Raw genomic sequence first — 72089 nt, 5'->3', positions numbered from 1 at the left:
GGCTATCTCTAAGGGCTCCCTTAACTCCTGTATTAATAGGGGCATCATAAAACTTATTCCTGAGGATAGGGACAAGGCTCTCATTAAAAATTGGCACCCTATTACTCTCCTCAATGTCTCCTATAAAATATTGGCTAAAATTCTTGCTACTCGACTGGAAAAACTACTTCCGAGGTTCATCTGCCCTACCCAAACTGGGTTTATCAAGGGAAGATACATCCTTGAGAATCTCATCACTAGTTGGGAAGCCATGGAGTGGGCTAGGACATCTAACCAGGATGCTGCCATGTTCCTCTTGGATTATGAGAAGGCTTACGACAGGGTGGAGTGGAAGTTTATCATCATGATGCTTGAATCCTTCGGCTTCCCGGGTGAGTTTTGTCAAATTGTTAAAGTGCTTTTACATGATGCCTTTGCTCAAATCGATATTAATGGATCCCTCTCTCCCCCTATCGTGCTATCTCGATCCATTAGGCAAGGGTGTCCCCTCACTCCCTCCCTGTTCGTCATTGCTTCCGATGCCCTCTTTTACCTTCTCAGAGACAACACTATCTCCCCTAAGGTGGAAGGTATTAGACTCCCTAATAACAATGAGCTTCTAAACATTCAGTTCGCTGATGACACTGCCCTCTTCCTCAATCTTTCCAAGCTTAACTTGGATAATCTAAATTTGAAGACTCAGTTCTTTAGCTCCATCTCTGGAGCCAAGATCTCCCAGGCCAAGTCCACCTTCCTTAGCTGGAGCGCTCAACCTCTGGACTAGTTTGATAGGTCTAACTACCAATGGGGAGGTCCCAACAAAATTGTTTGGTACCTTGGTGCTCCCTTCTCTGTCTCCCCGTCGCTCAAAGATATGTGGCTCTAGGTCAAAGGGAAAATCGACAAAAAGTTCAATAAATGGAACAATAGGTTCCTCTCACTAGCTGGTAGAATGCAAGTCTACCAAAAAATCCTCTCTACCTATAGTATTTACTACTCTTCCACCTGGATGTTTAGTAACTACCAGATAATGGAAATCCAAAAAGGCATCAAGCAATTCCTCTGGTCTGATGGCAAAGGAAATAGTAAAGCCCATTCTGTTAAATGGAATTGGTGTCATGTTAAAAAGGAGCTTGGGGGTCTAGGCCTTAAAGATCTCAAAACTTAGGGCATTGCCCTTGCCGCTAAATGGATTTTTCATGCCCGTCACCTTGGAAAGTGCTTGTCAGAAATAATATCGAGAGGGCTATCCCTTAGAGGGCTAAGTCTTGGAAAGGTCTGCCTCTTACCAACCTGGTGGCTGGAAGCTTCCCTGTGTCCGTCTAGGGCTCATGTGTGTTTAGATCCATCTGGAAGGCGTGGGAACATGTCAAAAGGTTCTTGGTCAACACCAAGGTCAACAACGATGATCATATTCACGGGGAAAGATCCCTTTGGTGGAACTTGACCCATGCTGGTAAACCCCTTGCTTTGATCAAGGGGTGCTCGGCTAGATCTTGGGCCAGCAAAGGGATAAAACTCCTGGCCGATATTCTTGAGCATGGTTCCCTTATATCATGGGAGGATCTCAGCGCTAAGTTCAATATCCCCCCCGCCCAAAAAAGAACGTATTACCTAATCATGCATGCCTGTACATTACTCAGCCTCCCTAAGGACTGTGATATAGACTCGCACAGGTTTCTGGCTTTTGGATGGGCAGATGGCACTCTTCTAACCAAAATTAAAGCCCGAAATATCTACTCTATCCTAGCTTATGATACTTCTATTATTTCTCATGTGAATAAGATCTGGTATACTAACCTCTTTGTTGTGCAGTGGAAGAAAAACTTTAGCAGGTTATGGAAAAATGCTATTGATCCCAAAGTCAAGTGCTTTAAATGGTTTCTCACTCTTAACAGGCTCCCTTTAAAGGGGAACTACGACTCACATGATATTTGTTCCATATGTAAGATGCCTGAGATTGGCAGGCATATCCTCTTTGAGTGCTCTGTTGCTAGGGAAGTATGGCTGATGTTTGGTGTTTCCTCTCCCCACTTGATTAATATTATGGAAATTATTTTAGGTTATATTCAGGGACTGAAGAAAGATGCTAATATTTTCTGGTTTATTTTATCTGCATACATCCTATGGTTCATTTGGAAAATTAGAAATGCTGATAGATTTTGAGGCCAGTCCAGGGCTCTTACTGAGTCTTTTCAAAGACTTACATTTCATAATATTGCCACACAGGTCTCGGTCATGCTGAATGTGGAAAGGAACAAACTCAGAAGATTCTTGCAGGATGGTCATGATACCATGTTTGTCTTTGAGCTTAAATGTGGCCTCGATTGGAGGTGCAATCTTGATGACCTTTCCTCTTTTGAGCATGCTTTGCGAATGCTAAACAATGAAATCAGGGAGAACAGGCAGCCGTCCTCTGAGCAATTGGAGATGTTGAGTCAGATCCAGAGCCATAAGAACATCGTCTGGATGGAGGGACCCCAGGGATGGACTGCCTGGGTGGATCACTATGATAACATTCTCAGCTAGTGCCTTTCTCTATAGTTTATCTTCTGTGATTCCTTTTTGTTGTACTGTCCGCTACTGTTTTGATTTGATTTGAACTGAACTCGGGGCAGGCCCGTGGTGGTGTTTGTTGCTCCTTTTTTGCTGGTGAGGCTCTGCCTCTGTATTTCTGCTCTCTCTATCTTTAATATATATATATATATATATATATATAAATCAATTTTTTTACATGCAATCTTTAAATATTTTATTTTCTTCATTGTAATTTTAATTTTTAGTATTTGTATCATAAGTGAACCATGGACACTCAAGCACTACGGTGCTCAATTACTCTAACAACACTAGCCCTTAAATTATTTCATTTAATTATATATTTAACTTAAAGGATTTATGAATAATGAAGTTTTTAAAAATTTAATTGTATAATAATTTTTAGTGTTAAAGTAGAGAACTAAATATATATTAACTTGGAAATTTATTTTTATTTATTTACTTTTTTTATGAATTTACAAGTAACAATTAAAATTTATTAGAATTAAATTTATTAATAATTATTTATATTTTAAAAAATTTATTTATTATAGAATAATTATATTTAAAATTTAAATATTAATTTATATAAAAAATTAAAAAATTGGTCAATATGAAAAGTGTTTTTAAATTTGATTTATAATAATTTAAATATTAAAATAGAAAACCAAAATTACATATATTAAAATGATTGAAGTTTGAAATTTATTTTAATTATTTGTTTTTTTTATGAAACTATAAAATAATAACTATAAGTTAATAAAATTAATTTAGTTTAAAATTGTTTATCTTATTCAACTTTTACATTTTGTACAAAATTTATATTTTAAATTTTTCTTTTAATTTATATAATAAAATAAATTTCAACCTCTCTTTGTCTTTCTCTCTTCTTATATTTATCTTACTTAGTCTCCTTTGTAGACTAAGGCCCTCTTTATCTCTCGATCTCTCTAGCTCTATACATATATGTGTCTCCTATTTCTCTTTATCTTGATCTCTCTACCTCTGTGTGTATGTGTATGTGTGTGCCCACACACACACACACACACATCTCTCTCTCTCTCTCTCTCTCTCTCTCTCTCTCTCTCTCTCTCTCTCTCTCTCTCTCTCTCTCTCTCTCTCTCTCTCTCTCTCTCTCTCTCTCTCTCTCTCTCTCTCTCTCTCTCTCTCCAATCCTTATATATCTCCCTCTCCCCCTATTGCAAACATAACATAATTAAAATGGTAAAAATGCTTGCATTGCCAAGCTATAAGAATGATTCCCCTTTCTTATTCTTCAAGCCTGCTAAGTGATTACCATAAAATATTTATTATATTATATTTAATTTTGAATAATTAGGACAACTAACATTTGTCAGATTGTCTCGAAGCTTCATTTTACAAATCAATGTCACATAGTGGACACCTCACATTTTTACTAAATTGAGCCCAAGGCAAATCTTTCATGACAAGTATTCATTTATTAATTAAATAATAAATATATTATTATTAAGATAATATAATTAAGTACACAAATATGAAAGATAAATGATAAAAAGGTTAAAAGTATTTTGTTTTATACGTGATTAAAATGATATTTTTTATAAATTTTCAAGCAATTTTATTTTATTTTTAATTATTTATCTTGAAATTTTGAAGCTTTGTTAGATTGAGAATCCTGCACTTTATTCTATTTTAGTCTCAAATTTGTAGTTATGTTTGTCACACTCGAAAAATTAATTATTCTACATATTAGTTTGATCTTTGTACATGACCTTGAACTTCGAATCTAGGATCTTTATAACCTTGATCACCTCTAATATTTAAGAATGATAGTTCTCAAAAGTACCATCAAAACTTGCCATTTTGATGACGAGAATTCAATTAGCTTCCTACTTTATGTTAAGCCCTTAGATCTATTCAATGATGTCGATCAAGTTTCAATATATTCAAGTAAGAGTGTTAAATGCCTATGACTATCCTTATGATCTTGTATATTGATGGAATGTTGCTTAAGTAATTATTTAGTGACATGTGAATGAGTTAATAAATTCAATTGGATTGGGTTTCTGCTTTTATATAATACCCTACCATCAACAATTAAATATTTAATGTTTGACTCAATGAACAATGACTAACTAGTAGTATGTAAGACTAAGCTCATAATTAAATTTGAATTTGGAAAAGGGGTTCAATATCGTATGTTGTTATCAATCAAATTTAGGGTCTTACCCATCGTTTTGAACTACGTTCAAGAATAACAATTTTGATGGTTAGGTATAAACCACTAAAGGATAAGACTTTTTACTTTTTAAATTTCCATTTAGAAATTTAGAAATTATTTTAGTTATTTCTCTTTTTATGAAATTACAAATAATAATTAAAAGTCACTAGAATTAATTTAATTTATGGTTGTTTGTAATTATTATAAGTTCATTGATAGCCATAAGCAACTTGTTCATTCCAATAAAAGAAAAATTTGTTGTAACTAACCTTAACTTTTCAAATTTAAAATTAATCATTGATGTAATTATAATAAAAATAATCAAGCTATTTGAGTGTACATGCACTCAATTATGAAGCTTTTGTGGCCTAATCTCTATGGCCCATAAATTTGTTTTATCCAAGTTTATTTATTGTCATAAAGATTGTACATGAAACTAATGCAAATCAAGTATGGACCGTACAAGTAAAATAACATGTCATATGCAATTTCCAAGCAACTTCCTCCCTTGGAACTTTCTCCTCAAATAGAGAATAGATTTTGATTAGTTGTGTCGTACCAAAAATGTATGGATGGCATGTGTCCTTTGGGATTTATGCTTAGGGTAGTATGTCCTTACTCTTTAAATTCATATTAGTATTTATCTCTCCCAATCCATCTATATCCCTCAATCTCTATACCTCTCTCTCTCTCTCTATGTCTCATTCTTTTATCCATATCTTTCTCTACATATATATCTTTTTCTCTTCATCATCTCTTTCCCTATCCATATATGCCTCTCTATATCACCCTTTATTTAATCTCTCGCTCTGCTGCTCTACATAATTATCTCTATCACCTTTTATCTAATATCTCTCTCTCTCTCTCTCTCTCCATCCTTATACCCTCTCTATCCTTCTATCTCTATCTCTTTCTCCCTTTCTCTTCCCATATATCTCTATCTCTCTTTCTTTTCCCATTTACCTTTATCTCTTCATCTCTTCATATTTCTTGCTTGCTCTCTCTATTGCCCACTATTTCTCCCCCCTTTCTCTATCTCTCAATATTTGTCTCCCTATCCTCCTCTCTATATCTCCTTTATCTATATCTCTCTATCACTCTATCTCGCCATCTATATCTTTCTATATATCTCCCTCTTCCTCTTCCTCTATATCTCTCTATATATCTTCCTCTCTATCTCACCCTCTTTATCTCTAACTCTCTCTTGATTTTTCTCCCTCTTCCCCTGTTAATATATCTTCATCTCTACCTGTATTTTCCTCTCTCCCCCTCTATCTCTAGATATGTATCCCTCTCTCTATCCATACATCTCTCTCCATCTCCCTCTTCCTAAACCATCATTTCTAAATTTCTTTGCTTATCTATCTCAAACTCTTTAGATTTCATCTTCCATATCTCACTCTATCTATCTATCTCGTTATCTCTCCACCTCTCTCTACCCTTATATATCTCCCTCTCTCTACCTCTTTATATATCACTTCCTATCTCTATATTTATCTTTTTATCTCTCACACTCTCATTTTACCCCTCTCTATATATCCCTCTCTTCTCTATCTCTTTACCTCTCCCTCTCCTTCTCCATCTCTATATTTATTTCTATCTTCCTCTCTATCTCTATCTTTATCTCCTTACCCCATGATTTGCTACATAAATATATGCAAAAAATAGATCAAAATTTTCCCTCATTGCCTCCATACGTCTTCGGCGTACCCATTGCACACCAAGGTACAATTGCTAGTTTTAGCATATTTGGGTTTAATGGATTGAGTATTATACTATTAAAGTATCCATTGATATCTACAAAACAAATATTTAGAGAGAGAAAGAAAAGTAAAGAATATGGTTGCATCTCAAGGTTTGTTATCTCCAGTCAGGTTTTTTGTTCTAGTTATGGTTCGTTTGAACCAAACTGGTTGAGTCCATTTGTGGTCATAGAAGCATTTGGGTTAGGAGCCTATCATCTATCAATGTTAGACGGGGATCAACTCGAGGAACCCATCAATAGCATGCATCTGAAAAAGTTTTGTCTAAAAGAAGAAAATCCAAAAAAAAAATGAAAAAGCAGAAAATCCAAAAAAAACTTAAAAAGCAGAATATCCAAAAAAAAAGTGAAAAAGTAGAAAATCTAAAAATAGTGAAAAAGCAAAAAATATAAAAACAGATAAAATAGTGAAAAAAATCAAATATGAGGAAAAGTGCAATAAAAATATATAGTGAAAACCTGGTAACAGGTGCTATCTATCAGCTAGCTCTTCCATCTATTAGTTCATGCATCCTTCCAATTGCATTCATTTTCATCATCATTGTTCATATCCATCATAAAGCCTTTGATCATATGCAGGCTTCATAGGTGTTTTCTCACCATGGTTTGGATCATTGTATTTTACCATTAAAAAGTTTGTTTCTAGACTGGGGGCAAAAAAATTCATTGTTTTGAGCTTAATCAAACATGTAGAACAACAATTAGGCAACACTCATCAAGCAAAAACTGAGACACGTCCAACATTGAATACAAGATCAAATTATCAACCATCAACTATCAGTCTAAACATGACAAACACATATCAATGGATGATATGTTTTGACTAATGATTTTAAAACTTTGACAATAATGGTTCAACTATTTTATTTTGATTTTCACTATCATGATTTCTGAGTGACTCAAGGATTTCTCTTACTAGAGAAACAAAGAAGGAACGTGATATTTTCTTGTCTACTGTCTATAAATTAATCGTTAATATGCACAAATTTGTCTCAGGACATGATCATCAGAGTATCATTGAGGACATTTTGGATTTGCATATAGAAATGGTTAATATTGCATGTTTTACACAAGCAACACTTGGCTAATATGGGTTCAATTATACCTTGATGCTTGTGCTAACTTGGAATATCAAAACCCAGGAAAGTAGTGATCAGGTCATCATGGTTCAATTATACCATTGATGTTTGTACTCACTTCACACATTTTAAATGTTCAATGATGACAAAAAGCAATGACCAAATGACCGACTCGATCACAGCATTACATTTCATTTTTCATTTGCATATTAAAAGTAGATTGCATGTCATTTCTGCATGGAATCATAAGAGCTTATCTGTTCCAAGGCCAAAAGCTTCAACATGGTGTTATCTCTCTTATTAAGTGATTGAGTACATTGGACATTAACAAAAACAATCAATTCATCCATCCTGCCTGATAAGTTAGTTCATTTTATTGCATGTAAGCATTGCATAATAAGATACCATTCATATGAAACATCCAATCATTCATTCATTTAGTTAGATCATTGCATTGCATCCATCTCATATCAAACATGTAAAGAAGCATCATCATTGCATTGCATTGCATCCATCATCATCATTAACATGTATTAGAAAATCATAAAAAACATCATAAAAATAGAAAGCATTGCATTTGCAAGTGCATCACATAGTACATATAGAAAGTATACATCCGTCATTTGGAATCCATAACCATATAGAAATTAAAGCATACATCATGAAAGTTGTTGTACAACATAATCATATAGAAAATAGAATGCATCCATAATCTCATAGGTCATATAGAATGAAAAGTATCGACCACATATTGTATGCGGGAAAATGCAGTGACAAAAATAAATAGCTCGAATCCAAAAGACCCACACCAATGAGACTCTTGGTGCAAGTATGTGAATTGATCCAATTAGTTCAACTTCCCAAGGGGTGTCCCATTGTTCTCTATTTCACAAGATCCCTAAAGTTAATTATTTTCTCTCAGATCATCGAGCAAGTGACTTAGGAATGACAATTGTAAGAACGAGTGATGTTTGATTTATATGCATGAATGCATTGTAAGATATACATGATGTTAAAAACTATGATGATTAAGCTAGTATTAAGATGATGATATGATAAAAGATTAGAAAATTATCCTATCATGATATACTATCCTAGCATGAATATTCTATGATATGAAAAATACTCCTAAATGCTATTATGATGATTTAACAAAGAGAGGATAAAATGTTTAGTAAATTAGACTATAATGTAGATGCATGAAAGGTTATTGATTATGAAAAATGAGGAATGAGAGTTCTATTTATAGGGAAAATAGGGCAATGCATGGTTAAGATTGAATAATCTTAACAAGGGCTAGGATTGGAAGTTAATCAATCCATGTTTACAATTCTCACTAATAAAATGGTGACAATTGTCAACAAAAGGTTGCTTGAGAGGAGATGCAAGAAGCATTAAATGCCTGAGAAGACATGAAGGCTACCCTAGGAGGTAAGGGTTAAGGTTAGGTTAGGGGATAACCAATGGATAAATCCTTTACCCAAGGGGTAAACTCTTGTGCAAGGGTTAATAGGATAACCAAGGTTAAAGCCATGAATGCTTGATGAGACCCTTGAGTCAAAAGGATGGTTAAGTTAGAGGAAAGTCTCTAACCAAAGGTCAAAGATGAGTTAACCATAAATGGTTATGTAAGAACCTTTAATGGTTTGGAAGACTTTAGAGGTTAACCATTTGAAGACACAAAGCCTTTAATGGTTATTGAAGACTTTGGAGGCTTTGAGAAGTGACTTCTCTTTTCTGAGGAATGTGACAATAATTAGGAGATGAATTAGGCTAAATTGGAAGTGATTAGAATAATCTAGAAGGGGTTTAGGAGGCAAGTGGGAAATGTAGGAAAATGCAAGTGGAGGGGAAAAGGATTTTAATTAAAATTAAATTCCTTTATTTAAACTAAAATAGATGCAACTTGCATTAATACAAGTGGGGGGATTTTAATAAATAAATTAGATTTATTTATTTGCAAGGATCAATTTAATTAAATGTAAATTTAATTAAAAAAGGAGAAAAGGGAATTAATTAAATAAAGTGATTTATTTAATTAAAGGCTAAAAAAGGTTTAGGTAAATTTACTTAAATAAATTGAGTAATTCATTTAATCAAATAGGTGAAAATGAAGAAATTAATGAAATAGGATCTAATTAATAGAGGGAATGGGGTTAAAATAAATATTAAATATTTATTTAGGAAAGTGGTCAGATTTATACATCTACACATATCATATCATCAAAAATATCAATGTCCAAGATACAATGATATCACAAAAAATTATATATATACATCACGGGAATCATCAATATCTCATCACAAAAGGTGTGTACATCAATGAATCAATGTCCCATATCAATGTGACCACTAGGACGCGGAGAAGAACTTTGTCCTAATGCAGTAAGTCTAGTAATACCAGCTGATGCCCATGTACCTGGGTCCCCACCTGGGGGATCTCTTTGAAGTGGTCTTGTCACTCCTTGACTCTCAGAATGGCTTCGCCTGGATCTCTTGCTAATCTCTGAAAAACTAGGAGCCCTCTGATCAGCAGGAACAATAATGTAATATAAAGTCTTGTAGTACTCGGTCTTACAAGCTAAATGTTGGGTAACCTTGATGGCCTCCGCTGAGCTAGTCCCTACGGCCAGAGCCACCTGTGTCTCTTCTAGTTGACACCTGTCCAAGGCTACATCTCTCTCTGTAGTGAGAGAGGTGATCCAAGCCTCTGCCTAGGCAATATGTGCCTGTACCTGTAAATATGCCATCTAGACCTTTAGTTGGACTATACAAGAGTCTCTCTCTGCTAGTTGACTCTTTAGCTACTGAACCTGACACTACAAGTCAGTAATCCAAGCCTACTGCTGATGAGATGGCATCCTAATGAGGATCTGTCGTGGTGTCTCTTTTTGTGGCTTCTCAACCTATGATACTCATGTAGGTACCTGCTCAACCTGGGGAACCTCCTACTCTTGTACCTGTTGTCCGTGATACACTGGACCTGATCTCCTCCATTTGACCACCCGGGTCATCCAATCCATAGGTACCTCTCTAGTAGATCTAGAACTATTAGATCCTAGTGTACCTGTTGAGACCACTGCCACTGCTCTGCCATCTCCCCCATCATCATCTCCACCATCATCATCTCATCCATCGCCATCTCCACCTCCATAATCTTTTGCATCTCCTCCATATGCATCTCTATCATCCCCTCTGTCTCTACCATCATATCCATCCCCACCTCGTATCCTCCCACCATCCCTCGGTCGTCTAGGAGCTCTGTGTCGTGGCTTCTCATCATCCTCATCTAGAACTAGCTCTGGCTCATCAGGACATGTCAACCTAGGAAACCTGTGTGCAGTAAAATATGCAGTGTACTTGCCAATCTTCTTGCTATCTATCATACCTGGTAAATAATCCCAATCCAACGACCCCAATGATAGGTACTCTGCACATGCCTATTCATATGAAATGGAGGGCCCCCAAGTAGCCACATCAAGTCTCATGCGAGCATAATGGGTTGTACCCTATGGAATCCCTTGTATCTTGAAATATTGTCTCAACACCCTCATACAAAGGAATCGCTCGATAACATAGGGTGTAGATCCGATCAGGTATCGAGTTAAGAATACATAAGGCATCTCCACTGAATCCTTTGGCTAGATCTCATAATCTCTGTAGGGTCTCTATATTATCACTATATCCACATCATCTAGTACTCATCACCAATACTCCACTTTACCCATCTTTTGATGGACAATGACACCTGGATATCCGAAAGCATAAGGCCTACATATAGGTCTCTCTATCTGTCAATGGTCGTGTGATGGGTAGATGCTCCCAGACCCATATTTGGAGAACTGTCATTCCTGCTAATAATTCGACTGATCCCTGGTACACTACTCGGTGCAAGTCATAATACAAGTGGGCTAAAATACATGTTCCCCACGCAAATCAAGTCCCTTGTGTCACCAAATGCTCAAGAAGATGACCCCATCCAATGGATAATCCCTTTGACCTGTGATAAGGACAGAGGAAGCCCTCGACGAATTCGGCGAGCACAGTAGGTAGTGTAACATAACCTAGATAGAGCATCTCCTTCCATGCGATGTCGTATCCACCAATCTCATCATCATTGAACACTTTGTGAAGTGCATCTATCCCACCCTGCTCACTGAGATCATAATACACCAACTCGCCCATCATGAGAATGTGTAGTATCCGATACACATCGTCAAGTGTCACAGTCATCTCAGCGATCAGTAAATGGAAGGTATTGTGCTCACTATGCCAATGCTCTTCCAATGCTATCAATAATCCCCAATTAATCAAAGGTCGGGGCATATCACGAAGGGAAGATAAACCACACTTATCGATGTGGTCTCGCTCTGTCAGGATCAAACAAGGTATCAACATTCATGTCTTTGGGAAGCGCTCCCAAGACTGAAGAACACTAAAGGGCTCCTGTAATCAAATCATATCATCATATCAGTATCTCGATTTATCTATCTATCAAATCAAACTATCTATCAGTATATCTTGCTCACTTGATATTTCTATCAAATCTCGTTGAGCCCCTATCAAGGACTCTCATCTATCATGAGGTCATTATCAATCCTATCTTATTTGGCACACAAATCGAGATAATCAAAATTGATCATCAAACTTTATCAATCAGGAGTATCTCATTTAATCAATTTAATACCTAATCAAATCTATCTTACCCTATCAAAAATCCAATTAGATTAGCAGCATTTCATCGCCTTTATCAAAAATTGTGATGTTTGGGGGGAATCAAATATTAAATAATGAAGTCCGAAATCAAATATCAAATAATCAAGTCTGAAATCAAAAATCAAAAAGTCCAAGCATCAAAATCGACAATCTAAAGTCATCAAATCCAATAATCTAAAAATCAAATCGCAAAAATCCAAAATAACGAAACCAAAAATTGAAAAACATCAAAAATTGAAAAACATTAAAAAAATGAAAAAAACTTATACAGAAAAAAACTAAATTTGCCAGCAAATAGCGGTAGCACTGACGGTGCCTATCGCGGCGTCCACGATGCCCGCGGCATTCACCGCAATGCCCGTGGTGGCATCGTTGGGGTGCCACCACCCCCCCAACAACACATTAAATAAAAAAAAATATGAGAAATTAAATTTTTTTTTTTAAAATGCGAATAAATTTTAACAAATTTCTAAAATCGCCCAACAACCCATTTTGTAACGCAAAAAATCCAACTAAAAAATACAAAAAAATTTAAAACCCACATGGCAAAAATGCTAAAAAAATAATGTTTTATTAAAACTGACTAAATTTTTAAAAATAAAATTGAAATATAACAAAGCTTGGTTTTCTCGAAGTACGTATCAGTGGACCGTAGGCTGCGAGACACTAATGTCACCGAACTCGCTCGAACCTATGCAGATGGTACAAGATCGTCATTTCCTCCTTCAGAGTGAATTTTCAGACAACTCAAATGCACAAATGAGGAGAGTGGAAAAAGAAAATTCAACTTTTAAACTCAACATGGGACATTTAAGTGGGATTTTTATTCCACTTATTTTCAATCATCTAATCAACTAATAAGCTTGGCAGGGCAGGTTTTTCAAATTTCTTATCAGGAAATGAATCAGATCAACTCTGAAAATATCTAAAAATTGGATAATCATAAAAAATCTAAAAAACATGAAATATTTCAAAAATATAAAAAAAATAAAAAAATCATAAAAAAATTCAAAAATATCAAAAAATTATCCAATTCATCTCCCGAGGGGGCATCCTCACATCGTTATCTATCAGTCAGCATCTGGGGCTTCATATCGAGATTTATGATCTCAAAATCGAAACTGCATCAAATTCGCATCATATCGAGATCTATCATATCGAATCGAATCAGTATCATATTGAAACCGAATCTGCATCGAAGTCAAGATCGAATCTGCATCCTATCAAATCAATATCAACAACATCATCAATTGAGTTTTCTTTGTACCAATGAATCTTCACACATCGCTTCAAAGAGAGGCAAAATGTATACATCTAAAAATGGTCTGAAGCTAATTAATTACATACACAATTATTTAATTAATCCCTCTTTCCAATTAATTAATTCACAAGCAATTTGATTAATTTCTCTATTCATCTACTAGTAAATAAATCTACATGATTTATATATAGTTCATTTCATATCGCCTTTGATTAATTAATCCTCCCCCAATTTAAATTCATTCTTCTAATCTCATAATTAGTTAAAACAAATCAAATCATGATTTATTGAGATTAATTATCTTTTCCTAATTATTTTAATTTCTAAATTCACATATAAGCACATGGCTCCTAACTTCTAACCACCTAACCTAACCCATTCTATCTAATCATGGGTTTAACTAACCCCATCCTATCTTGCACATCCTAACCTCTTTTATCCTAACCTCTTATGGGTTGGATATTCTCTCCTTGAGACACATGGCACTTTTACCACATGTCTCCTCCCTTGGACACTTGCCCTCCCATGAGCAAGGTTTCTTGACACTTGTCACCACAGAGATGACAAATGTCCCTACCTCCAACCTCTTCTCCAACTTCCCCAATCTTAGCCCTTGATATCTTTAGATCAAATCTTGACCATCGATTCCTGCCACCTCAGCTTTGGCCTTGGAATTCCTATAAATACCCCTCATTTTGGAGTTATAAAGATCCCTTGCATCCTAGATTTTAGCATCATTACTATAGCCATTTTTATCTCAATCATCTAGCATTATTAGCATTTCAAATTAATCATGCATACAATCATGCATCTCATATCATTTGCACAATCCATCATGAAATAGCTACTCAACTCTTGAGTTAACACTTTGGAGGTCATTTCTCTGCTCAGAGCCAACAATCCAACACCTTCAAGGTCTTCGAGAATGGAGGAAGATGGGACATCTCAAAGAGGTTTTTGGTTTGCTTTTGTTTAGCTTTCAATTTGCTTCATAATTTCATTTATATTGTCTCATCTATGTGTATGCTTGCTTTCATTGAATCACATTTTTAGCATCACAAAGACAAATAGAAATAAATTAGTCCAAACGATTACTATAATTATTGAATCAACATAATAATCAATTAACTAAAAAAATTAAATATTTTAAATTTGATATCTTCACATCTACCAATTTCTCTAATGAATGCTATATTTATATTTGTATATTGAATCTTAAACTTAAAAAATCAGTAGTTAATTTGAAAGTACTAAATTTTACAAAATTAATTACTTATATATAAAAATAGATAATAAAATTTAGAAAAAAATCTTCAAATTAAGAAATAATTAAAAATTTACATAAAATTAAATTCTACACCTTTAAAATACTTTACTAAGATGCATTAATCCTAATTTATTATATATTAAAATAAAATCACAATATAATAAATAAATATAAAGGTTCCTGGAGTCTCGAAATGCAAAGTAATTAATGTTAGGCATAAGTTAAAAATTCTAAATACGTATTTAGGAAAGAAAATTAAGAGTACCAAATATGGAGGCTAGTGAAGAGCTAACACTTGACCCTATGTCAACCTTTATGTATGTCATGTTTGACCATTCTGATTCAAACTTTATCACATAGCTTAACCATAAATATGCATTTCCACATTTAAATTTGACATGAATACGTACATTTATTTTTAAAATACTTTGTACGGACGACACTTATATAGATGAATTTAATACAAATATGGATTATTAAAATTGTATTTGGAATTATTAAAAAATAATACAGATATTTGATGTTTTTGTAGAAGTTTGGATGGTTGTCCAAATATTTTTCTTCAATAAAATGTATGTTGTAGTTGAATCTAAAGACGATTTTATTAAGAGTATTTTTATGAAATGTGATTAGTTTAAGATATTTGATTAAATTTGTAATAAGAGAATGTTTGATATTTCTTATTATAAATAGATGAATTTCATGATTAAGTTTAATGTTATTTTTTATTTTTTACAAGAGTGAGATTCTTTATATGAATAAAGATTCAATTTTTTAATTTTATTAGTGATTAGAAAATAATATTATATACATCAAAGAATTTAATGGATATTATGTTTATCATATAAATATTTAATTAGAATGAATTATTCAAATATTCAAAGGTATGTATTGCCTAGAAAATATGTACAAATATAAGAAAAATCAAATTAAGGAGATATAAGTTCCACAAAATATATCATAGAGTATTGTGAATAATTAAATGCACATTTAATGCCATTGCAAATATTCTAAAACTATTTCTGATTTTTCTTATTAAATTTATTCAAAAATAAAATAAAGATTTAATGATCAAATAAATATTTTGTTATCATTATTCTGCAAATTCATATTTATATTTCAAAGAAATGATCAATGATATAAAATTGACCTGCAAATTCATATTTATATTTCAAAGACCTGATAAATGATATAAAAATGGAATATTTTCAGTTTGCCACATAACAGTGTTGTAGCTATATAAAATTGACCTGCAAATTCATATTTATATTTCAAAGATCTGATAAATGATATAAAAATAGAATATTTTCAGTTTGCCACATAACAGTGTTGTAGCTACAACATGAACAACATAGCAGAAGACGTAACAAAAACATTTTTTTTTATATTGAAACCAAGCAAAAATTACATAGACAAATATTAGAAACACTCTTTTTTATGTTGAAACCAAGCAAAAATTACATAGACAAATATCAAAAATACTCTTTATTTATATTGAAACCAAGCAAAAAATAAATAGAGAAGGCAACTAGCAGGTTACCAAAAGAAAAATAATAAAATACTTCTGAGCAAACAAATCAAATTATACAAGAGCAATGGCACTGCTATAATAGCAATGAAGAAATACACATCTGCTTACAATAAAGCTGCTAATTACAAGGAGAATATACACCAATAAGACTTTCCATGCACTGTATCACAAATTTACATTAAATAGATCCATGCTGAATTTGCAAAACCTACTGTTTGATTTGCTGAAACTGCTCTTAAATTTTAAAATTCTTCTTAAAAATTTATGAAAAGAGATAAAATTTAATAATAACACCAATATAAACCTGAAATATATTTAGAAAATCAATGTTTTCAGTTTGCCACACATCATAATGTTGTAGCTACAGCATGAACAACATAACAGAAGACAATCTTCCAGAAGCAACTAAATCGATTACTACTGAAGGAAATGGGACCTCCATAAAAGATACGCCTAGAATTAGCGATGACATTGAAAAAAATCCAAAAGGACAAACAATCAATGATAAGAAACTATTGCTAAGTTGTTGCACGCTAACTTCTCCATGATTGCCTTAGCTTTGCCTGCTGTATAGAGTGCTTTCGCCATCCGTTTTTCATCCCTATTTAGAGCCCATTTCCTGGAGTTCAATAACAGAAGATGCTGGGTTTTCACTAGGCACTCGTTTATTATATCTGCCAAAGAGCTTTCTAATTCTTTCAGTATTTCATTCACATCGGATCCCTGAATGCGCACATTGCTGTCCCATAAATTGTTCACGGCACTGCCTAATGCTGCTTCTTCCCAGTCTATGGAGTCGTTGCCCACCCATCCCTTTGGAAGGCCTTCTGTTTTTCCTCTCTCTGTTTTGATTTTACTTTCTTTTAGATTATTCAGTTTCCCTGTTTTGCTTTTACTTTCTTCTTTCAACTTTTTCACTTTCTTTTGCAGAACTTGGAAATGTTTGTCGGCTGCTTCACTGGTGATCCCATCATCTTCTGTATCTGCCTCCTCAACGAAATCAATGATTTCCCATGCTTGAGAATACGCCTCCAAACAATCGTTGATGACCCTGCCACTTTCAGCACAATTTGGAGAGAACTGAACGATGATGCTCAACAGGGACACTGCTGTCATTTTCCATGACTTTGTATTCATGTCTGTGAATTGCTCTTCTGCAGCTAATGGCTCCTTTCCTTGAACTCGTGTTTGCTGCTTTTCCACGTCAGTCTCTTCTTGTGCTTGCAGAGTCCTGTCAAGCGGTCTCTTCTTGCACAAGTACTTCAAGCCTGTCTGAGGCTTGTAAGGCTCCAAACAGCTCAACCCTAGAGCTTGGGCCGTTCTTTTGTTAATCAGAAACTCAACCAGATGTTCACAGTTATATTCACCGTCTTGATTGCCTTGTATGTTGAGGGTCTTAGCCTGTTCAATGGATTTGCAGTTAGCGACCCACAGGCTTTCAGGGCTCTCCCCTAACATCCGCACATCCTCCAATATTTTCTTATATTTTGGGTAGTCTTCAAACACAAGCAAAATGTACTTTCCGAACATGAAGGAAAACATCTTACCCACCAGTTTGTTGTGGAAAATCACCAAAGAGAGAAGCCAACAAGCTTTGCTAAATGAAACGAGGAGCCACTGCAGCCAAATCGCTGCAGACAATAATATACTTGGTACAGTTGTCTTCTTCTTGGAAACCAGTTGATCGATTTCTTTGTCGAGTGATTGTGCCTCCTCCAGCGAGGACTCCCCCACCTCCTGCAGTTCTTTCAGATACCTTGTCCAGAAATCCTCCATCTTTAAACAACTACGCCAGCTATGCGATTGGGATCTTTGGTGATAAGCCACTGCAGTAGCCCACCTTAAATTGATAAGCGCCCAGGCCATCAAGATGAACATAGATTGCAGAATAGTGGCAACCAACTTGAACTTATTGTTTTGATCCTTATTGTCCTTTTTTAACACCTTGGAAAGCCCTCCCACGATCGTAATCACAATTTGAATTGTAACTATGACAGCAGCCGAGGCGCTCAAGGCTGACCTGGCAAGGACGGGTTGAATGGAGTAGGCACGAACAATTATCCAAGCTTTGAGCACTGCATCTTCAACTGTCCGCCAACAGTAGTGACAGTGACGGCGATAGCGTTCCTCCTCCGCCATCTCCCCTCTTACTGCAGCTTCTTCATTTGTCTGCCAGCAGGAGTGATGTTGGTGTTCATCTGCCTCCCTCGCTCTCAGCTCGACCTCTTCAACAGTCTGCAAACATGAATGATCGTGAACATGATGGAGATGATAATGCTGATCGACTCTGTTAACATCAATTTTGACATTCCGCCAGCATGAGCGATGGTGAGGTGGGGTGTGAGGGTGAGCCTCATGGGTTTTCTCAGCTAAGCCAGCAGAAAACTCCCCTTCGCCTCTTAGAACTAGAGAAATCTTCTTGGACACCATGCACTCAATACTTCTACCGGCTATAGTAGCGCAGGCAAGAAGAAGAATGAGCAGAATGAAGCAGAGGGATATTATTGTAGCATATGCATAATAGGAAGCCCCAGGGCTCCCCTTATTATTTGCTTGAGGCCATAAACGACGGAAGTTAGAGGCTGACATACTATTATTATCTTTTACACTATAATACTCAGAGGTTACATGATGAAATACAGTTATTACCAAAGCCACCCACCTAACCCAAACATGTTCGAGGCCGCCATTGGCTATTGCTGGCATGACATATGCCGTAAATACACACAATATAGTTCGACTATTATGGATCATCAAAATGTCCTTCCAACCAGCATACTGGGGAGCATTGGTGTTTTCAGCTTTATTACTGAGCCAATGTCCCGTTGTGCGGGAAGTCTCTAACGCCTGATTCTGAGTATTCAGCAAGTTTAGCATTTGGATTGAAAAAGCGCTGAGCACAAGGAAATCACAGGGAATCCAATGTGCTCTCCTCATAAATGCCTTGTGTGCATCCTTTGCAATTAGAAAAATAAATGAAAGCACTGCTGCCGCCACTAAGGCGGTCTTCAAATTTTCAATAGGAATTTGATCTGTTACAACAAAGGAAAAATCCGCTATCGGACCAGACATGTTAGATGTCACCGGGAAGGGCGATAGCATACCAGTCTTGTTCCAGGGAGACATGGTCGAAGGAGCATGCAGATCAGGTGACACCTCGAACTCATAAAAATCCGGCGGCTCATAGGCGGCCATTTTCAATACCATAAATCAGAAAGCTGAGTTCTACCGATGCTCTTCGCCTGTTCAAGGTGAAATAGGCAGTAACGATAAGAATCATCGATTGACAAATTCTTCTATAGCAAAACACCCTAAAGAGGCTCCAATAACTTACCCTACCTCTTCATGGGCACTGGCTATGCAGCCGTTTAAACAGTACTGGATAGCCTAGGCCCCTACCTCTTATGAAATATGCCTCTCCGTAAAGTACAATGTCCTCTGTGCTTGATGTAAAAGCCGGTCCGTGCAACCACCCTTCTGTCGCTGGAAATTCTGCCCTGCTACCACCAACCCCTCTCGTCAGAAAGACAGCCCGCGGGTGAAAATTTTTGTAAGGGACCCCGCTGGACCGCAAGGAACCGCCAAAAGGCTTGCGTTCCAGCGGGGACCCTCTAAAAAAATTATTTATATTTTTCATAAATTTTATTTAATATTTAATATATTTTATTTAATAAATTTTTAACTATATTTTTAGTAAATATTTAATATATTTTTTTAATATTTTTTTAAAGTGTATTTTATTTATATCATATTTTTTTATTTTAAATATATTTTATTTATATTTCACATTATAAATTTTAATTATATTGTTAGTAAATTATTCATATATATTTTATTTATATTTTTTTAATATATTTTCTTTATTTTTATTGCATTTTATTTATATTATATTTTTTATAAATAAATAATATTTAAATTAATTTATTCATATTTTCATTGGATTTATGATTTGCATTCAAGCAAGATAATTTCAAATACGTGTCTAGGTTGTGTTTTCAAGGTTCTCTCTTCCCTTATAAGCATTTACTAACAATCTCATTCCTTTAATTCATCTCATATGTGCCATGAATAAAATAAATTCTGCTCAACTCTACTCAGAAAAGGGTTCGTATAGAAATTGATTTGTCTAAGAATTGCCAAGGAATCTATTGATTTTTAGGTTCAATACAATTGCTTTACTCAATGTGTCACTTGCATTAATTTTTCCAACTCATGTTGTCACCAATTGGAAAAGCATAAGATCAAAGATTTCTTATTCATGATATAAATAATATCTCATTGTTTAGCCCACAATCAATAAAGGGAGAATCTCAACCAAGTCACATCATGATTATAACAAATTTAGAGTAAAATAGGCAAATACATTTCACACAAGGGTTTTGGATTAAACCCTAAACCCTTTTTAGTTGTGGCAGTCCCTTCTCTATGCTTTGTCTTCCATCCCACAACTAATCTTGCTACTCCTTCAAAAGATAATATTTTTTCAACATCTCAAATTATTGTAAGAACACAACCTAGTTTCTCAGTGACAATGTTCCCTACACAACCATGTGATATATTGCTATGGATGTCTGAAGAAAGGATTCATTGTGTGGCTCCTACAACCCATGATTTGTGGATGAGAATGAAGAAAAACACTAGAATGGCATTACCCTTTTCAAATGGAAACATTTACGTTGCTTAATCAAAACAATTTCCTTCATTTCTGGATGAGAATGAATAAAAACACTAGAATGAAGAAAAACACTAGAAAACCACTAGATAATTCTTGGTTAAGAGATACTAGGAATGTTAAGAGATTTGATTTGACTCAATGTGTAATCGCATCATCGAGGACATTTGTTAGACATTCTTTAACTTATATGCATTGTGATTGTAGGAATCCAAAATCATGGGAGCTTTTCTTCAACCTTTGATCAATGTATATCTTAGAATATTTTATTTTCATAGAAGCCACATGTTGGGAGAAGGAGTTTTAATCACCTCTCTCACCATAATGGACTAAATGTATCATTGGGCAAGGAGATTTAATTATTCTAATAAGACATTTAGACTTTGATAACGATAACCATTCACTCGGTATTGTCAAAAGTTATGCCTCAAATAATGTTGTTGAGTAACCGACCTTTTGGGATTCATCATTTATGACCTACCAGAGAACCTACTATATCCTTTGTGGATATTTTAATATGGTGTGCCTTTGGAAGAAAAGGAGCAGTTTTTCTCCATGTTTTCATATCTTTGATGAAAAGGAGGCCTCATTTAAATGCAAAAAAAAAGTGTAGGTATTTGATCATAATTCGTAAAGCTAGAAAAGTTACTTCATCCAACCTTTGTCAAGATCCAACAAGAGTTTTTAAATGCCTTACTATGGGCATGTTTAGAGGCAAAGAATTTTCTTCTTTTGTTTTTCATACTAATCAACTAGCTATAGTTTTTTATGCTCTTTTGTTGGTACAATTCTAGGTGAGGTTTCATGGTTAGGTAAACAAGCTAAGGTTTTCAAAAGCTAGTCTCATTTGGAGATTTTTCATTTAATCAATGAATGTATAATCTCACATTAACATGGTTGTTGGTCCCTATCAGTGACTGGGAGTGGGGGTGAATCAATCACCTACCGGTTTTTCAGAATTAAAACCCTTTTACTCAAGCTTGCACTAACTTAATATTTTATCAACACAAACAGTTATTGCAGGGGAACATGCATGCATGAAAAGATACACAATAACACCAAGAATTATCGCGTGGAAACCCAAATGGGACAAAACCACGGTGTGAGTTGATGCTCACAAAATTTGTACTCTTCTGGAGCACACCCTATAAGGAGCCATCCCTATTAGGAGATTTATAGAGACACTGCTAAGTGCCATCTGGTTAAGGGATTTGAATCTAGGCCTTTTAAAGCCTTTACCCTGTTAAAGGTAGCTTGATTAAAGGACTTAAATCATCAATCAAGATGACACCCAATTAAGGGATCTAAACAACATGACCTATTAGAGTCCACCTGATTAAGGGATTTTGAGTTACAATGGCTAGAAAGAAACATGAGGTTGATCTCATGGAATAGTTATTGATAGCTTGATCAGATCATAATGAATCTCATACTTTGTCTGCACCAGTTGTGTCTGTTCTACACTACACCAGTTCTCTGCTCATACCCTCAGCTCTGCACTCTATCGGTCTACTTCACACACACTCTGCTCTGCTAAATCACTTAGCACTTCCTCACTCTTCACTCTACACATTGGATCACCTCTCACAAGATTTCCACTTTCAAAATTTTTTTTTATAAAATTGTTTCACATGAACTCAAAACACTTTATACTCCCTCTACATTGTCACCTTTAGGTCTTTCCTTAATCCATGCAATCACAAATCTTGATAGATTTCAAATTCAAATCTTCTCGTTCTTTCTTTGCGCACCCTACAAGAATTTTGCCAACTGTCCATCCAAATCTGCCACCATATCACCCAAAAATAGCAACTTTAGGGTTGAGTTCAGTCTTTTAAATGTGACTAAGGTTGACTTCACTAACCTTTAGTTTGGCGTTATCACAAACTAACCAACTCACCTTTTTCCAATCACAACTTTGTAACCAATCACCGCTTCTATATTTATAGTTACCACCTATCTTCCTTCTACTTCACCGGTCTATAGGTATACTACTGCGCTCTTCACTACCGGTTCATCCTTTGCTACCGGTTTGCAGTACTTCCATCAAGCCTTTTTTCCTGTTTTCCAATGAGGTTCTAGTTTGCATAGGACCTCAAGCCTTCTTGCCTAAGTAACCTTCTGTGACTACATCATCATTGGAATAGCCAACTTGAAGTTTTGACCTTAACACCGATCTTCTTGAATGACAGATTGGTTGGCTTATTTTATCTTCCCTTGAACCGATTGAACCTTGATCATCTATCTTTGATATTGCTTCCATGTTGTTTGCAAGCCATCACCTTTTCTACTGAGATGCACCACTCCACCGGTCAATGTTAGTCATCAATGAGGTTCCTATTTTCCAATGAGGTTCTGGTTTGCATAGGACCTCAAGCCTTCTTTCCTAAGTAACCTTCTGCGACTACATCATCATCAGAATAGCCAACTTGAAGATCTGACCTTAACACTGATCTTCTTGAATGACAGACCGATTGGCTTATTTTGTCTTCCCTTGAACCGATTGAACCTTGATCATCTATCTCTGATATTGCTTCCATGTTGTTTGCAAGCCATCACCTTTGCTACTGAGATACACCACTCCACTGGTCAGTGTTAGTCATCAATGACAAATCTCAGCTAATATACCAGTTCACTGAATTAACTGGTTTTGTCAATATTAGTAATGCCAACAGTGGTTATAAATCTTGTTCCTCAACCCACCATGGATGCCACATGTATTAGTTTTAAATAGTCAACTATCAAATGAATTATGACTTTCCTTTGTACTATATGTAGTCAACTTGTAGCCATCCATTAATGTTGTCATGAGGCCACATCCAAGGAGCTATCCCATATAACTCCTAAGCTTGAGCTTGCTTGAGTCACAAGTGGATTCTCTACTAAATGTTAATATTGGTTGACCTTAATATGAAACCCATAGAGAAGAAATATGTGTTGTCTCAAATGAAAAATTTGTCATCTACTCAAGTTGATCAATTGCCTTGGTTTAATAATAGAGCCTAGTTTGTATAAAGGTGGGTTCCCTCCCAAAATCTTATCAAAATTTTGTTTGACATGACTTACAAGGATATATTGGCTGAATTTGTACAAATTTTTCAGACAAATAGTTTGACTAATACTTCGATTGAAAATTTTATTTCAATTAAAAAAATAATAATAATAAATTATTTTTAAATAAATGATGTCTAATTCATTTTTAAACATGTCTCAATTTGTATCTAACATTATGCAACAAAATAAACTAGACCTATAAATTCAAGAAAGACCTATAAATATAATATAAATAAAATATATTAAAACTTTACTAAATATATAAATAAAATTTATTAAGTAAAATATAAATTAAATATACTAAATTTAAAATATATTAATAAAATAAAAAATATAATATAAATAAAATAGATTTAAAATAAATATATTTTAAATTAACTAAAAATATAATAAAAAATTATTTAAATAAAATATATAAAATAGTAAATAAAACTTATGAAAAATATAAATAATTTTTTAAATGGATCCTGCTAGGTTGCAAGCCATTTGGTGGGGCCCCTAGCTTTCCTTGCGAGACTGCGAATCGTAATCCCATAGAAGAAGCCAGGGCCCCACCAAAATTTGCGGCCCAACGGGGTCCCTTTAAAAAAATTGCACTCGCAAGTTGCCTTTCTGGCAAGAGAGAGGGGTGGTAGTAGGATAGATTTTCCAGCAAGAGAGAGGGATGGTTGCATGAATGGCAATGAGGGACTCACTTTCACGTCAAGCATGCAAGATGGTGTACTTCATACGAACAAGAAGGCGGTAGGAATATTTCATAAGAGGTAGGGGCCTAGGCTATGCAATGCTATTTAAAGGTTTGCATAGCTAGTGCCCTCTTAATGAGGTTGCTTAAGTACATTATTACTTAAATTTAAGTAGTTGGTATGTCCCCATCCAAATTTTATTTATGTAAAAAGGGTGAATTGGAATCTTTCCCTATTTTAGTGAAATAGCTACTCCTTAAAAATTAAAAATCACCTTAGAAAAAGGACTAGAAATAAGTAACTAGTTGTTGAAAAAAAGGATATGTTACTCCATAAATTTATTTCCCTCCTTTACATGCGCTTCCAATCTTTTCTCCTATATTATTATTAACGATTTCATCTAAAAATGAATTTAATATAATTGATTAAAATATAACTAGAAAAACTAAATATCCATGGGGCCATCAGCTACATAAATTTCTTCTAAAAATAGTTAGCACTGGTTGCTACCAAAATTAAGCTATCATATGACTACTTTCTACTACATACGTAAACGTATCATATGAGCCCCTTATCATTACTTCACTATTATTTTTATGGAGGTAATTTGTATTAACTAAAGTTGCCTAAGTAAATTAGATTGCAAAAGGGTGGCTATATGGTTAGTAGAGATCCAACAAATAAGAAAAAAATAGACAATTATATTAGAAGTCAGAAAGCTCTCTCCCTTCCATCAAAATTATTTTTTTATAAATAAATAGTCAAATCATGAGAAGCCGTGTGTTCTTTAGATTGTTATTTTGTATAATTATTATTATTTTTTATTTCATTTTTATTCAAAGTATCAACTTCTTTAATTCTAATTACCATGTTTCTATTATGATATATTGTATTGAATGCAAATAAGTGAAATCATGAGTAAAATCTAGCATAAATCAAACCAAATACATGCAAACCTTAGAATATTCTAGGTTATTTTTCTCTTGAGAAAATTTTAATGAGCATTCTTAATCATTAAGCCTTGATAGATTTAACTTCTACTATAGGTGTTAGACTTGAATATTCCCTAATACTTAGTGCTAATTAATTTAATTTTTGGTCAAGTGTTAATTCTAGAGGAGTGTAGTATCGTAAATTGTACACCTTTAATTAGTGTGTCCAATTTCACACTCTCCTAGCACTCATTTTAGTATCTATCACTCTTCTATGCATTATAGGACCTTTATTAATTTAAATTAATATTATGAGTCCTCTCTCAATTCTAATCTTTATAAGATCGTGTATGTGCCTTTATATCATAGGTGTGCCCTTTAATTTCTTAATCTCTTCATTTATCACCTATATAGGTCCTATTTTAACATGTGTAGCCTTTCATATTTTACCCCGACCTCAAAACTCAACTTAGATTTAGTCCTAGCCCCTCCTCAGCATTTTGGGTATTGGGTTTAAATTTTGGACTGCATTGGAGGGAGTGGGCTAAGCAAGGCACATGGCTCCTCGATATTTTGACTCAAATTTAAACCACTTAATGGTTAGCTTGGTTAGGCAAGAATTCTTTGCCAATGTTGGCCTTCTACAATTTGCACTCCTAAATATTTGGTGAGGTATATAAGGAATCTCTCTCAATTAATTTTGACATCTTGTCTTATCTCATGCTAGGATTATCATCCAATTGAAAATTATATCTCATTCAAGGAGCAATAAGCTACTTCCAGACATCTTCAAGGATTGTTGTATTTATGATTTCATGATTCTTTTAGATGGGGGCTTCACTTAGTGAGGCTGATTTATATCACCTGCGCTCATTGCATACTATATAATCCCCCTATTTTATACAAAAATTATCCTAAACTCTTTTATTTCCACCCCCTCACAATACACAGCCTGAACTAAAAGCCCCCCCCCCCTATTTGCACAAAATATTGCATTTTTTCATAGCCCAAATTAAAAAAACCCTTATTTTCATTGATGAGAAATATTGTACCCTCAGTTTTGGGATATTAAACCCCCCAATATGAACACACGTGATATGATATTGCCTATTTAGTCAATCCCTCATGTTGTTTAATCATGTCATTGCATAAACACATGGTAAATTTATCTTAAGAGAATTATATCATCAATTAGAGGTATAATTATTTCAATTCAAGCATTTCAAATTTGGACTTCTATTTCATTTTGATCAATGATATAAGGTTGACACCCAACCTAGGGTTTGACTAAGGTAAGCCCCTATAGAACCCCCAAACACCTTTTTTTGTTCTCGTGTATAGATCTAGGTACAAATCAAATTTGATAGAAGAAATTAGCTTGGTACACTATCACAAGTTCAAATTTTCAATTTCATTAGAAAGACCCATGACTATGTTGCCTAGGGTGCCATAGTCCACCCAAAATTAGCTAAAATTTGGCAGGGAGTAGATTTATACCTTCTAGATCCCTAAATCAATCCCTTAGGTCCAAAACTCATTCATAAGGTCCAAAAAACCTAAGATGACATAGATAATCCCATTTTGGCTCAATTACAGGTCCCCCACAAAAAAATTCTTTCATTTATGAATTCTACACTTTTTAGATCAATCAATATCATTTGTTTAGACTTAGGATCATAATCACTCGTTCAATCAAATACTTATAAGCAACAAAGGAATATAAGCCCTTAAAGTAAGATATTGAATTGTCATGACCACTGTAGTAATGAATGTTAATCTTTGAATTGAAAAATTGATTGATAATGATATTATTTACATAACAACTCACAATGAGTGGTATTCCAATTATGGTTTTTTTTAAATAATATTTAAGTTCTTATTATGTATCTCCACACTATGTAACAATGTAAGTCTATCTCTTGGGGGTTCGTTGTTATTCATGGTGGTAAAATTTCTGGTGTAATCATACTTTGTAAGAAACATAATAGTCCTTCTTATCCTTGTCTTCATGCTTGGGGGCAAGAGTAGTGTTTCAATCTCCTATTCTTTCTAAGGATTCACTTTCTTATGGTTGAGTCGTATTTATTTATCATGTGATGTCCTTTCTTGCAAAGAATTGTTTATTTTGCTAAGGTATTGTCTCTCTTTTTTTTCTTTTTATTTTTTCCAAGAGGTTTGCATCCTTGATTACAACATCTTCCTTGCTTGAAAATGTCTTTCTATCATAAACAAATCCCTCACTTGGGACCAAAAGTGTGTTATCCTTCATCAATAATCCCTTTACCTAGAAATGAGGAAAGCGTGAAATCTTGTCTTCCTTCCCCTGGTTTGGTCCATGATGTTATTTTTTCAAGATTTCCTCTTGATGGGTAAATGTCTTTGAGCAAAGATTATTCCTCCTCTTTTGCATCCCTCAGAAGGATCTCTCTACACTTGTTGCAAGATGTCTCTTTAGAACTATGTCTTCCTTACCTCACAAAAGCTATGTCCTCTTTGGCTTGGATTGTATGAATATTGTTGCTTAGAGGGTATCTCCTTATTATTAAAGGTATTTATCCTAGTTTTTATTTTTCTTAAGATGTCAAGATAGTCCTATCTTGACTAGCCTCCTTGTTTGAAATATTATGGAATTTCATAATGAAATCATGTATTGTTTGGTTATTCTTATTCAAATATTTTAGGCTAGTTATACTAGTATAATATAACTTGCTAGGGATAGATGCAGTGTAGTCATAGTTAGGAGGGACCTCAAGGAGATCAATCTAGACTGTGCAACAAGAGTAAACATAATGGAAATGAGACAAGATGATGGAGGCAATGTAGAACTAATTAATTATATCATGAAAAATGATTACAATCTATCGACAACATGTGGGCTAGAATATTTGGCTCACTAGCCTGATATAGACATGCTCAATTATAGTCTTAGTCTACTATGAACCTCTAAATCTCAAGATCCATCTTCCTAGTTCTAAACGCTTATTACTAAAAGCTAGATTACATTAATTTATATGATCTTGAGGGATCAAGCTCGGTCCAAGAAGAATCAAACAATGATGAACAAGATGAAATGTGTAAAACCACCAAGTCAGCCTCCGCCAATGAGAATCCTCCAGAAAATCAATAGGAAGAAGTGTGGATCAAAGGGAAGGTCAACCACATGCCAAGGAATGTTGGAACAATGAACCGAGACTCCGAAATCAATGGGAAGTATATGTAAGGCTCCCCGGTATCAGGATAGGTCCAGGTAGTTTTGGGGTTCTAAGGAAGAAAATTGTCTAAAAATATCGTGTTTTAGTGTTAACATTGTTTTGTGTGTATTTGAAGGTTACTTGTATGAGTTGATAGGATCTATGCTTAGAGGCTTGACCATCCCTCAATGTTATCCATTCCCTAGTTTTCTTTGCTCTCAAATGCTTTATCTCTTCATTTCTACTTTACCATGAGTATGATCACAAGATCACACCCAGTTAAAGTGGGGGCTAAATGTAGCATCATATATTGTACATCTTCAATTAGGGTGTCCAATTTCACACTCTCCTAACACCTCTCATTCTTTTATGCATTATAGATGACCTTTATTTATTTAAATTAATATTATGATTCCTCTCTCAATTCTAATCTCAATAGAATCTTACATGGGCCCTTATATCATAGGTGTGCCATTTAATTATTTCATCTACTCATTTCTCACCTATCTAGGCCTTATTTTAACATGTGTAGCCTTTTGTATTTTACTGTGACCTCAAAGCTCAATTTACATTTAATCCTAGCTTCTCCTCAGTCTTCTAGAGCCCAGGTTTAAATTTAAGAATACATTGGAGGAAGCTTGTTGAGAAAGGCTCCCCACTCCCCAATGTTTTGAGTCAAATTTAAAACACTCAATTATTATCTTGGTTAAGTAGGTATTATTTGTCTACGTTGGCCTACTCTAAGTTTTGCACCCAAAAAATGTTGGAGAGGTATATAAGGCATCTCTCTCATTTAATTTTGACATCTTATTTGATCTCATGCTAGCATTATCATCCAATTCAAGAGTAGGTCTGGTTCAAGGAGCAACAAGCTACTTCAAGACATCTTCAAGCATTGTTTTATTTATGATCTCATGATGTTTTAATCATGTTATTGCATCAACACATGGTGAATTTATCCTAAGAGCATTTCATCAATAGTTGGAGGTATAATTGTTTCAATTCAAGCATTTCAAATTAAAAATTTTATTTCATTTTATCAACATTGTAGGGTTGAGTCCCAACCTAGGGTTTGACTAAGGTAAGCTCCTTTATAGCCCCCAAATGCCATTTTTCTCTTCTTGTGTGTAGATTTAGGTCCAAATCATATTCTGATAGAAAAATAATTGCTTTGTATAGTGCCACATATTTCAATTTCTAATTTCATTAGAAAGACCCAAGACTAAGCCACTTGGAGCACCATAGTTTGAGGAGTATACTCCACCCAAAACCAATTGAATTTGGACAAGGAGCAGGTATAAACCCTTTAAATAAAAGATTTAGTGTCTTGGGTCTATAACTCATCTAGAAGGTCCGAAAAACCCAAGACAATATAGATCATCTCATTTTGGCTTAATAATAAGTGCACCACATATTTTTCTTTTCATTAATGAAGTTTACACTTTCTAGATCAATCAATATGATCATTTGTTTAGTTTTAGATTTTAATCACTTAGTTTATCAAATCATTAAATCAATCACTTATAAGAAACAAAGGAATAGACACCCTAATAATATGATATTGAATTGACTTTATTTTACAAAGTATTAGTCAATCATACTTATCTCTTGGTGCCTTTGTATTCTAAATGTAATAAAAGTGGAGATAGGTCTAGATTCCTAGCTTTGCATGCTTAAGCTAGTGAACCCTATTTTCCTTGATTACAAGAACTAATTATAAATATACTTATTTTTCTATGATATCTATTTGATTTTTTCTCATAGTTGGTCTCTTACACCATTTCCATGTTTGCTTTTGATCTTTCCTTACATTTTATTGGTTTTTTTTGTATTTTGTTGCTTTCTTTGGTTTTTTCTTGTACCTAACATCACTTGTCCTTTTTCTCAATTTTTTGTTGTGTGTTTTAGTTGTGGATACAACCATATTTTCTTTTTTTTTTTGCTTCACGCTATTTTCCTTTTTTGCTCTTTTATTTTCTTGTTTGTCCCCTTGGTCAAATTTATTAGGTTATCAAATTATTTAATGCTTCAACACAAATTTTTGGTATGTGGTTGAGGTTTTTTTTCAAAGATCAATTTTAAGACTTCCATTGGATAGCTATCCTTATTAACAAGTTGTCAAAGTTCTGATCCCCAACCTTTACCATATTTTTTGTTCTATGTGTTTTAGAGATTGTTGATCGGACTTCCCTTGCATGGTCTTCCCTATTAGAATAAGGTTGAGGTTCTCTCCATTCCTTGATTTTTAATGCATTTTATATTATAATTCAAGTTTTCATATCACTAATTGGGCTTCTTGTATATAGTTTACCGGTTCTTAACATGTGATTGGGTGTATCTGTGATCCCTATTCTCAAATAGCCCTTAGAAACTATAAATCATTTTTTGATTTTTTCAATATTTTCCTCAATGGTGTAACATTTTTGTTGAGTGGATTAGGTTTTCTTGATGCTTGGTGCCCAATATTTTGCATTTGTTATATTAGCAAGATTGGATCATCAAGGTTCATTGTCCTCTAGTTTACCATTTTTGGTATGGATTATGCAACATGTCCAGCTTTTGATCCTCAATACTTTCTATTGTGATCTTTAATGTGATCAAGTAATTGAAGATTCTTATTTTGGATAACCTTTTTGGTGTTGGTTATTCTATTTATTTTACTTCTAACTCCTAATAGTATATAGGTATTATCTTTTTATCTTCTTGGTTGATAAGGGTTTACTTTCTTGGTTTACCTTCTTTGGAATTGGGTATGTTGTCTGTTCAATGTGCAAATCTTAATTTTTCACACCTTGATATGCTACTAAGATTGGCTCATGAAATATCCTTATGTTAGTTTATCCCATTTGGTAGGAGTTATGCTACATGTTTGACATTCAATCCCCAAAAATTTAGAATTTGATGTGGCTATTGAAATAGACATGGATGTAATGCTTAGTATAGACGCTTTTTGCACACATCTCCTATATGTGTATATTAAAGTTATAAATTTTTCTCCAAGATTGCAACTTGAGGTAGAGAATAGAGCTAAAATACAATTCTCATTACTTTTTACCAACTGGAGAAAATGAGTTGTAATCTAAGAGTTTACCAAAAAAATTTGCTACTAGATCTCAAGTAGACAACCAACATAATTGTTTGAATATGAAAATCAATTGAAAGCCTCCAATACCACATAAATCTCTTTGGCCTCTCCGATACTAGAATTGTATCTCTAGATAGTCAGGCGATGGGAAAATTGCTACTCTTGTACATCTCAATCATCATATTGTAATTGAGGTATTTGTAAGATAATTTGATTTTTCCAATTTTAAAAAATAGAAACAGGGACCATCAATTTCTGATCATATCACTATATATTATATAGAGATTTGATTAGTTAATATATTAAGTAAAACCAAACCTATCTTTTATATTTGGTGTACACCACACCGATTGATATTACTTGTTTATCTTTGTCGGGTTGGGCTAACTTAGAGTATGTAGTGGAGCTCATAATGAACTCGGTTTTGTTCCCTTTTTCATAATGTATCACAATGATCAAGCTACTCCCTCCTCTATGCAAATCTCCTCATTTGTACAAGTTATCTATTTTGATTCATTGCATTACAAAATTTGAGCCATTTATGTATGATTAGTTGGGTTACGATAATATTTTTGAGAATGTTAAGTCGAATAGTCATCTAACCATTCATTTTGTCTTCTCCCAGTCTCTTCATATTTCAAGAGTTAAACAATTATGTATAAACATGAATACAAATTATGTATGATGTAACTCAAAATCTATGAATAATGATATTGCCCCACTTGAGAATGGATGTAGCCTTTTGTGGTGAACCCCTATTAATTTGCATTGTCTTATTTATTTTTTAATCTATAATTTATTCTTTGTTTTTGTTAATTTGCCAATTTGATTTTTAACAATTGGTATCAACGCTGGTTGTGTTTGATCACTTGATAGGAGAGGTTTGAGTTTGAGTGGGAGAAATGTAATCTAAAAATCATCTCAAAGAAGATGAAATCGATTAGAACTAATTTAAAAATTCCTTAGCATGTTAGAATTTGATAAAATACCAATAACTTTTGGTAGAGGATGTAGCAAGGACACTTCTGGAGCTACCAAGAGAAATGGGCCTCAGGATAAACCTATGAAATTTGAGGAATGGCTTGTTCTTGAGGAGATGATTAAGATCTTCATTGAGCATGGGGAAGTGTTTTTTGTAAAAGCATGGCTGCAAGTACTACCGTGTTGTCCAAAGTTTTGATGTCTATGAAGGAAGGATCTTTGAAAGATGAAGATACTTGGAAAGATTGAATGAATGAAGAGAAAAAGTTTATGAGGCAGAAGAGGAGGATATTTGACAGGGTTTTGTGTTGGTTTCCTATTATGCAACATAGGATTTGGGAAACTTGCGATTTCTAAGTTAGAATAGGGTTCCAGAAGAAACATCTCCATACAAGATCTTAAATAAAATTGTGAGGGTGCTTTCAGATGCTGGAGTAGATAAAGCCACCAAGGGGTTTATAGGGAAAACCCCTCTTCATGATGTTGTGTACTCTCAAAGCTCTTAAAGTCTCAATGTTGTGGAGGCTTTGATGGAGGGAAATAAAGGGGGTTTTGTAGATTGGGGAGCACTCAAGGACTCTAATGGGTGGAGTGCCTTACATATTGCAGCAACACAAGGTCATGGCTACTCCACGAAGGCCTTGCTTAGAGATGGTGCCAATGTGGATGCTACCACTACTCTATTTTGTGTTGCCTCTGAATGTCATGTAGACATTGTTGAGGATTTATGGGATTTCTATGTAGACAAAGAGACAAGATTAGATCAGTATGTAATTGGAAAGTTTGATGAGAGTTTTGAGATAGTTTCAAGGACTCTAGCTAAGAATGTTGAATTAAATGTAACTAAGCTCATCTCCTCACAAAATCTAGAACATGTTGCTTCTAGTATCAACATTGGGATTGATTTAGAGTAGGAATTATATACAAATATGATAAATGAGGTTGTTTAAAGTGTAGGTGAAGGTGTTATTGAAGTTAAACCCGTGGATCACATAATTCCTTATTACAGGTAGAATATAGAGAATGTAAGTTTTGCAAGTTAGGGAAGACAAATATTGGTGGTAGAACATTTGTTTCAATGTTTGAGTTTGGAGATGGTGTTCTCTCCACTACAGGCAAAACTCATCTAGGAGGAGATCACTTTGACAAGGGAATTGTTAACTCTGACCTAACATGGAGAAATTCATTTGAAGTGTTCTTGAGTAGAATTTGGAGAAGCTTTAAAAGTCTTGTAACACTTCTAGATTGTGACATTAAGAATGGAAACATAGGGGATATCATTGTACATAGTTGTATGATTTGGACTTCAAGTGGGAGATTTTTGAGAATGTCAATTCCAATGGTCATATGACCATTTGTTTCCTCTTCTCCTTGTCTCTTCATATTCGAAGAATTAAAAAATTGTATATCAACATGAATGTAGATTATATATGATGTAAGTCAAAATTTGTTAATAATAATATTTCCCTATGTGAGAATGAACGTAGCCTTTTATGGTGAACCACTATAAATTAGTGTTGTCTCCTTTATTTTTGAATGTTTGATTTGTTCTTTGTTTTCATTAATAGGCCAATTTGATTTTTTAACAAATCTAAGATATTTCATATTCTTTGATACATAATCAAGAAGAGCTAGTTAGAGAAGAGAGACTCCATAGATCCTCTCCATATCTATCTATAATGGGGTAAAAGTGAATGATGAGGAGATCAAGAGGAAATTTTTCCTTCCCTCCAAGGAGAGATGAAAGTTTCAATACAGATTTCCCTTCAAAAACTTTATCTACATTACATTAAAAAGAGGGAGGCGAATTCACTAGATCCAATCTCTGAGGAAAGAGATTGAATACTAAATGAATTGAAAATGGTGTGAAAATGATAAGTTAAGCCATCTTTTAGAATGGAAGATGGTTGAATGATGTGTATTTTGAGATTGTGTGATTTAGAGGCAAAGAACTGATTATAACTTGAGATAGAAGCGTGGGATGAAGTTGTGCACCTAGATTTGGATATAATATGTTGAGACGAAGTTGCCTTGCAAATTTAAGGAAACGTTGTTGGGACCGTGTTGAAAGTGCACATGGTCCTTCAAAAAATCCATGAAATCAAAATGGTATTTATGCCTCTGTGAATGGAGTCTAAATCTAAAAATACAGTTGAGCACCTACAACCTACACATAGAAAAGAGAGGAAAAGGAGTTTGCCTTCTGGCCAAACCCCATTTTTGGAATTAACCAAATGATGAAAGAAATTACTTCCAAGTAAATGTAAATGAAAGACTGAAATGTAAACCACCTCAAGGGAGGTTGCAATAGGAATGTAGATAGAATTTCTTGCATGTAATTGAATGTTGAAAGGGATCTCCTCTTCAATGGTTGAATCCTTGACTTCAATGCAACACCTAGCCTTGAAGGGAGACTTGAGATGCTCAATGCTTGAAAGGAATGCTTGAATGCTTGAACTTATAATCAATTCAACTTCTAGTTTATGCAAATGGGAATATAAATGCAACTTATATATTAGTCAATTAGGGTTAATTGACTGATTTTTTGTCACAGGCCGACATCGGTTAGGTTTTCCCACTCAAAATGCAAAGACCAAGGCAAATTTTGAAAGATGGAGACCTAATACATTATCAAGAGGAGATAGTTAGAGAAATGACACATGTTGAATCATATTCATCTCTTCTCTCTATCTTATCCTGATGATGGATCATAGAGTATGATTGAAAACATCTCTCTTCTTTGATTATCTCATATCAATACATTATGAAGAGGAGATAGATAGAAAAGAGAGATGTTTTGGATCACACTCCATCTATTCGCTTTATCTTATCTTGATGACAAGCCATGTAGTATGATAAAAAATCTCTCCTTTGGTTAACTCATATCAATACATCATCAAGAAGAGGTAGCTAGAGGAGAGTGACATTTTTTCCATCTATCTTATCTATAATGACAAATTAGGTTGTATGATAAAAAACATACCCTCTTCTTTGATTTTCTCATATTAATGGTGGATCATGGAGTGTGATCTTAAATGTTCTTGATAATGGGTTGTAGTTTGTGATCCAAAATATTAATGAAGTTCCTAATGATGGATTGTGGAATATAAGCTTCACAATATTTTTAATTTAATTATGTATTTTTTTCTTCGTTCACTATTTTGGATCATGTTTATGATACATCAACATAAGGAGATAGCTAGAGAAGAGAGATATTTTGGATCATGCCAATCTCTTTTCTCTATCTTACCCTGATGATGAATAATAGCTCATGATCTAAAATATTTGTCCTCTCTGACTATCTCATATTGATAATAGATAATAAAGAATGATGTGAAACATCTCTCTTCTCTAACTTTGTCATCTTGATGATAGTTCATAGTATATGATCCATAAAATTAATGAATTTATCTTCTAATTATCTTATCCCAATCATGAATCATAATTGTCCAAAAAAAAAAATATTGGCTAGATTATAATTCCTTGCACTAAAGATATTTATAGTGTTATGTTCAGGGTTCTTTAGAGTAGAAATAACATCTACATTTGTGTCTTTATAGATTCAGTAGATTAAGCGTATATATGAGTTTCCATCATATTATTTTTTAGCATCAACTTTTAGGATGTAAGGGAATAAAACAAAAACAGACTATTGAAAATAGAACATAGCATATATGTTAAACATAACAGAGCATGTAGATAGCTATATGTTGCAACATACTAAAATCTTTCATTGATTGGAAAAATAGTTACAGATATAGAACTCTATAGAGTTATTTGAATATCTAAAATCAATGATAAAAAATTACATTCCAGAGTTGTACACCAACATATATTTATATGTAAGATCCCCTTGGTGTAGGAGCACCCTCATGCTCAAAATATCAAATTTGATTGTTTGTCTTGTTTTGTGTTGTTTCATGTAAATAAGATCATTTTGGACCATTAATGATCATTTGGAGTCATTTGTGATATTTTGGGGTCATTTCGATAAATGATGTAAAAGTTGCTCAATTATTTTTTATTAAGGAAAAAATGAGTTTTACAGGGTCCCAGAATGACATAGTTATAGGATACAAGAAAATAAACAACTAAAGTCCACTAAAATAGAGAGGTTGTCAAACAAACAAAAAGGACAACAATCCAAACTAAAAACAAAAATCTGAAACAAGACAGACACTAACCTAAGGACTTTAAAGTCTCTACAATCTCAGCTTCCGGGATATTCATCTCTTGAGCTACCTTCTTCAGGTCCTGGATCTCTTGAATGGAAGACTCTACTTTTCTCTTGAGGTTGGCTCTATTCTATTTGAGGGATAGGAATCCTCTTTTTGGCTTTTATCTTTGTCAACATCCAAGTCTATGAACAAGGTAGCCTGTTGGGTTTTATCCAACTTGTCCACTGATGTACTCATAGAGGCAACATAATTCTTCACAATTTTTTGGCTTCACTTCATAATGGTATTCATGGTTTCTTTGATTGTACCAAATTCTCCTTTAAGATGCATGGTCTTTTTCTTCAATCCACACTACCCATGCAGTATGTTGAGGTTGCCATTTTTCTATCATTTTATCCAGTTTGTGAGACATCTCCCTATTATTGATGTTAATTTCATTAGTTTCATGAAAAACCCATTAAAAAACCCTAAAGAAATCTATAGCACCATTTCTATCAATTGCCAAAATATCATCTAGAAATTTCTAGTTCGATTAAAAGTAATGGTCTTAAGGTTTGATGTCTTTAGGGAATCTGGACCTATTCTCTCTATCAGTGCTAGGGTAAGAAGAGTAGGATCCATCAGAGGTATTATAGGTAGGAAAGGAATCTTCTAGCATGTCCTCAAAATAAGAAACCAACTTCTTTTTAGGAGGGGCCTTCACCTTGTTTTTAGCTTTTGAAAGGGTTTTCATCGAGAAATATTTTTTACCCGAAGGCTTACTAAAAGGGGTTTTCTTAGGCACCTTCTTAGAGAGGGGAGAATATTTTGCTTCTCACTCAGTATCCCATTCATCATTTCCCTCAGACAAACTAGTATCAGTATCGTACCCTTTCAAGGTTGAAGCCAAAATGGGATTAGACAAAGCCGACATGTTTACAAAGTGCTCATGAATTAGATGAATGAGACCAACATGTAGGACAGGGTAACTCCTAGGGCTATTATGATGTTCTTAAATACAATGTTTTAGAGATCACAACAAGTAGTAGGGAAAAGAAATCCTAACCTTGTGCTGGAAATGATTGAGGATGACAAAATGGTATCCATAGACTCTGGTAAATCTATCATCCATCGTGATGTATTCCATAATAACCCTGAGTACCTCCCTCCAAAGCTTCTTAATGCTACCATGATAAAAATAGTTGTTCAAAAATTTTACAAGTGCCTCCTTTTCCTCATCGATTTTCAGAAATTTGATAACCTCTTCATTCGAAAACTTTTTGTCATGAAACAAATTCACCCCCTCTATAGAAAGCCCAATAACTTCCCCAATAAGATTCTCGTCTATCTTCACCTTTCTCCTAAAGAGAATAATTCCTTGCTCCTTGCAATTTTTGGTAAAATACTTCATTGTTTCAAGTTTAGCACCATGGATTTTCTTGAGGAAAGGATTCAACCCCCTATCATTTTGCCTCCACACCTTCTGGTTTTTCTTGTGCTTCTCACAATTTTTTGGCTCAACCCTCTTCCTGCTTCCCCCCATTTTCATACAGACTTTACTTCTCTCATTAGTAGAGCTAATAAGCTTGGCAGTAAACCAACAATGAAACTAAGGCACCCACAAAACATGCCAACCCTCACAACTCGTAAAGATAATTAATGCACCACCACCATATTGAATGATTAAATGGTACCCTTCTTTTCTCCACTTAATGATTATTAAAAATGATAACTTTTCCATGTGTGACATCATAGTCGAATAAGGCTTTGATATCAACTCCTAATTCATTATAAGTATGCCACATTCATCAGCCTATAAGCTTGACCCCTTCATTGGAAAAATAATCAGCCATTGCATTAGCTTCCCTAAAAGCATGGGAAATTATAACCTTTTCGAAGTTGGATAAGAGGGATTTGGCCTCATCAATCTAACTTTTTATGGTACATGATGGGGGGGTTTCCTAGAAGGCATTTGACAATGTTTTTTGAATACCCCTCAATCCATATATTTTTGATATTCATTTTATTAGCAATATCAATAATCTAGAAATCTACTATTGATTCGGCTATGTGATTCGACTGTGATCCCAAGGAGAGTGCCACAACCGAAACAAAAGTTGCTCAATTATTGTCAATGTTGCCATGACAACTTTTACATTGTAATGACAACTTTTCAAAAAGTTGTTAAAAATTAGTTTAGGGTCAATTGAAGGATGTAAAGAACTTTTGTGGGCATAAATAGGCCTCTTCCATATGACCCAAGGGTTGGATACTTTTATAGTTACAATCTTAATTGATAGACACATCATTTTCTTGTGTATTCTCTCATGTTTTTGGTGCAAATCCAACTTGTACAGATTGTACTCATAATTCCATGAACTAATACTAATTGAACTTAAAATCCACATGAAGCTACTTTTATTTGCACTTGGTTTCACTAAATTTCACAAAATAGTTTAAAAAATATTGCAATTTTAGTGAAAATTGGTCAAAACCTTACCTAGGGTAACCACCAAGTAAAAAAAATGTTTTACTTGACTTTTCCATTAGTGAAAATCACCAAAATGGATGGAAAGGTCTACAGTAATTTATTTTATCATATTTCAAGTTTGTAGGTTTCAATGATGAGGTTTGTACATGCAAAGAACTGACTATTGGCCTGATTTTCCTGATATATCAAACTGTCAAAGTAGTGAAGGGCAACTTTGAATGAAATGGTGCATAATTTGGGCTCCTTGTAAAGGAAGAAGTGTAGTGTCCCTCTGTGATTTGGTCTTTATGATAGGATGTGATAGATATTTATGGATTTGTTTAGATTTATTTTCTCTTTGATGAATAGTAGATTCATTATGATTTGATATAGAAAGTTGTTTTTTGATATAGCATGCAGAGAGTTTTTAGTTGCTCCTCATGTTGCTTATGATTTGAGACCTCATTTTTTAGATGTGGGTATCATAGCAGATTATTCCTAGTATCTTCTTACTCATCCATTTCTTTGCATTACTGATCCTACAGACCCTCCTCCCATCTTAGGAGGTGAGGAGTCAGATTCTAATGATCCCGTTGTGAGGAGGCAGAGACAGATGTGAGAGCTCAAAGTTGCTCAAGAGGATGGAGGAGATGAGGGGATGAGGGTGGTGATGATAACGAAGGGAGGCACAGATGAAGAGGACGCATGGATAGAGTTTGAGGAGGACCTTTTGAATAGATTGGTCGAGTTGGTAGGATAGGGAGACCACTTCCTATGGTAGGGAGAGATGCAGTTCAGGTTGTTAGGCATGTAGAGAGGGATACAGGCAGAGGGACTGGCAGGATTGGATCAACAAGGAGACTACCTTCCCTTGGATTAGGTAGAGGCAGTGAATTGGATAGAGGTTGGGGGAGGGGGATTGTTTTTGGTCAGATTTGTCCAAATCCTAGGGTTATAGCAACACAAGGAGGCTAGGATGAGAGAGGAGAATTCAGAGGAGCATGTGCCACTAATTTGTCAATGGATTATGAGATCCACATAGGTTCAGAATCCAGCTCGTGTAGAGACAAGAGAGAGGGCTGGTGATGAGGCTATGCAGGATGCACCTTAGTAGGATGTGCCTCAGTAGGAGACTATGGATGATCACAGAGCATAGATTGATTAGTTGAGAGCATAGATATAGGCTCTCACTCTTGAGAGAGAGCACTGAGGAGATACCAAGATGCACAAGGTACACTTGATCATATACAAGAGGTTGGTTCTAGTACACTCTCAATTGATACTACCAAAGCATTATTTCAGGCTGGGAAGGAGACTGCACATTGGTGGAGATTATATGAGGATCTGGTCTTAGAGAGTTAGAGAGTAGGAAGTTATATGACCATAGTCAAGATGGATACTAGTAGTGGTAGGGTTATGGGGTCTCCTCAGAGGGGTAGAGACAAGGATTGAGGTGCTGGACGATTTGGTGGGTCTTCTCATCTACCTCCATAGAGACGGATAGATTCGAGCAACAATGGTGCTAGACACCCTTGATTTGAGACTTGATTTGTATCATGGGACATTATATTTACATTTATGATGATATGCATACATGGACTTTATATGATGCTTTGATTAGTGATTTATTATGCATGCTATTATGATGATGATGACCTATATGCATTGATTACATGGATGATGACCTTTTCTTGGCTTTATGTTTTACGATGTTATAATGATCTATATGCCTCTATTATATGATGATGAGATTTGTGTAATTTACATGATCTATATGATGATGATGTTTCTATGATTTACATGATCTATATGCATATGAAAATGATTCTATGATGCTTAACTTCAATGATTAAATGCAATGATCTATATGAAAATGCTTATAATGATGACTTATGCAATGGAGGTTTATTTCTATTCCATGATGTACATGCATATGATGATGAAATGAAAAAATGATACTAATGAAATGCATTTGATTTTGATTTGATGATTTGGATGCAATGTAATGTTTATAGATGATAATGTAAATGCCTATGATGATTAGATGATGAACTATATTAATAACGATGATGTAATAATATGGTTAATGAATCTAAATGCAAAAATGAAATTATATGAACCTAATGGATAAATGATTCTAAAAGAAGTAATGATAATTAGATGTAAAAATGATAATGAACCTAATGCAACTAATAATGATATGATCAATGCAAATTATACCCTATTCAAACTAATGCAATCGTAATGCAACTAATTAATGATGAATGATGAATGATAACATGCAAACCTAATGATTGAAAGATGAAATGAACCTAAATATTTGAATGCAACTTAATATGATCAGTGCAAATTATTTTTTTTTGGCCAAATATACTCAATCTTTATTTTGTCCATTGATTTTGAATGAAATGAGATGAAATGCTTTAAATGCAACTAACAATGAATACTTATAATGCAAATGACACTAATCTAAAATGATCTAACTTTAATACCATCATTCCTCACATGCTTTCTTGTAATAGTGCTTGATTTTATCATTGAGCTTTTAAATTGTTGTAAGAAAATATAAGCAACTTGACATAATGATTCAAGTTGACCTGAGTAATTCTTACATGGATTTTGATATAGCAAGTTAATACAAGCAACTTGATATGATGAACCAAGATGACCTGAGTATTTCTTGCAAAACAGACAAGGATTATCCCCTTTCATGCATGATTCGGTATGCCCTTGATGATCTTTTTTTGATCATATCCTTAGACAAGTACATACCTTACTAAGAGATAAACCGTAGACAACAAACAAAGAAAATAAGCATGCTCTAGCATAGCTCCTCTACTCATGGACATCATCGAGTTGCATAAGTTACATGATTAGTAAAAATTAAGATATAACATTGAATCATGTATGTCATACAAATGCTCTAATAGTCATTAACTGATATAATCATCTTGATGAATGATCATTGATAATTCTTCATTACTTGTTGGTTGTATTTTTGTATTATGAGTTTCACAATTTAATTGTTACGAGTGTCTTGATCTTTGTTGCCTTGTTGCTTGCCGTTTGTTTCAAAACCCTAGGTTTTTTTGTTTTTTCTAAGTGTTTGAATCTTTTTGGATTTTTTCGAAGCTTCTAAAGATGCTCTTAGCAAAGGTTTTAGGATTTTGCCCCCAACAAAAATAAAATTTATGATATATATACAAATAATAATTCAAACCATGGTGGGATTTGATGTAGATATGATTGAGTCTGATAAAATCCAAGACAATGACTGCACTAAGTATGTCAAAGGTTGATAATTGTTGATAATGCTGCATATTTCTTGCTAATGGTTCAAAGTAATAGATGTGATAGCTGAAATGGATATGCTAGGATGGATAGATGTGATAGGATGAATAGATGTGATAGGATGGATGGATGAGCAAAGCAATCTTATAGATGGAAGAACCCACTTTAAGATAGCACTTCTTTACCAAGTTTTCACCATCTAAATTTATTGCATTTTTTCCATATATTTGTTTTTAAATTTTTTTTTTTACTTTTTAGGGATTTTGCCACTTTTCTAATTTTTAGACTTCTTTATGCTTTTTTCATTGTTTTTGGTATTTTTTGCTGATACCTTTAAGCATAGAATTTCTTCAAATGCATAGTATTGATAGGCTCATCGAACCAATCACCTTCTAGTGTAGATAATTTGTATGCTCCTGAACCATATGCTTCTACCATGACAAAGGTACATAACCAATTTAGCTCAAATTTGCCTTTCTTTTCTTGTTCTTGTTGGTTACGTGGATTTTATCTTAGGACTAGATCTCCAATATGAAAAATTTGTGGCTTAAATCTATGGTTGTAGCTTCTCGTCATTATCTATTGGTATGATTTTAAATGATCTGAAGCATTTTGGCAGCATTCCTGAATCAGTTCCAGTTCTTGATGCCTATAGACTCGTTGTTCTTCCTCTAGGACAAGACCTTTCAAGGATACTTGTAGAGAAGGTATCTCTACTTCAACTGGAAATATTGCTTTTGATCCATATATAAGGCAATATGGAGTTGCACTTGTTGGTGTACGAATGCTAGTTCGGTAAGCTCATAGAGTAGGATTTAGCTGAATATATCAGTCTTTACCGGCTTCACTGACTATTTTCTTCAGGATCTTTAGGATTGTTTTCCTTGATGCCTCAACTTGACCATTTCCCAATGGATAATATTGTGTTGAGAACCTATGTTGGATATGGAATTACTCACATAGTTCCTATAAGAGTTGTAGAAGAGAACCTCATAGAACCCAGTGAACACCTGTATGCAAATAACCTCACAACAATGGAAGATTCACAAAACACAAAGAATGCTTTGAAAACCTAGAGAAAAAGAGTAAATTAATGATAATTATATAATGAATTACAAAAGGGATCAATCCTTATAAAAAGAGATCAAATCTAGAGAGGAAAACCCTAAAAGCAATTAATAATTAATAATAAATTAATCATTAATATTCCTATATTTAGCTTCCTAAATTTAGCTTAAGTGAATTACATAAAAGATGATTTAATTATTAAATCAATATGATTTAATTAATTAAGTAAACTAATACCGTTACTCTAACACTCCCCTTAAGATGAAGATAGAGAGAAGCTAAAAAATAACTAAGGACTAGATGCATGAAATCCAAAATGGGTCTTAACAACAAGGCCTAATGAGGTACCCAAGTACAATGAAATCTCTATAAAATGAAGAAAAAGGAGAAAACCCTGCGGGAAAAAACTCCTCTCCTAAAAGAGATGAAATCATACTAAAAAACATGAAGGAAGGAAGGCCTCACAAAGACCCCCCAAGGACAACTTCATTCACCATGAGCATGGAGCACGATTGAAGATTGTGTGGCGATGCCAAAGGTTTCTTGAAGATGTTAACAACCTACCCCTCTCTAGGAATGTACTCCAAGGTGAGTGAACCATCCTAAATCAACTTCCTGATGAAGTGCACGTGGATCTCAATGTGCTTTGTCTTCTCATGCTCCATTGAATTGCGGGAAATGTGTATAGCACTCTGATTGTCACACCAAAGAAGTTTAGGACTATTAGGAGAAAAACTGAACTCTGTTAACAATTGTCGAAGCCATAAAATCTCCTGACTAGCTAACACTACTTCTCGGTACTCAACCTCTATAGAGGATAATGCAATAACAGATTGCTTCTTGCAAGACCATGTGATAGGACCAGAACCAAGATAGAAAATAAAGCTAGAAGTAGACTTCTGATCATCGACATCACTGACCTAATCTGAGTCAGTGAAGCCAATTATGTGAGGAGCCCCTGATGTGTAGTGAATGCCATACTGTAAAGTGCCCTTAATGTACCTCAAAATACGTCTAGCAACTTACCAATGGCTCTCATGTGGATCATTTGATAACCTAGAGACAAGGCCACCTGCAAAGGAAAGATTGGGATATGAATGCATCAGGTACAACAAACTACCAACCAACTGCTTGTATAATGTAGGATCTATTGAAGGAGTAGAGAAAGTGGAGGACATAACAACACTCGACTAGAATGGTGTGGGGGAAGGTTTGAAATAAAGCATGCCAAATCTCTAGAGCATGTCAAGAGCATACTTCTACTGATATGTGGAAATCCCATCCGAAGACTGAACAACCTGTAGACCAAGAAAACAGTGAAGAAGATCAAGATTTGTCATCTCAAACTGCTCTATCAAAGCTCTCTGAACACTTTGAATCATGGAGGATGAGGTACCTATTGATGCTCTGCAAAAAGGGAAGGTTAGTCAATGATAAATAACACACAGCACACAAGAAACTGTTAGTGTTAACCAATCAAAAACTAATCTAAATAGGCATATGAAAAGAGATATCAAAAGCATGATAAAATATCTAACTAAGAAGATAAATATGATGAGGCATCTCCAAATGTCTCCTAACATGCTCTTAGTTTCTTCTCCTTTGTTCCTCTCTTCTCCAAGTTCCAAAATAGTGTATTTCTCAGCAGCTTTTTGCACTATGGATGCTTATGGAGGATTGAGATTGAAGTATTTTGCTCTAAATGTGAATAAAAAAGCTAATACTAAATGCTATTGATGCTAAAATGATTTATTTTATCCAAGATGACAAGATATTAGTGGTTTATGCTAAATTCTCTCTATAATTCACTATAGCTTAAATGCATACAAGTTTTCAAGATCTGGATTATGAAGAAATGGGCTCTATTTATAGGAAAAATGGAGCAATGGATGGTTGAGATTGAGCAATCTCAACAAGGGTCAGGATTGAATGATTTTCAATCCATGTGAGGGCTTTCAACCCAATCCCAAGATGACAAGTGTCAATGTGAGATAGGTTGAGAGGAGAGGGAATAAGCATTAAATGCTTGACATGACCTTGGGAGTTAAGGTCAAGGTTAGTTGAATGAATAAACTCTTTATTCAAAGAATAAAACTTTTATCCAATGGATAAACTTTTGTGCAAAGGCAAAAGGGATAAACATGGTCAAAGCAATAAATGCTTGAGACAAGTTGAATTAACCATAAATGGTTATGTAAAAGTCATTAATGGTCATGTAAGAGCCATTAATGGTCATGTAAGACTTTGGAGGTTAAATTGTTGAACACACAAAGCATTAAATGCTTTTCAAAGACTTTGAAGTCTTTGAGAAGTGACTCCAAGTTGCTTAGGAATGTGACAATAATTAGGGAATGGATTAGGCTAATTAGGAAGGGGTTAGAAGAATCTAGAAGGAGTTTAGAATTGCAAGTGGGTTTGGTGGGTGAGGGAAAATAGGATTTTTATTAAAATAAAATTCATTTATTTCAATAAATGGGTGCAAGTTGCATTTTTAGGAGAATGCAAGTGGGGGGGGTTTTAATGATTTAAATAAATATTTTATTTAATTTATTTAAAAGAGGAAAAGGGTTTAAATGAAATAAATAGGATTTATTCATTTAATTGATTGTGAACTTGGTTTAATGAATTAATTAAAATAAATTAAATAATTTATTTAATTAATAGGAGAATATTTTGAAGATGAATTAATTAAATGTTAATTTAATTAACTCATGGCTAGTGTATTTTTAATCAAATAAATAGCAAATATTCATTTAATTAAGTTGGACAGATTTATGTGACTACATTTGGCCCTCTTTGAGACGGTGCGGTTTATCACGTCATTTCAATGAAAGAAAAAGTGGTGTGAAGAAATGCCCCATAAAATGTAAATTTAATGGGTGGTATGCCCCCTCAAGAGATGGGTCGAAATTTTTTGAAAAATCGGGCGATCTCTCGAAAAAGAATGAAAATTGGCAGGATGTTAGAAGGGAAGAAGTTAGCAATACTAGTGAAAAATAAAAAAAATCGGGGGAAAAATGGAGAAATGGGGGGCTCGGGAAGTGCATGGGGACCATGGCGGTGAGTGGGGGAAAATTACGGTGATTGTGAAGGGTTTAAATGGGGAGAAAGAGGTGAAAATAGGATCATTTGTTACCGCGACTAGTGTGAAACTATAGCTTTGACAGTGACTTTTGAGAGGAGCGAACAACAGTCAGGATGCCATTACCAGTAGCAGAGCACCGTTTTGAGCGAGTTCGTTGGTTCCAACGGCTAGATGACTACGGACCAGCAGTACATAAATGTGAATTTTTTATTTTTATGCATTTTTGTCATGTTTTTTGCTATGTCGAAGTTGAGTCGGAACAATAACGCTGAAACTACGTTTTGACGCTATTGTCCAATTAACTAGTGCTATTGAGGTGCTGTTTGAGCACTTTTGAAAATTGTAGCGCTATTGTAGGCTAATTTAGGTGTTGTTGATGGATGAGCACTATTGAGTGCTTAATTGAGCACTTTTGTCATGAATCAATGCTATTGTGATGTTGTTCTAGCGCTTTTGTAGTTTGAGCGTTATTGGATAGCTGATTGAGTGCTTGTGTTAGGAGTTCAATACTATTGTAGGTAAGTAGCGCTTTTGTGTACAAAATAGCATTTTTGTTTGCAAGATAAGGGATGCCCCAGTTTGTGTGATAATCTCCTGATGTCAAAGATGGATGGATAGGGAGGCGAAGTGGAAGTTGTTTTGAACCATAGTAGCCTGATGAGACTTAGGTCATTTTTAGGATAAATGTCTATTGAAGTCTAGGTTGCCATGATTGCTTACTTGTTGAGACCCGAAGATACTTGATCAAAGTATCAATTGATAGTCCAAGTTTAAACTTTAAGAAAGTTTGAAACAAAACAACTGATAATGATTGATTGATGCCCATGTGCAGGAGGATCTACACGTGTTTTAGTTACGCGAAAGACATCTGACGACACAAGGGTTGCAGGATCGACTGACAGAGGCAAAGATTGATTGTATTGCCGCAACGGGGTTATATGATGTGATGCACATGCCTGTGATTCGAATGAATCATGGATTGATTACTGTGTTAGCAGAGCGTTGGCATAGCAAGATGTACACCTTTCATCTTGCATAGGGGGAGATGACAATGACCCTAGAGGATGTGTGGCGCATCCTACGTATTCTGATTTGGGGGGAGCTGGTCACATATGACAGATCATGGGGGACTCTAGCAGTTTAAAGGTTCTTCGATGAGGATGTTTTCATTGATGATGGCTCCATTGCTTGGGAGGAGATAGTTGCTTTATATGAGCCTTTACCAGCAGTCGTGTCCGACATTGTGGGAGGACTACTATGTCCTGATAGGCGATCACATGGTCTAGTCATTGGTTGGGGGCAGGTGATAGAGATGATGATTATTGAGGGGACCCAATTTGCTTGAGGGTTGTGCCTGCTGGCACACCTTTATCAGGAGTTGCATGAGGTAGTATACTGTGGGAGGGGTTCCTTAGCAATGGGAGTGATGCTGCTACATATTTGGGCATGGGAGAACCTACCAGTGACTTGAATAGTGAGTCTTAGGTTCTGCACAGTGGATCAGCTATATATGTTTATGTATAGCGGTATGATGAGTCAGCCCCACCTGGAGAAGTTAGAGTGGTGGCAGCGGGCATTAGATGATTTGGATGCAGTTATATGGAGACCGTACCTAGAGTGCGAGCCTTGGGATGATGATGCAGAGGCACTACCCTATGTGTTCATGACCCGATTCCTCATTGGGAGGACTTCATACCATGTAGAGAGATAGGTGCCTAGGAGAGTCTTGAGACAGTTTGGGCGACGACAGGGGTTACCGAGTGGATTAGGGGAGTATGCTCAGGTGATACGGTAGAGATATGAATGGGGGTGTTATTGTATGACCAGGCACTGGTGGAGTTTTGGATGTTGCAGGTGAGACCTTAGGACATACGACTGAGGGTTATGGATGCAGGGGTATCAGATGAGTACATGCAGTACCAAGCGACACATCTGATTCTACGGATATCCGATCCAGCAGAGCCGGTGCCCAAGTTTAAGGTTGAGAGGGGACAGAGACGAAGGAGGGCAGGAGGTCAAGGACTGATGGCAGGTGGAGGAAGGAGAGGAGATGGTGGAGACGGAGGAGGAAGTGGTGGAGGAGGAGGTGGTGGAGGAGGTGGTGGGTTGGGGAGTCGGATTCAATGGAGAGGGAGAGGTGGACTGCCACTGCGGATATCACAAGGACTGTTGATGCAGGGAGGAGTTAGATTGGGTGGTAGAGGTATGGAGAGGGAGATCCCAATGGATAGAGGGGAGAGAGTCATTGAAGAGGGTGATACAGGTGAGGCTGCTATGGATATAGGGGAGGGAGCCACTGGAGATCTTAGGGATCATATGGTAGTACATTTGCAGACCCATGTAGAGGATTTGGAGGCAGAGGTGGTAGCTAGAGATGTGTAGCTATTTTCACGGGAGTCAGAGCTGACTGTAGTGCTGCAGGAGAGGGATAGTGTGATGGAGAGATTAGCAGAGCTACAAGAGAGAGTCTGGGTTGGAGTAGGAGCACAGGGGCCTACGGGGGAGGTGATGAGGGAGATTCGATGAGCACAGGCTGAGATAGATTACTGGCAGGGATTATATGAGCAGGTGGTGCTAGCTAGTCAGCAAGCACTGAGCTATTCACAGATGCGGTAGGCCAGATCAGAGCGATCATAGAGGAGGCAGAGCAGTGGGGGTGTGATGGGTCCTCTACGAAGGGATAGATCAGGGGATGCAGGAGTGAGTGGGGGTTTGATGGGGCCTCCACAGAGAGATAGATCAGATGGTGTGGGGACCAGTGGGGGAGCAGGTGGCGATGGTGGTACAACATCTGGTCAGAGTGGCTTCTGAGAGAGCTTTTTTGCATATATGTATTTTATCATTGTTTATTTTTGGACTATATCTTCGATGGCTCTTGGTAGCCGATTTTGTAGACTTCATTGTACTTTGATATATGAGATGATATATATGAGGAGATCCCATATTTTGATGATATGCATTTGATATGTAAGGATGTTTATGGAGGATGATGAGTTTATGAGTTTATTGCTTAGATGGATATGTATGCATTGATGAGATAATTCTTATATGCATGTTTTTATGATGATTTATGATGTTGGATACTGACATATGAATTCAGGTTTATATATGTATGATTTGTTTGATGCATTGTTTGTATGTATGTAATGTCATGATGAGGATGTATGCATAATGATGATTGATGAACAGGATTTTGGTGTTTCCTATTTTGATATAATGATGAGATAATTATGCAATGATGTTAATGCAATGTTTGAATAAATGAAGTTATGTATGGTTATGCATCTAGATGTTTTTAAATGAATGTAATATGGATAAACAAAATGTAAAGTTTAAATGTTTATATGAAAATGTCTAGGTGAATGCATATGTATAATGGACATATAAAATGATATGAACCAATGTTTTTTTGGAAACAAATGGTTTTATGATTTTAAATGCTTAAATATGATTAAGTAAAAATGATAATGTGATGCTACTACAACTTATGGTTTAATAATTTCCTTAATGCAATTTAAAAAAGGATAATGAATGCAATGTAAATGAATCCTAACATGAGCATAATAAGATACTTAATAATGAATGAATGAATGCATCTTTTAATTAATGAATAGATAAGTGAATGTATGCAATGATAAAGGATAAAGGATGATAAAGAATGATAAAATGATAATTGACACCTGACACTAAATGAATGTATAGTAAATGGTTAATACAATCAAGGACAATTTGATCATATGAATGAATCTAATCCTTCATGATTTATGCAATGATGCAAATGATTAATGAAGACTAATGTCGATAAACTAAATGAACTATATGCAATTTTAATTAAAAATGACATGAATGTACTTAATGCAAAATGTAACTAAATATAAATGATGATATGACCATGAGGAATGCAAGGTTTTTGAGACTTTTCATGATGCATGGATGATGTATTAGAGTACTCGGTCATGATTGTATCCAAGACCAGCTTAATTTTCACATAACTGTTCATATTAACCTTGTTCATATTTGCATACAAATTATATATATGAATGAGTGAATGGATGGGTGATATGAAACAGAATGCAATATATATAAATGAGATGAAATGACAATCCATAGTGCTCTATTTTCATTGTTGAGCTTTAAAATGTTGGAAGAGAATACAAGCATCTTGACATAATGATTCAGGATGACTTGAGTATTCCTTACATGGATTTTGATATAGCAAGTGAATACAAGTAACTTGATATAATGGGTCAAGTTAACCAGAGTACTGCTTGTGGAACAGATAAGGATCATCTCCGTTTAGGCATGACTTGGATCGTCCTCCTTGATCTTAGGCTAATCATATCCTGAGACAAGTTCATACTATAATAAGAGATAAAACCTTTATCCAATTTGAATGAGGTAGGAGGAACCAAAGGAAGAGCATTGTACCTGCAAACAAATAGTATATACATAAAGAATAAAGAATATGGATCCTTGGTAATGGTTCATGCTCATATGGTCGAGGTATACGCTATAGTCAGCAAGCCGTAATGATCTATGACTACATTTTGCATAAGATCACATAGCTTAGTGAACTTCCCACGTAGACACCATTAGGACATGCCCCAAAACTTCATCGGAATAAAAACATAGAAGACATACAAACAATGCTGTAAAAACCTTATATAAATAACCCACAAATCAACCAAGTATTTGATAGCTTAAACAAAATTTTCTTGTCAAAGAAAAAATGTCATCTTGTCTTTGTTTAGATAAGGAAGGATGCATCCTTATTGAAGATAGTCTGAGTGTTTATGTTGATTGTTTGGTTGATTGAGAAGGGATCATCGTGCGAGTATAATGTTTGCTTGGTATCTGCTCAGATGAGTATGTACAATGTGGTGCCATGTTTTTTTGTTTTTTTTTTATGTTTTCCGTTGTTTTTGGATTTTGTGATTTTGAATGTTTTTGGTATTTTGATGATTGTTTTGAATGTTTTTGGATTTTGTGAGACAGTTTTGAATGTTTTTGGATTTTGTGAGATAGTTTTGAATGTTGAACCCAATGAATCACAAGTAATGTAGAATCCACTTCCATTAACTAGATTAAGGGCATTGCCCCCAAGTTAGACATGACTATGAAAAAGTGAGATGCAAGATGCATGAAGTACTTTCTCTAATTGCAGATCAAATAACAAGCCATGGTTTGGATGGATGGATGTGTGTATGTAATGAATGTGATCGCAACAAGCTTGAAAGATAATGGAGCCATACCCTTTATGAGTGGTGCCTGTTTGCTAGGTTTTCACCATCGCACTTACCCAAGGTGCCACCGAAGTGTTTGTTCACCATTTGGATGCATGATTTTTCTTTACTATTTTGATGTTTTTATATTTTCTTCAGGAAATTTATCTGAATGTTTTTGGATTGTTTTTCTAGTATACAAGGGAGCTTGATGCTTTGTATAGCTTAGGTATAAAACCATTTAAGGTGCATGCTGTTGATTGGATCTGCGAGCGGTTCTCCTTCTAAAGTAGCCAATTGATATGCCCTAGACCCAAATACAATAGTGATAACATATGAACCCAGCCAGTTTGATTCAAAATTTCTCTGATGTTCTCTATTTGGTTGGTTGAGAGGATTCTCTCGAAGAACAAGATCACCTACCTCAAATGTACGAGGTCTAACTCGATGATTGTAGCTTCTGCTCATGCGCTACTAATAGGCTTTGAGATGGTTGTATGTAGCTTGTCGCTTCTCATCAAGTAACTCTAAGTCCTAAAGATGGGATACTCTATAGGCTTTGTCATCTATAAGATTATCCAAGGAAACCCGTAGAGATGGTATCTTGACCTCAATAGGAAGGATAGCTTCCGCACCATAGACCAGTGAGTAAGGAGTTGCGCCTGTAGGGGTTCGAATGCTAGTTTGATATGCCCATAGTGCCGGATTTAGTTGAACATGCCAATCACAGCCGGCATCATTGACTGTCTTCTTTAGGATTCTCAATATGTTTTTGTTTGATGCTTCAGCCTAACCATTGCCTTGTGGGTAATAGGGGGTGGAAAAGCGGCGTTGGATGTGAAACTTCTCACAGAGCTCATGGACATCTTGATTTTTGAAAGGAAGCCTGTTATCTATGATGATGGACATGGGTACACCATACCAGCAGATGATGTAATTGAGGATGAATGAGGCGATCTGCTTGTCGGTGACTTGGGTAAGTGAAACAGCTTCGATCCACTTTGTGAAATATTCGGTGGCGGTAATAATGAATTTGTGGCCGTTGGATGAAGACGGATGGATTTTACCCACAAGGTCAAGTCCCCATTGACAAAAAGGCCATGGTGTTGTGATTGGTTGCAATTCCTATGCTGGTGCATGTATCAGGTTTCCATGAACTTGACATTTCTTGCATTTTCTGACAAAGTAGTAGGAGTCTTTTTCCATAGATGGCCAATAGTATCCATTGTGTAGGAGTTTCTCGGCTAGTGACGGACCACTTGAGTGAGTCCCACAAATTCCTTCATGTACCACTTCCAAGGCCTTTGTTATCTCATCTTGTTCTAGACATTGAAGAAGAGTACCATCAAGATTGCATCAGTATAGGGTTTTAGCAATAATGGTATATCGAGCAGTTTGGTGAATGAAGGTTTTACGTTGGTTATTCGATTAGTTGGGAGGAAGGGTGTGATCGCGGAGATAGGTGTATAAGCCACCATACCATGGGGATTCAAAACTGACAAGGTGACATATCATCTCAGATTCAGGGATATCATAAGCGGGGATCGAAAGCTATTTGACCAAGAACTTATAGCGTGTTGAATTTTGTGGAAGATCTAGGAGAGATGCAATAGTAGCCATAGCATCAGCGGCTCGATTCTGATCTCTTGGTATCTTCTTAAAGGTGATAGTAAGAAATGATGCTTTTAAAGTGTCCACCATTTTCTTGTATGGCATGAGTTTATCATCCTTGGTCTGATATTCATCTATTGCTTGTCGAATGACCAGTTGTGAGTCGCCATATATTTGTAGTTCTTGTAATTTCCATTGTACGGCTAGCTTGAGTCCTGTGATCAATGCCTCATACTTTTGCTATGTTGTTAGTGCATGGAAATGTGAGGCTATAAGACTTTGGGATACTATCACCTTGAGGTGTGATAAACATAATGCCTACCCCCTAGCCATGCCTAGTGTATGAACCATCAAAGTATAGTTTCCATAGTTGTGCTGTTATGATCAAGAATATCTCTTCATCTAGAAAATTGGAAATGAGAGGATGATCGCCTATGAGGGGTGCATTGGCCAACTGATCTGCAATAACTTGCCCTTTGATAGCCTTACGGTCTACATACTCGATGTCAAATTCACTTAGAATCATCACCCATTTGGCCAAGCGGCCTGTCAATGCTGCTTTGCTAAGTAAATACTTGAGTGGATCAATCTTTGCAATGAGTTGTACCTTATGTGTTAACAGATAGTGCCTCAGTTTAGTGGATACTAAGATTACTACTAGGAAAGCTCACTCAATAGGTGTGTAATTGAATTCATAACCAACCAGTGTGCGAGAGATGTAGTAAACAACACACTATTTCCCTTCTGCATTATGTTGTGCCAATAGTACACCTAATGCTGTACTTGTTGCTGATATATAGAGTAGTAGAGGCCGACTTGGATTTGGTGGGATCAGCAATGGTGTATTCATAAGATAGTCTTTTAGCATTTGGAATGCTTGCTCGCATCTGGCATCCCACTGAAAGCAGATGTTCTTGTGTAACAGGTGTGTAAAAGGATGACACTTATCTGCTAGTTGTGCAATGAATCTTCGGATAGATTATAGCCGTCCTTGTAATGTCCTTAGCTGACTAATGTTCTTTGGTGGTGGCATGTCCATCATTGCTTTTACCTTTGCTGGATCGACCTCAATACCTTTTCTTGAGACAATGTATCCTAGGAGCTTCCCTGAGGTTACTCCAAAGACACATTTCTTTGGGTTGAGTCGAACATGATATTGTTCCAGTCTATCAAAGATTTTATCTAATATGTCTAGATGACCTTCTCTAGTTAGTGATTTTGCTAGTAAGCCATCAACATAATCTTCCATCATAGTATGCATCATGTCATGGAAGATGGTGGTCATTGCTCATTGATAGGTTGCTCTTACATTCTTGAGGCCGAAAGGTATTGCATTCCAACAATATGTGCCCCATGGACATGTGAAGACTGTCTTATGTTGATCCTCTGGTGCGATCTTTATCTGATTGTATCCTGAAAAGCCATCCATGAGTGAAAGAATGGCATGTCCTGCTGTCAGATCTACTATGATGTCAATATTTGGTAGGGGGAAGTCATCCTTAGGACATGCCTTATTCAAATCTCTGAAGTTAGTACAAATGTGAATGCCCCCTTTTGGTTTGCTGATAGGCACAATGTTGGAGATCCAATCTGCATAATCAATTGGTCTAATGAAACCAACATCTAGGAGTTTCTTGAGTTCTGTTTTGACTAGCACTGCAATCTGAGGATGCATCTTACGAAGCTTCTGCTTGACAGGTTTGGCTCCTTCTACTACGATGAGGTGGTGCATGACTAAATTAGGATCAAGCCCAGGCATGTCTGCATATGACCATGCAAAGTTGATCTGACACTTTTGAAAGAACTCTATAAATTTAAGCTATTCCTCTGGAGTGAGAAGAGATGCCAGATGTATGAGGTGAGGATTTTTAGGAGTCCCCACATTGTATTCTTTGGTTTCCTCGATGAGAATCATTGATCATTCCTATTGTGTACTAGCAGGGAGAATGTCAAACCCTTCATCCTCAGGCGTCTCAAAGAGGTTTTCACCATTAGATACGCTCTTTCTTTTTACTTTTGTTGAATCAAATAGTGCCACGGTGTGGTTTTCACTGGAAGATCCATGTTTTATTGTTATATTTTTGTAGCTGAAAGGTTTTGCATCTGCCCCGAAGTATGTTGCGCTATTTAGTTCTATGGCGAATCTAGCTTTGTGATCCCCGCTTGGTAGGTTATCCCTTAATTCCAAAAAGTCAATGATGGCCTCAACATTTTGGAAGAAGTCAAGACATGGGGGATTTGGTTGGTTCCATTCGATGAGTTCAGGGTGGATAATGGGCATTACTTCATTGATTAGGTTAAGTGCGTTAGATGTATCAGAGAGGGTTAGGACATTGTGGTGAAGGTCATTGATGGTACTCTCCCTATCAAAATCAGGCGTAGGATGTGAGGTAGGGTCTGTGTAAGAAGTTTCTAGCTCAGGAACCCAAGAAGTCTTTATCTGTGCTTCTCCATAAATAGGGATGTCTTTGTGGGGTGGAGGTAGTGATGTATCTTCCTCATCTAAAGTATTAAGCTGAACAGAATCAAATTCCAACTCATGTGAGTCAGTCTCTGAGTCACTTTCTAGGATTCGGTTACTGTACCATACTAGAATATCCTTTGAGTTAAACACTACAGGTGTGATCGGTTTATGTACCTTTGTAGTGATTGGTGCTACTGAAAGATTTATGGAGATTGCTGACTCTGACATAGGAAATACTGATGTTGTTGATTTAGCTGTTTCTGTTGGAATTGCGGGTGTTGTAGATACTACTATGGGTTCTGATACAGTGGCTACTATTAATGGTGCTATTGATGTTATGGCTATTGCTGATGGGATTACTAGTTTGATTGGTGGGATGGTTGGCATCGTAGATGGTTGTGCTAGGATTTTAAGCCTTGGTGGGGCAGTTGTGATGGTGTTTGATGCTATTTTGATAATGAAAGGTGTCCTCTTTGCAATAGGCTAGCATAATGGTTTGATGGGCTTTCCTTTGAATTTGAGTTTAGGAAAGATCTCTTTTTCAAAGCCTAGGCCTATATTACCTTTGGGCTTTAATTCCGACAGCAGAGGTTCATGTCATCCTTATTTGCAATATCCCAAAGCACTCTAACCATCATACCCCATTCTTTGCATAATGAGGAGACCTTTGCCATATTGATCTATGGGAAGATTAACTTGTGGTATATCAGTGGTGATGGGATCTTTATAGATCCATTCCGCTAAGTCCTCATCTTGGGTTTCTTCTTCTTGACTCTTTCCAAGGATGAAAGGCATCAAAGCACATGTTGGCATGATTAGTGGTTGCTAGAGTAACTGTTGTGGTTTACCATGTGTTCTAGGAGAAGTGGGCATTTGTCCCACACAAAAGAGTTGACTCAAGCTGTATTCCCCAAGACCTTCCTCTGCTATTTTCATCTTAAGCTTTTCTTGCTTTTGTATAGTGGTGTTCGAATTGGCAAGAGAGGCGAGACTTATATATGATGTGGAGGAAATGGCTTCTCTATTATTAGGAATGGTAATCTCTGGTTGATGGCTGATATTATGGCAATATGCAAAGGGATTTGCATTGCCCAGGATTGTGATCTCTACACCGTTATGTGGGAACTTGATACATTGATGGTAGGTAGATGGAACGGCTTGCATGGCATGTATCCAAGGTCTTCCTAACAATAGATTGTATGGCAGAGGAAGGTCCAGAACCTGACAGATGATGTGCTTTACCACAAGGCCCACTTGGATTGGTAGTACCACAGCTCCTTTGGAGGAACATTCTACATCATCATAGGCTTTGATTATGATCTTCTTGCGAGGATCCATGGATTCAATGGCATATCCCAATGCTGTGACCAACTGTAGTGTACAAATATTTAAGCCTGCTCCATTATCGATCAAGACTCGCTTGCTCTTGTGCTGGTTGATAAAGCCTTCAATGTGTAGCGAAGCGTTATGAGGTTGCTAGAAGGAAGAGTTGTCACTTTCGGAAAAAGTGAGACAAGGTGATGACTTTAGACTTCCAACCATGGCTTGAAATTGGTTTGTATTCAGGTTTACAGGGACTGACGCCTCTTGGAGTGCTTGATCCAAGATTATTTTATGAGATGGTGATAGGCACAATAGCTCTAAAATGGATATAAGTGTAGGCATTTTGTCTAATTGTTCCACAAGATTGTACTGCTTTGGTATGGAGGTGGTGCCTTGTGGAGCTGCCTTTATGGTAACCTTGTCGTGACGTGTAACAACATTGCAATTGGAGTTGGGATTTTTGATGGTTATAGTTGCAACTTGTTCACTGGCATCATACAGGTGATTTACAGTGTAATTATATGCAGCTTGCGTATAATCCGTGGTATCAGTGCCTTGCCTGGAAGTGGAAGGACACCTTTGATCTTGTGATGGAAGCGGATTTTTGAACATTAGGTGATCATTGTTTGTTGTTTTTGGGTCATGTCCTTCAATTTCAATTTCACCTCGGTCAATAAGATCCTGAATAAGATCTTTCAATCAGTGACAATTACTTGTCTTGTGTCCTCACCCTTGGTGGAAATCACAGTGTTCAGTATCTCTCCACCATGCAGGTTTGACCTGAGGCTCATAGTTTGATGTTTTGGGTAGAGTGACCAAATTTTGAGAAATGAGTTGTCGTAATACTATTTCAATGGGTTCCCCTAAGGGAGTGTATGTTCATTTTTATTTTTGTTGACGAGGTCTAGGTTCATCATGAGATGTGATGCGACCTTGATTTGAAGGAACATTTGTGTTATTCTAAGGTGGAGGATTCTATCCTATAAACCGAACCATAGGTTGTGCACTTTTGATAGTCTTGGCGTCCACAACCCCATCGTTGACGATATTCTTATTTTTGTTCCAGAAGCTTGGTTTATCACTATTGAAGCATGGGCGAGGACTATCCTTTGGTTCATTATAGATTTTGATAAGTCCTTTCTTGATGAGGGCTTGTTCACATTTCAAACCCTTGGTGATGATGTCATTAAAAGAGTCTGTGTCTTTGACATCCAGGTGAAATTCCATTTCTTCGTTTAAGTTGGAAATGAATATTTCCACTAGTTCTCGTTTAGGTAATTGAAGAGAATGTCTGCTAGACATTTGATGCCATCGTTGGAGGAATACTGAAAATAGTTCACTTGGTTTTTGTTTAGTGTTGCACAGATCAGCCATGGTGATGTTGCACTTAATGTTATGAGAGTAATGAGCTAGGAACTTCTAGATGAGTTCCTCAAATGTTCTAATGCCACCTGGTAGTCGGGAAAACCATGATGTGGTTGTTCTGCCCAAGCTTTGGGGAAAAAGGTCCATTAGGTATGTGTCTTCATATGCCACTTCGAGGCAAGCAGAATGAAATTCTCTGACATGATCACGAGGATCTCCCTTTCCTCTATATTTTTTGAATTTGGGTGTTTCAAATCCTCATGGAAAGGGTGGCATATAAAGATTCCTATCAAAAGGATAGGGACAGATGTCATTGAGTGAGAATTGGTTAGTTTTGACACCACTATGAAGTTGTTGGGCAAGATTCTCAACTTGTTGCCGCAACATCTCTATTTCATTTGGAGGAGGAGGTGGTGGGTTACCTCGAGGAATATTATATTTGATGGGATCTCTACCTATTTCCTCTTCATGGCAGCTTTGTCATTCCAATGCTTGTCTTAATTAGGCAAGATCAAAGTCAGAGGGAAGTTTTGCTCCTTCTTGAGCGAGCTTTAAAAAGTGAGCATCCACATTACTCCTGAGTATTTCATCAAAAAGTTTGTTAAAGAGAGGGTTATGTTGGGCCCTTTCTATTGTTGCAGGAGTGGGAGTACTTGGGTTTTCATCATTCACATTTCCTCCAAGTGCTTCTTGGAATTCATTGAGATTTTCCTCCTCTTCTTCTTCAATTTCTGCTTCTCGTTGCCTTGAGTGTGATTGGGTGTGAGCCATTTTGTTTACCAGTTTTTGTTGAAGTTGAGTGAAAATGATGATGAGTTGTTGATGAAATGAAAGATTGATGGTTGGTGAATTGTGTTGCATGTGGATCTCTAGCACTTTTAAGGTAGATGTAACTAAAATTCCTTCTTTGAATTTCTTGTTTGTTTTTGATAAGGTTGGATGTGATAAGGTGTAGAGAAATCTGAGATGTGTTACAGATTTAACTACCTAGTAATGAGAGGATTCACTCATGAAGTAGTTTTAACCTGCGTAGATGTGTCTCTTAGGATGAGCTTATCCTAGATGTAGCAACAATCGAAAAAGTGATGTGATGTGTTTGTTTCAAGCAATATCTAAAAAGAGAACTTGGGACAAGAACCTCTTAATGTTTTGAGAGTTGGAACAAATTAATGATGAAGTGATGATGTATGAGTGAGATAATGGATGAAAATGTTTTAACTTCAATAAAAGCTTTGTGTCACAAATGTAACAAACTCTACCTCTTCCCTTTCGAGTGTTGGTGGTATTTCTCGAGCTATGTTGTATGTGATACAGATGTTTGGGAAAAAGTTGGGATTAATCTTACCTCCTTGGTTTTTGTGATAACTCAAAGCTCTATATTGCATAAAAGCTCTGAGGTTTAATGACTGAATCAAATTCATTTGATTTGCCTTGAAGGTATAGATGCATGTAACATAAAAATGCTCTATGAGAGACAAAGATTTGTCTATTTAGATAGAAGAATTTCCTCCTTTTGATTAAAGCTTTTGAGCTCAATGGTCTTCTTTTCAAGTTGATGTTTTGATGAAGATTATTCTTTCTCAAGATGTGAAGAATGGTCATAAAGTTTTGATACTTTGTTGTTTGCACTTTGTTTTTGATATTTTTGGTTGTTTTGAAAAATGTTTGGTTGGATGAATACTTGTTTTGATTTTTGGATTTTATGATGTTTCTTTGACAAGAAATAAAAGCAAGCACACAAACACAAGAATGTTGCCTCAAAGGCACAAATGAGTATGGGTCTAGATCAACCCAATCCTTGGACTTTTATATGACCCTTCCTTTTAGATGTATTTTAAGGTGTATTTCCAAAGCTTGAAGTCGGCTCAATTTGCGCTTGGTCTTGACTAAAATGAAGACACTTCAAACACTTTTTATCCCTAAGGTCAAATGGCCAATTGTGATAAATTTAGCCCACATCTTGATATTTCTTCGACTTTGGTACTACATACCTTATGAATCCTGATGTGGCAGGTAGGGATGTGATATACTAAGTCTTGCACAAGAATAACAAATAGATGATCCCTATGATGGGGGAGTCACCACTTTTATCAAGCCACAAGTGACTTTTCAAAAAGCTATGTTTCTACTCAAGGAAATATGTATGGTGACTATCTTGGGAGCAAAACCATCTATACTCTTGCACTAAATTATATCGCAAATATCCTCAATCAATAGAATGGGTGGACTACTACTTGAAGGTGTTTAGTCATGTTCAATGTTTTTGGACATAAGTTCATTTTGCAGTGACTCACTTAAGAGCCTTGTAACCAGTGGTGGGGTCCATTTGTCCTTTCGGCGAGTTACACTATAGGAACAGCTATACCCAAGGCTACAAATTTCGCTCTCACCTAATTTCTGTAGCGGCTCGAAGGATTTACTGCACGAGGTCGTTCCCAAGAGTGATGTGTCTCTTGGCAGACCTCTCTTAAAAAGATAAAAAATTTCAGTGTTATTAACACTTTTCTCTTGCACCTAGGACCACGAAAGCCAAGGGAGAGGATAGTGTGTGTTAGAAGTAGAACCACTCGACCAACTTTTTGCACAAGTGTGCCAAGCATGAAAACACTTGTTCTTTTTAACTTGCCATTGCAATGTGATCTAACTATTTGGAGATGTTGCTCCAGCATTCATGGTGTTCTTTTTAACTTCAAATGCAAAGGTTTGAGTAAACTAGAATTTGAAATCTTGGTCAACTGAAATTGAAGCACGTATGCATGAAGGAAAATCACTTTGCAAAATTTAAACAAGTTGATTGTGAATTTTATTTGCACCAAAAATTGAAGTGTGGATTGTAAATTCTTAGCTTGATGCAAGAAAGAAAATTTGTTGTGTCTTGTTTTAATGCACCAAATAGCGTGTGTATCCTAACTTGCAAGAAAGCAAATTTGTGTTGTTCAACTTTAGAGTACTAAAAACAAATGATCATAACTTGCATGGAAATAAAAGTTGTTTTTATCCAATTTTAAAGCACCAAAAACAAATTTATCCTAACTTGCACGAAAGTAAAATTTGTTTTTTTCAATTTTAAAACACCAAAAACAAGTTTTTGAGTTTTAAAGATGTAGGCTTTAGACCTGCACAAGAAGCAAACAATTAGTAAAAATCGAACCTATGGTGGGCTTCCACAAGCCTAATAATTTTCACTTTTTCAGTTACAAGGTTTTTTTTACAGCGTTTTGTTACAATAGCGCTAGTCTGTGTTTAAACAGAAACGCTATTTAACACAAAAGCACTAAAAGAAGAAAAATAACAGGGAAGGAAAAAGCGCTCAAACATGATCAATAGCACCAAAATAGGGTCAAAAGTGCTCAAACAATGTCAATAGTGCTAAACTTGATACAATAGCGCTATTGTAAGAACAATAGTGCTAGAACAACAAGTTTCAATAGCACTACAATGTGATCAATAGCACTAAAGCGCAACCTTTGTGACAATTTCAACATTCAAACATGTTATTGGTAAAAAATAAATAGGTTTTTGGGTGTTTGGATTCACGTCAGGTTCACCAAATGATGCTCTGCAAAAAGCGAAGGTTAGTCAATGATAAATAACACACAACACACAAGAAACCATTAGTGTTAACCAATCAAAAACTAATCTAAACAGACATATCAAAAGAGATATCAAAAGCATGACAAAATATCTAACTAAGAAGATAAATATGATGAGGCATCTCCAAATGCCTCTTAACATGCTCTTGGTTTCTTCTCCTTTGGTCCTCTCTTCTCCAAGTTCCAAAATAGTGTAGCTCTTAGCAACTTTTTGCACTATGGATGCTTATGGAGGATTGAGATTGAAGTATTTTGCTCTAAATGTGAATAAAAAAGCTAATACTAAATGCTATTGATGCTAAAATGATTTATTTTATCCAAGATGACAAGATATTAGTGGTTTATGCTAAATGCTCTCTATAATTCACTATAGCTTAAATGCATACAAGTTTTTAGGATCTAGATTATGAAGAAATGGGCTCTATTTATAGGAAAAATGGAGCAATGGATGGTTGAGATTGAGCAATCTCAACAAGGGTCAAGATTGAATGATTTTCAATCCATGTGAGGGCTTTCAACCCAATCCAAAGATGACAAGTGTCAATGTGAGATAGGTTGAGAGGAGAGGGAATAAACATTAAATGCTTGACATGACCTTGGGAGTTAAGGTCAAGGTTAGTTGAATGAATAAACTCTTTATTCAAAGAATAAAGCTTTTATCCAATGGATAAACTTTTGTGCAAAGGCAAAAGGGATAAACATGGTCAAAGCAAGAAATGCTTGAGGAGACAAGTTGAATTAACCATAAATGGTTATGTAAGAGCCATTAATGGTCATGTAAGAGCCATTAATGGTCATGTAAGACTTTGGAGGTTAAATTGTTGAACACACAAAGCATTAAATGCTTTTCAAAGACTTTGAAGTCTTTGAGAAGTGACTCCAAGTTGCTTAGAAATGTGACAATAATTAGGGAATGGATTAGGCTAATTAGGAAGGGGTTAGAAGAATCTAGAAGGAGATTAGAATTGCAAGTGGGTTTGGTGGGTGAGGGAAAATAGGATTTTTATTAAAATAAAATTCATTTATTTCAATAAATGGGTGCAAGTTGCATTTTTAGGAGAATGCAAATGCAAGTGGGGGGGGTTTTAATGATTTAAATAAATATTTTATTTAATTCATTTCAAAGAGGAAAAGGGTTTAAATGAAATAAATAGGATTTATTTATTTAATTGATTGTGAACTTGGTTTAATGAATGGATTAAAATAAATTGAATAATTTATTTAATTAATAGGAGAATATTTTGAAGATGAATTAATTAAATGTTAATTGAATTAACTCATGGCTAGTGTATTTTTAATCAAATAAATAGCAAATATTCATTTAATTAAGCTGGACATATTTATGTGACTACACCTATAATAATAAGATCATCAACATATAGCTAAAGAATTAAAAGATCACACTCTAGACACTGAATGTAAATTGTGGGATTAGAATGACAATGAGTGAAGTGAGAGGAGAGCACAAAGGAGTCCATATTCTCATACCAAGCCCAAGGGGGTTGTTTGAGACCATATAAAGAATGCCTAAGTCTGCAAACCAAAGAAGTGTCCTTCACAAACCCATGAGGCTGATCCATATAGATCTCCTCATGTAGGTCACCATGCAAGAAAGCACTCTTCACATCCATTTGAAAAACTGGCCATCATTGTGAAGCTGCAAGGGATAGTACAAAATAAATAGAATTAATCTTGGCAACAAGAGCAAAGGTCTCAGAGTAATCAATACCCTTAACCTGATAAAACCCCTTCACAAAAAGATGTGCTTGGTACGATACACCCACTTGCACCAAACCAACTTTCTTACCTTAGGAATAGAAAAAAGATCCCATGTATGATTCTTAATCAAAGAAGAGAACTCCTCATCCATAGCCCTATCCCACTCAGGCTTACCTATTACCTTTGAAAACCTTTGAGGATTGTTTGAAATGGCATGACTCAAGAGACTAGCACCTAAAGTATGGGATCGTGTACGACAGGTATCTAAAAGGTCACCTGCCATAGAACTGACCACCTCAATAGTAAAGCAGGCCCAATTGGGAAAATGTTGTGGATCTGGTGGTGGTGGGGGTGGTGGATCAACATCTGCATCATCCTTAAGAGATAAAAAATCCTCAAGAGATGAAGAGGGAGGAGTAGGTAGTGAGGGAGAAGTTGGTGGAGGACAATTTGGTGGAGTGAAGAGCTCATCAAACTGAACATCCCGTCAAAAAAAGATCTCTCTAGAATTAGGATCAAATAACTTGTATGCCTTCACATCTTCACAATAGCCAACAAATATGAGTGGTCAGCTCTTCCTCTCTATGGCTTTCCTTTGAGCATCAAGAATAAATGCCTAAGGTTCACAACCAAATACTCTAAATGTAGTAACATGGGGCTTGACATGGATCCAAGCCTCCTTAGGAGTCATATGTGGCAATGCCTTATGAGGCATTCGATTCTAAATATAAGTGGCACAATTGAGTACCTTACCCCAAAAAGAAGAATCGATAGACTAGGACTAAATCATACAATTGGCTATCTCCCGTAAAGTCTTGTTCTTTCTCTCAGCAACACCATTCTATTGAGGGGTATAGGAACTGTAAACTAGTGCTACAAACCATGCTCAATGCAAAAATATCTAAAGGTCTGATTCACATATTCTTCCCATTATCTATGCATATCTGCTTGATAGAAAGTCCAAATTGCTTCTCCACAAATATCTTAAAGATTCACAATGAATCAAAGACGTTGGACTTGTACTTAAGAAAGTACACCCATGTACGTCTATAGAAGTCATCAATAAATGAGAACACATATCTAGCACCTAAAAAAGGAGTTGAAAATGACATGAGGTCACTATGTACCAACTCCAAGGGTACCATAGTAGGTGGAGACCCTGTTGGTTCCCAAAACCACAGATTGGAAATCCTAGAGCTTTGCCAACTCTCCTACCGATTTCTCAATTAGCCTTGGCCAACGAACAAGAATGGTCAAAGACCAATTTCCTCTGCATTTTAGGCTCCACTAGACCTAGGTGGGTATACCTCAATGTCCAAAGCACAAAGAAATTTCTTTATAGTGAATTTAAACTTAACAGATTAGTTGTTTACAAGAATGGCAAAATATTTCCTGCACCTATGCTTTATTATGTGCTTTTAACTTGCTTTAATATGAAAACTAGAATATAATTGATAATGAATAAAAGCTTATAAAAGAATGTTGTTCGAACCATGAGTAATTATGAAAAAACAATGCTAGTATAAACTAGTAATATGTTTCTCTAGTGAGGACTTTGTGTACACCAAATTTAGTCACAGAAAACTAATAATAGACCAGTGCCTTATCTGACAATTCACATGTTACTTAATGGACAAATGTTTGTGGTCCTTGGAGACAGTTTGAGAAAACTCACAAGTATGCAAGACTATCACTGCAATGAATTCAATGTATGTAGTAAGAACAACAATTTTTTTTTTGTTATCTATATAACAACAAGTGATAAAACACTGCAACAAACCTTATTCAGATTTATCCAAAGGATTTTAACTCATCAACATCATATAACATGAAACAATCTGAAGATAAAGACAATAAATCTTGTGTATTAATTTTTGGAATAATGTGCATACAAAAACTATAGACTCACAGGGACTTCATGATACACTTGCTTGCATAAAATGAATCTTCATTTCTACAAACCTATTTTACATAACACTACTAGTTCCAATGGACAATCTAAAAAATAACAGTTTTTTCTATATTATTTTGTGTTCCCCCTCAGTCTTGGTTTCCCTTTTATAATTTTAAGAGAGCATTTCAGATCGTTACATCCTTTTGAAGCAAGAAATTATTTAATTACCCCAAATTACAAAACATGCACTTTGATTCTTAATTTATATTTGTAGAGTAAATTTCAAATAAATTAAAATATTTTGTCCTTTTAATCTTCATACTTCAAATAATATTGTCTATGTCCTGGCAACTTCCTGCTCATGAGCGATACCCTTCTGAAATGATTTTATTTTTCTCAAAAAAATTATTCCCTTTCATTAACAAAATCCTTCGCATTATAATCACCTTCATGTAATTGTTTTCATCATTGGGATAAAATATTATTACCTCGATAATCTTCCACCTTGGAATAATATTCTTATTTTTAACTCGGCAAAGTAAAAATTCCTCTTTTCTTTGTGTTCTCACCGGGCCCCACTCCTCTTTATCTTATTTCTTATCAGGGTAACACATACTATAGGGATAATTTTTTAATTCTATTCTGATAGTACAAAGTTATACCGATAAGCTTTCTTTTCCTCTTACATCAATTAACATATTCTTTCCACTTTACCATAAAAATATTTATGCTTGTATTGCAAAGTTATTTACCCTTTCACAATGAAATGGAAAAAATGATGGTATGATGAAAGAATAAGTATTCAGTAGAATACTGAGAGGGGGGGGGGGGGGGTGTGAATCAATATATTGAAAAAAAGATAAAAATTTCCCAAACTCAAACTTAGTTAAACAAAGTAAACATATGTCAGTCAAGATCAATATTCATAAGAATACTTAACATCAATAGGTTTAACTATTATGACAACTTAATAGTAAACAACTTCAATCTTGTAAACATCAACAATGCTTAATCATAACCCAACATATTCATCTCTCAATGCTTCTACTTATCATGCATTATTAGAAGTTAACCAAATCAACAAATAAGATCACAACCACAAAAGCATTCACCACTTGACACAAATGTTTATATGTGGAAAACCCAAATAGGTAAAAACCACAATGAGATGAGACTCACAAGGATAGCTATCTGAACTCTTCTGAAGTTCACCCTATTAGGAGCCAAGCTTGTTAAATCTTTACAATAAGTCCTATTAAGAACTAATTCCAGTTAGGAATCACCCGGTTAAGGGATTTACAAATATGCCTTGATGAAAAGCATGATACCCTATTAGGAGTAACCTTGCTAGAGGATTTAAGAATCCAAGCTAATGGACCACCTTGTTAGAGGATTTAATGAGTAACCAATCTTGTTAGAGATTACCCGGTTAAGGGATTTTACTTCTACTATAATTATTAAAAAACAACAGGTTTTCTTGATCTATCGGAGTAGCACGACATTTTCTTCATTAGATCCTTCTAAGCTTCAATCTACCTTCACTCAAAGTATAGATCTATTCATCAGTTAGGCATCTACACACCCAACAACCTTTATAAACAACTTTATCGACCTTAAATACAAATCAATTAGGTCAGTAACACAACAAAAACCTGATTCTCATCATCAAGATTACAAACAAGTTGGTATAATCTTGACCATTAGAAATCATGACAATCTCTTCACATTCTTCAAGAAAATTCCATCCGCTCCATGATCACCACTTCATCAAACTTTTTAACTCATCACACATTGTTCATTAGATGCAATCCACTTTGCTCCTTCCCTAGACAAAAACAAACGCACCAAAACAATTTGAACATATCCTCATACAATGATCACACGTGTCTTCATCATTACCGCTTATCAAATAATAAACCATCAAACTTGATCGGTTAGGGTTTAATAGCTGATAGAGTTTACTGGTTACATTGCTTAGAAAGGTTTAACCCTTTACACCGGTTCACTAGTTCAACTCACAAACTTTATATACTAGTTTACAACATCTTGCACAAATCTCTTCTTACTGATTACTAGCGAATATCAAAAACAACAATATCAGCAATAACATGAATACCATTACTGGTTCAATTGACATCAATGACAACATATCATTACTGCAATCTCTATGCAAAGTGCCAACAAACTCAAAATGCCTGCAAAAACTTCATCCATCTTTTCACTAATTAAGTTATTATTCCCACTCCATTTCAGCTTTATGAGGTTTCCCTAAAATATTTATACTTTCCATATGAAATCATCTAACCCTAAGTGAAAACACTTTAGTCATCTTCACTCTTTTGTCAAGGTAATTTCTCACGAAGATTTCACCTTCAATTTTTAATTTTCATATTTACTTAACTTGTCAAACTAATTAAAGATGATTCATCTTTATTTATTATTTCCCTTTAGGTCTTGTAAACTTTTTAAGAAAATACTTTGGGTAGAATAATTCTATCTTTCTCAAATCTTTGAAAACTATTACCTCTTATATCTTTAATATTTTTCTCCATCTTCAATTCAAAGGTTTTATAAAATTGTTATTTGATAATTCTTTGTGCTAAAAACTAGTTTTGATTTAAAATGTCCATTAATTTTTTGTTTCGTAACGAAATTAAGAATTTCAAAATATTCTAGAAATCTGGAACCAAGGAGCAACTAATTGAAAAAACCATTTTGACAAATTTATTTTCATGAATGAGCAGCTATTATCACAATATGACGGGTTTTTTTTTAAATCATACACATTTTGCATATAGTGTAATCACAACAATTCATGAGATTACATTTCTTTGAAATATTAATTTTGCATTTCACACATCATGTATATTTTGACATTTTGCATCCATATCTATCAATTGTATTCGATTTGAAGGTTCCAAAAAGAATTTTTAACAAATTCATTCCCTGCCTATCCTATAATCATCGCATTCCATGGGATCAAATTCGAGGCATGTTCAAAGGAAATTGGCATGCCATGAGACCACACACCGTGTCTATGCTTCCACATTTTGTATCCTCACAACAATAACATTAAATAATTATCTTCGATTATGCTTTGAATTCATTGTTTCAAAATATTTTAAATTGTAAAGGTTGTAGATTTCAATCCTTTATATGTCGATTGCATTTGCTTGAAATTTTGTAAAGGCTTTCAAATATGTTTCAAGTATATTCCTGTAATAATTGTGCTTCATGGATTCCCACTTCTCTGAGGCATTCCACTTTGTAAAGAATATTTAACTTTCTGCCTACTATAATTCTTGACTTATTTTTTAAATCTAGCTCTGATAATGAATTATCATACCAAAATAAATAAAGTTAAAAATCACCTGCATTCTTAATACTCTATGCTGGGCTCTACCCTCATGGGAGCCACATTTACTCCCACATAGTAAACATTTGGTTTCAATAATGTCAAATATATTAATTTGAATTATCAATTTTCATAAAGCAGACGTCTTTCATTAATGAACTTGTAATATTACTAACCTCATCTGATGATCAAACAAACCATTTTTCTCGAACCAGTGCTCCACACCTTGCTCTAACTTATTTTGCCAAATAATTCACATGAGGTCACGAAAGTTGGCTATCATGTAGACATTTAACTATAGATTGCAATGCAGCTGATGGCTCTGAGAAATTCCTTCTGAGGTGAAAGATATTGACTTTCAAGGTGAGCTTCGTAATTGATTTCAACCTTGTGCAAGTCTTAGATTTGCATAAATTGTGTTTGGTTTTAGACTCAGAAAAATATCAAATGGAATGATGAGAGCTTGGGGATTTGCATAGGAGTTCATAATCATACTAAAAATTGTATGGATCAATTGGTTTGGCCCAAGGGTGATCTGGGTGAGGAATATTAATTTCAACAGAAGGCTACTTTAGTGAGTTTTGCAATGTGAGAGTGATTGAAATGAATAAATTAGAAATGGAATTGACTTTCAAAAAATAGTAGATGGTATCCTAAGATCTTGAAAATTGGTATGGGGATACTTTATTAATAGGAGAATTGACTGGGACAATCAGTTTAACATGAAGGCTTACTAATACAATGATATTGAATCCCGGAAATTCCTACTTAGAAAGGTTATGAAACTCAAGCTTATGTACACCCTAAATTTTGTCACTTCAAATTTGACCTTTGGAAGTTGAATATGGGTAATCATGCTTATTTATAAGTGGTAAACCTAATTGTGAGGTCAAATAGCTTGTCAAGATCAAGATCTATGAGTGCATTTTTAGGGGCTTTCATTAAATTTTCACATTTAGGAACCCCTAAATTTCCTTAAATTTAGGGTTCCAACAAACCCATTGATAGGAAAAGAATCCTGGTGGTGTTTTCCAAGGACACAATCACAACAAACACCATCAGTATAGGAAATATGTGGGAGCCCAATCACTAATGTCTGTGTACTCATCTACTATAGATATATGTAATTGACATGACCAAAACGTTCATGCCAAAGTCTGCTCACTGTGTCTGCATGTGCTATATCAAGACCATGAAGGTCTCTAATAGCCACATCACATGGTGAGAACTCAATTGTCTTACCAGTGCTAAAGTGGCAAAACCAATAAATGGAAAGGAGGTTTGTCGAAATATCAGGAACAATAAGGATCTCTTGAAGACAACCACCATCCAATGGAACAGGACCTGAACCTACAATAGAAAGCTATGTAGAGTCACCAACTGCAATCTGTGAAGTACCACAATGGGAAAGTGCGGTGACAAACTCCTGAGTGTGTGTCATATGGTGAGAAGCACCAGAATCAAGGATCCAAGTGGATCCTAAAGGAAATTCTCATGTATAAGGAGAATGACATTTCCATATGGGTGGGGAAGGTATCTGAGGTGAGGTGGTGTGATGTTGTTGCATGGCCTTCTCTAAAGCCTCTAATCATTTCTAACACCTAGAAATTGGATGACCTTCCTTGCAACAAAAACTACAAGGTTCGCCTGATTTCTTCTTACTCTAGGAGGAAGACTCACCATACTTAGAATAATTACCTTGCTTAGGGTTGGATTGTGGTTTTGAAGTTGACTTCGGTGGAGGTTTGGAGGAACTCTCACTACATGTTGAATCTATCTTTGGCTTTTCTTTCTGCTTTTGTACCAGCAGATAAAGTAGGTGAGATTTGTCTCGTGTCAACCTACCATTAAATACCTCAAATGAAGACATGGTAAATCTGGTGCCCAAAGCATCCATGGTGGAATAGAAGGTAGAAGAGAATATTTGAAAGGAATCTCGATGTTGGAAATTGACACTCATTGGATTCATTGTGTTGTCATTGATGGCAACAAGATCTGATGGAAGTCACAAAATGGCACAAGGAGGCATATACTGGCAGATATCGACATTGGAAGCATTCAGGCCTACATCGGCACTGGCATCGACATCAATACTTCAAGGAAGTTGACATCAAGGAAGATCTATTTAGTAAATCATTTTGTAATTATTGTCGAGGCCGACATTGACTATCTTTTGTAAATACATTGTAAGACAACATAAGGCATATCATGCATAATAGGTATATAAGTTAGTTTGCTAGGTCAATTTAATATGATGGTATTGTGATGGAATAGAGATAGACATATATAGGTATATTAAAACTGTGAGATGTGAAATATATGTATGGAGATTATTTTTGTATGCGAACATTATATCATGCAATGATCTATAGATAGATTGGAAAGCATTCTTGGAGGAGAAGTAATACCAGTAATAGTTCAAGTTTGTGAACCGATACAGAGGAAAACCAGAGCCAAAACTCTATCTCGCATAGAAGATGCACTCTTGAGTTTATATTTAGTAATTTACTTTGGAAAAAAGATTTTAGTCAGTGAGGC

General features: G+C 35.3%; 1 protein-coding gene across 1 annotated transcript; it reads left to right on the top strand.

The window, feature by feature from the left end:
• The first annotated feature begins 48889 nt into the window (after positions 1-48889).
• On the top strand, positions 48890-64781 carry LOC131064664 (uncharacterized). Its single transcript, XM_057998893.2, has 3 exons — positions 48890-49106; positions 56485-56636; positions 64563-64781. The coding sequence occupies exons 1-3, from the start codon at positions 48890-48892 to the stop codon at positions 64779-64781; spliced, it is 588 nt and encodes a 195-aa protein (XP_057854876.2).
• Positions 64782-72089: the final 7308 nt, after the last annotated feature.

Source organism: Cryptomeria japonica, chromosome 8 (assembly GCF_030272615.1).
Source record: "Cryptomeria japonica chromosome 8, Sugi_1.0, whole genome shotgun sequence".
NCBI lineage: Eukaryota > Viridiplantae > Streptophyta > Pinopsida > Cupressales > Cupressaceae > Cryptomeria > Cryptomeria japonica.
This window is presented reverse-complemented; position numbering and strand designations above follow the sequence as displayed.

Coding starts and splice junctions, on each gene's coding strand:
- LOC131064664 (XM_057998893.2), top strand. CDS start 48,890: ATGGATGCAGGGGTATCAGATGAGTACATGCAGTACCAAGCGACACAT. Junction 49,107..56,484: donor AGGAGGTGGTGGAGGAGGTG/GTGGGTTGGGGA, acceptor GTACCTTTGTAG/TGATTGGTGCTACTGAAAGA. Junction 56,637..64,562: donor CTATTAATGGTGCTATTGAT/GTTATGGCTATT, acceptor CGTGTACGACAG/GTATCTAAAAGGTCACCTGC.